Genomic DNA, 59,156 nt, shown 5'->3' on the forward strand with positions numbered 1-59,156 from the left:
TGCTGTTCTGGCTTCTGAGATTCAGAATTTTTTTTTTCTTGTTTTCCTCCTCCAAAAACTAGGTGCGTCTTATGTTCTGGTGCGTCTTATAGAGCGAAAAATACGGTAATTTATAGAGCTTCCCCCTGGTAGAAGGGCTCTAGGAAGGCAGGGTGGTGTAAGGGTTAGAGTGTCAGACCTGGGAGACCGGGGTTCAAATCCCCACTCTGCCCTGAAGCTCACTGGGCGACCCTGGAGTCAGTCCCAGCCTCTTAGCCCACCTCACAGGGTCGTTGTATGGATTAACTGGGGGGCAGGTGGGAGTTAAGTGCAAAAAAAATCAGCTCTTCTGCTGACCTGCTTAAGAAAGCTGGAGGGGCCAGTCAGAGGGAGATATCAGTTGCCAGTCTTCCACTCAGAGATCTCCACATGGTTGCGATGGGTAAAAGTCACCCCACTTCAAAGTTCTGGGGAATATCAAACACTGGACCCAACCAGCACAGGCTGGAGCTGACGGTAGTAAAAAATTCAACCTGTGGACACCAGTTTGTGGAAGCCTGCGCAAAAGAGAGGTAAGTTGCTGCAGGGAAATTGCAGCACATAACAGTGTGTCAAAAGGAACATAAATTGCAGGTGTAAGGTACTTCTCACGTAGCTTTGTGACTGCCTCAATCCTGCTTTCCAGGGTGTCTCTCCCTGGATTTGGGGAACGGGAGGATAAGATCTAAGTCAGTTTAGGGGTTGGCCAGGAGGAGTGTGCTTGTTCCCTCTCACACAGCGTGCCTGCACCCATGGAGAGCGGCCTCATGGTGGGTCTACAACCACTTCGCTTCCTTTCGAACTGCAACCTCCATGCTGCAAGAACTCGCTGGTATTTATTTATAATAAAAATGAGTTTTGATATTGCTCTGTGAAAAGTACCTGGGGTGTTTTCTGCCAGAGTTTCGTTCTCGGTGGTGGTGGTGCCCAGCAGCGCTCTCCTTAAGTTCTCAGTGCGGAAGGGGTACAAAAGTGTGCTTGTGCTTTTGTCAGATTTGTGGCACTGAGAAAGCCTGTCTTGCCGCCTCCGTGCCATTTGGGCCGAGGGCTGACTCCGAGTGAAAAACAAAACTGCATATGGTCCCGTCCCCCCCATTGCGGAGACTGGCCAAAACATGACAAAACACGAAGAGATGGAAGGTTTCTAGAAATAAAAACATGGGGTTGTCTCCAAAATTAGTCATGCTCAGAGTTTACACATTTAAAAGAGAATTGGCATGGCTAACTGAAGCCCATGGTTCTGACCCACTTAAATTAATGCTCCATTAACTTGGGACTAGAGTCCATCTTAGCATTGCATATAGCCTACCGTCTCTACTCTGGAGTCGGATGCAAGATATGCTTTGCATCGATGAAGGCAACTGCTTCAAATACGCAGAAAGGTTGACATGCAGAACTCTCCGCCACTTCATAGGACTAACTTAGGTCCATTCACTTCAATGGGTCTGTGAGCAGAAATGAGCTGGTTTCAATCAATATATTTATATCTATATATTGTTATAGGGAAGCGGGTGGTGCTGTGGGTTAAACCACAGAGCCTAGGACTTGCCGATCAGAAGGTCATCGGTTTGAATCCCCACGATGGGGTGAGCTCCCGTTGCTCGGTCCCAGCTGCTGCCAACCTAGCAGTTTGAAAGCACCTCAAAGTGAAAGTAGATAAATAGGTCCCGCTCTAGCGGGAAGGTAAACGGTTTCTGTGCGCTGCTCTGGTTCGCCAGAAGAGGCTTAGTCCTGCTGGCCACATGACCCAGAAGCTGTACGCCTGCTCCCTCGGACAGTAAAGCGAGATGAGCGCCGCAACCCCAGAGTTGGACATGACTGGACCTAATGGTCAGGGGTCCCTTTACCTTTATATACAGTGGTGCCCCACAAGACGAAAAGAATCCGCTCCGCGAGTCTCTTCGTCTAGCGGTTTTTTCGTCTTACGAAGCAAGCCCATTGACGGCTTAGCGGATTAGCGCTATTAGCGGTTTAGCGGCTTAGAAAAAGGGGGGAAGGGGAAAAAACCCACAGGAACTCGTGATACATTTTCGTCTTGCGAAGCAAGCCCATAGGAAATTCGTTTTGCGAAGCACCTCCAAAACGGAAAACTCTTTCGTCTAGCGAGTTTTCCGTCTTGCGAGGCATTCGTCTTGCGGGGCACCACTGTATTGTTATACTGAAGCTGAGGCTCCAATACTTTGGCCACCTCATGAGAAGATAAGACTCTGGAAAAAACTCTTGACGTTGGGTAAGATTGAGGGCACAAGGAGAAGGGGACGACAGAGGCCGAGGCCGATGGACAGTGTTATAGAAGCGACCAAAATGAATTTGACGAAACTCGGGGAGGCAGTGGAAGACAGGAGTGCCTGGCGTCCTCTGGTCCGTGGGGTCATGAAGAGTCGGACTCGACTAGTAAACAACAACATATATTGTTAAATAAAACGATAAAATGTTCAGAGGCAGCCTGTCACTGAACCTCAGAATAAGCAGCCTCCCCTCTGCTGTGGCTTTTCATTTTAGTACCATCATTTGGGGGTAGACTGCTCCTGTCTGTGGAGGCTCCATTATACAGTATGGCTATCTCTTGTCAGATATGGAGCAACAAGAGCAGGGGGTGTGTATTGAAGGCTTAAACTAATCAGGAAATTGAGAGAGGGGGAGGTTTAATTATTTTGGGGGGGGGGTGGAGCCGGCCTACCAAGCCAGGAGGGCCTGAGAAAGGAGATAAAGCACTGCGCATGCGCTTGAGCGGGGAGGGGGGACGGACCACAAAAACAGCTTTCTGCGCCTGCGGCGAAAAGCAGCGGAGGGATGTGTATGATAAGAGACGAGAAAGTGCGGCGCATGCGCCTTGTCGCCTCGTTTCATTTCCCCCTTCGCTGCCGAGTCTGCGCGCTGTGGCTCTACTCGTCTCTCGCGAGCCAATCCCCTCCTCGTTTCCCACCTATTCTGCCCATTTCCAAGCTTGCGCGTGCGCAAAACCAACATCTCCCTCTCGCTTCCTCGCCGCCCACCTTTTTTGGTCTGCGCATGCGCGCTGCGCCTCGCCTCCCTCTCTTTCTATTTTGCGCGTGTGCGTTGTTGCATCCCGAGTTCTTTTCTCTCTCCGTCCAGCCCACTTCTCGCTCGCGCGTGCGCGCTGCGTCCGAGCCTCCGCTCCGCAAGCCGTCCTCCTCCTCCTCCCCCCCCCCGCTCCTTCTATTCTCCCCGTTCCTACGCCTGCGCAGTCGCGCGCCTGCGGGCGGCGCGTGCGCAGTCGGCCGCGCCGCCTCTCCTGCCAGCCCTCTCTGACTTTTCGCGCCTGCGCAGTCGCCCAGATTTTGCTTGTTTGGTTGGCGGCGCGGCGGCCAGGTGGGGGAGGAGGGAGTGAGGGCGCGTGCGCAGGCGCACTGGCGCCCGGAGCGGGAGGGGGCGGCGGCGGCGGCGGCGGCGGCGGGAGGGATGCGGACGGGGGAAGATGGCGGCCTCGTCGAACAACCCTCGGAAATTCAGCGAGAAGATCGCGCTGCACAACCAGAAGCAGGCCGAGGAGACGGCGGCCTTCGAGGAGGTCATGAAGGACCTCAGCCTCACGCGCGCCCACCGGGTGAGCCCGGGCTGAGGGGGGGAGGCGCAGGGCGGACGCCCCCTCAGGGAGGCAGGGAAGGAGGGAAGCCCCTCACGGCCGCCTCAGGAGGGAGGACGCGGGGTGGAGGCGGTGGGAAGAAGGAAGCCCGCGCTCGCCTCAGGTCCGTGAGGGGGAAATTAAGCGCCGTGGGGGGGGGGAGGGGGGGACGAGGAGGAGAAAGGAAAGAGGGGGGGGGATGGGATGGAGTCGCCTGACTGACTGACTGACTGAAGGGAGGGAAGCTTCAGCATCACTTCACACGTTTGGGGAATATTATGCGCGTGTGTATTTGGGAGGGGGGGGGGTCTTTGAGGGGTGAGGAAGAGGAGGGAGGGAAGGAGGAGGAGGATGAGGAAGAAGACCCCCCCCCAAGGAGGGAAGCTCAGCATCACCCCATCTGCGTGCGTGAAGGAAAACGTATACATACATACAGACATAGACACGCATACACAGGCATGCTGCCCATCTGGGTGTCTTTGAGGGGTGAAAAAGAGGAGAGAGGGAAGGAGGAGGAGGAGGAGGAGGAAGAAGACCCCCCCCAAAGGAGGGAAGCTCAGCATCACCCCATCTGCGTGTGTGAAGGAAACGTATACATACATACATACATACATATACACGCATGCACAGGCATGCTGCCCATCTGGGTGTCTTTGAGGGGTGAGGAAGAGGAGGGAGGGAAGGAGGAGGAGGAGGAAGAAGACCCCCCCCAAAGGAGGGAAGCTCAGCATCACCCCATCTGCGTGTGTGAAGGAAAACGTATACATACATACAGACATAGACACGCATGCACAGGCATGCTGCCCATCTGGGTGTCTTTGAGGGGTGAGGAAGAGGAGGGAGGGAAGGAGGAGGAGGAGGAGGAGGAAGAAGACCCCCCCCAAAGGAGGGAAGCTCAGCATCACCCCATCTGCGTGTGTGAAGGAAAACGTATACATACATACAGACATAGACACGCATGCACAGGCATGCTGCCCATCTGGGTGTCTTTGAGGGGTGAAAAAGAGGAGAGAGGGAAGGGGGGGGAGGAGGAAGAAGACCCCCCCCAAAAGGAGGGAAGCTCAGCATCACCCCATCTGCGTGTCGTATACATACATACATACATACATACATACATACATATACACGCATACACAGGCATGCTGCCCATCTGGGTGTCTTTGAGGGGTGAAAAAGAGGAGAGAGGGAAGGAGGAGGAGGAGGAGGAAGACCCCCCCAAAGGAGGGAAGCTCAGCATCACCCCATCTGCGTGTGTGAAGGAAAACATATACATACATACATACATACATAGACACGCATACACAGGCATGCTGCCCATCTGGGTGTCTTTGAGGGGTGAAAAAGAGGAGAGAGGGAAGGAGAAAGAGGAGGAGGAAGAAGACCCCCCCAAGGAGGGAAGCTCAGCATCACCCCATCTGCGTGTGTGAAGGAAAACGTATACATACATACAGACATAGACACGCATACACAGGCATGCTGCCCATCTGGGTGTCTTTGAGGGGTGAAAAAGAGGAGAGAGGGAAGGAGGAGGAGGAGGAGGAGGAAGAAGACCCCCCCCAAAGGAGGGAAGCTCAGCATCACCCCATCTGCGTGTGTGAAGGAAACGTATACATACATACATACATACATATACACGCATGCACAGGCATGCTGCCCATCTGGGTGTCTTTGAGGGGTGAGGAAGAGGAGGGAGGGAAGGAGGAGGAGGAGGAAGAAGACCCCCCCCAAAGGAGGGAAGCTCAGCATCACCCCATCTGCGTGTGTGAAGGAAAACGTATACATACATACAGACATAGACACGCATGCACAGGCATGCTGCCCATCTGGGTGTCTTTGAGGGGTGAGGAAGAGGAGGGAGGGAAGGAGGAGGAGGAGGAGGAGGAAGAAGACCCCCCCCAAAGGAGGGAAGCTCAGCATCACCCCATCTGCGTGTGTGAAGGAAAACGTATACATACATACAGACATAGACACGCATGCACAGGCATGCTGCCCATCTGGGTGTCTTTGAGGGGTGAAAAAGAGGAGAGAGGGAAGGGGGGGGAGGAGGAAGAAGACCCCCCCCAAAAGGAGGGAAGCTCAGCATCACCCCATCTGCGTGTCGTATACATACATACATACATACATACATACATACATATACACGCATACACAGGCATGCTGCCCATCTGGGTGTCTTTGAGGGGTGAAAAAGAGGAGAGAGGGAAGGAGGAGGAGGAGGAGGAAGACCCCCCCAAAGGAGGGAAGCTCAGCATCACCCCATCTGCGTGTGTGAAGGAAAACATATACATACATACATACATACATAGACACGCATACACAGGCATGCTGCCCATCTGGGTGTCTTTGAGGGGTGAAAAAGAGGAGAGAGGGAAGGAGAAAGAGGAGGAGGAAGAAGACCCCCCCAAGGAGGGAAGCTCAGCATCACCCCATCTGCGTGTGTGAAGGAAAACGTATACATACATACATACATACATATACACGCATACACAGGCATGCTGCCCATCTGGGTGTCTTTGAGGGGTGAAAAAGAGGAGAGAAGTGGTGGGAGGAGGAAGGCCGAGGGAGGGGGGTGAGAAAGGGGGTGGGGGGGTTGTATGCGCTTGGCTGGCATACCCCCCCTTCTTAGGAAGCCCAGAATACTCTCTCCTCAAGGCATGGCTGTCTTCTTTTAAAGGGAATTTTTTTATTCCGAATAGGATTCCTCGCAAGAAAAGGGAAAAGTTGACAGCTATACCTCAAGGGTGTGTGAGGTGAAATGATTGGTGTGGGGAAGTCCTTGAGGGGCAAGGAAAAGGATAGAGGAAAGAGTGAAGAGGGGGGAAGAGGGAGGGATGGGGGGTGTTGGCTGGCAGGCATCCCAGCTGACATCTCCTTAGAAAGGGGAGCCCTTCCTCTGCCTCTGTTGTGAGGGAGGGGGGGAATGGTAGTAGTAGGGTTTTGGGGGGCTGAGGAGGAAGATGGAGGAAATGGTGATGCCCTAACTGGTTGACACCCCCTTAGGGAGGGAAGCCCAGAATACCCTCAAAGTGGCACCTCTTCCTTCTTCCCCCCTTTCAGAAAGGAGAGTTGAAGGACTGCTTTTTCAATTATATCCTATTGGGGGGGTTGCTAAGAGGTTGACACATGATCCCTGTTTTCTCTATCCCTTCCCCCCCTTCCTAAAAAGGTAGTTTACATTTGAGGCAAATGGGGGTGCTTTGAATTTAGGGAACTGGTTACTTACCCCATTTTTCAGGATTTTTAAAGGCCATACACAAACACACCCCATTTATGGGTGTGAGGGGAAGGGTTATTGGCGGATGTGAAGGAAAATTAGCTATTTGGGGAAACGGGGTTAAGGGGGCAACAGAAAGAGAATTAAGTGGCCTCAGTTTTATGACAGAGGAAAATGGGGCTGTTCTGAGGGTGGGATAAATTGGGAGGAGTGACACCCTATTTTCCTTCTCCCCTCAGAAAAGATGTTAAAGCCTGTTTGGTGGTTTGAGGTTACAGTATTGACACGTGTGTGTGTGTGTGTGTGTGTGTGAGAGAGAGAGAGAGAGAGAGAGAGAGAGAGAATGAATGAATTTAGGATGTGATATCCCCCTTCCCATCCTTCAGTAAGGGACTAAAGGACTGCTGTCTCGATTTATGGGTGTGATTAGAAGGGGGGAAGTTCGTAGCTAAATGTAGCAGGACAGGAAACAGAACCCCCTCTCCCCACTTTCTAAATTCAGAAATGTGTGCCAGGTTGAGTGGGGATCAAGAATTGCCCTTCCTCAAACCTATGGGTCAGGAATTGAAATGGGGGATTAATACACAAAAGGGGAAGAACTGCTGTCTCCCCTCTTTCTCCCTGCTCAGAAAGGTTGTGTGTGTAGGGTTAAGGACCCCCCTTCTCAAATTATAGGGGAGGGGTCTGAAAAATTAAAGAGGGGAATTAGGTGAAGGGCACCCATAGGAATGGGTTGACACCTCCCCCCGAAGGAAACAAGGGGGGCAGTGACCATCCTGTCACCCAGTGCTTTGGAATTATTATATGAAAGGGAGCAGAAGAGAAATAAAAACACTGGGGGAGTGAGTGGAAAGGACCCCTCCAACTACTTGCAGAGGGGGTGGTTCTTTATGTCCTCTCCTTTTTCTGCCTGTGGGGTAAATGGGTTGGGTGACTCTAGCAAGCAGAGTGGGGCAACTCCACTTGCCCCCTTGCACCCCAGTAGAAAGTCTGGGACAGAATCCACCATCAGTTCAGTGGAACTCTTAAACTGGGGGGCAGGGGAGATAAACATTAAAAAGATAGTGTAGAGGTAAGTGGGATCTGATGGGAGAGGGACCTGAATAACTTTCCCTTCTCTGAAGGTTTGAGGAATTAATATATTGATGGGGAATATTGAGAGCAGGTTAATTACCCCCCCCCCCATATGTGAAGTAGACCGTTATTGGTGCATCCCTTCCTTTTTGATAGGTAAGGGAAGGTCTGCTCATTTCTACTCCCTTATGAGGAATGTGGGAAAGTTGTGAAGATGCTCTCCTGCCCTGATGTATAGGGGGAAGCATTAATAACCCCCCTCCCAGTTTATAAATTGGGGATGAAAACAAACCAGTGCTGCATATATGGGGTTAACTAAATTCTCCCGTTATTATGCTGTGAGTGGGAGTGGATAATTTACTCCCTTCTTGTTATCTGTACAGTATAATGAAAATTCTTAAGGGAGATTAAGAAGCCCTTTCCATTTATTTGCATGTGGGGAGGTCACCATGGGGGATTATTTTGGGGAGTGGGAACTGCTAATGAGCTCTCCAGTTCATGTCTGTGTTGAGGATTTAATGACCCATTTTCTATTATCATTATTTATTCTGCTATCCTGTATTTCTTAATCACCTTCTAAAATATTGGCTCAATGTGATTTACACATAAGATAATTAAAAACAGTGAAAAATACGAAAGCAACAAATGAATCAATTCTCCCTATAAGGGTGTGGGAGAGAATTGTGAGGGAGGGGTTCTGAATTATTCTCCCAGTGCTTGTGTGTTTTGTTATGGGTATATGAATACTTTTTCTTGCATTTAAATTTATAGCCCACCCTTCCACCCAAAGAAACCTAAGGGGTGTTTTTATTTGCAGGGGATTGTGGAATAAAAGGGTGTGCTGATTTCTAATTTAACATGGAGAATTGTGAGAGCAGGGAGTTTATGTAACCCCCTCCTCATTGTATTTGAATATCAGGTGTTGATAAAGTTCCCTTGTGTGCATGTGAGGGAAAGGAGAAAAGCTTAATAATGTGTGTGTAAATTGTTCCGAGGGGGGTGGCTAACCTGTAGCCCTCCAGATGTTATAGTCCGATGACTCCCATCAGCCACAAACGATGGAATCTGGAGGGCCACGGGTTAGCCACACCTCCGGTAAACGAAAGGTTTGTTTCTAAATCCATGAGCATGTCTTTGTGCATGTGTTCAGAACAGGGGAAATCATTAATAATATTTACTAATTTGAGAACTTGCAGCTGTCCAGTAAAGCCAATGCGAACCTTTTTTTTTTTTTAATGCTCAGTCGCAATGAAGAGATAACATATGACTCCTGTTAGCATAGATGCTGTTTGTTGGTGGGGGTGAGTCTGCTGCAGTTAATATTGTGTATGGTTGAGGAATTATGGTGGGAGTGCTTTGCGGACTCGGTGCCTTCTCTGATATGTGTGCTTGGGCTATGACCGGTTATCGTAATGCCCATGAGTGCACATGGATTGCGATCAAGTTGCTGCCTCTATCCAAGAGTAGGAGGGCACAAGCATTACATTTCTTCTGCAATAATGCCACTTTATTTGACCAGGTGGGGGGGGGGCTGGATTTGAGCAGCACATCCTCATGCCTTTCTTTCTCTGTGTGTAGAGCAGTTGAAGGCCGATACGGGCTCCTCATCACAGCACTTCAGCATTGCTAAAAATGTGCAGTGCGCACAATTCTTTAATGCACTAAGTTGTCTGGTTTAGTGTGGGCTTTCTTTGCTGTGGAATTTGAATTTAGTTTGTGTGGTGTGGCTGTTATTAATAAATAACAACAGTAATGATGCACCTACAACCTGGCACCTTACAATTCATTTTATAATGTTCTCTCTTATATGGCATTGTTGGCATTTTCTTACAAACGGTGGAAAGTTAATAGCTACCTCTGGGTTTAGGAGAGTCAGTTGTAGTGTGTTAGCCACTGTGCTCTTGCAAAGTTGATGGCACTGTTAACACACAAACACACCATGGCAAGAGAGCAATAGAGAGCTCGCCGCCTGGAGCTCCTTTCACCAACTTGCCTTCCTCCAGATGTGTTAGATTTCTTTGTCCGTCTATCCTGACCACTTCCCGCCAGTGCTAGAAATTAGCCAGGTGCCAGGCACGTTTTGCGACTGGTGCAGGTCCAGTTTTGGCCAAGTGAAGATCTCTGGATGCTAGGTTGGTGACTGGGCAAAGCAAAATGTCACTTAGAGAAGGATCTGAAAGATTTTCCTTAAAGCTCGAATTTGTTTTATTCTGGATTGTTTGATTTGATGTTTTAATGGGTTGTAAGCTGCTTTGAGATTTGTTTTTTTAAAATACAAAGTGGTATAGAAATGAAATGAATAATAATACTACCAATAATAATCACCATTGAGGGGGAAATGGTGCCAAGACATACCGTTGTGGTGACTGCAACCTGTTAGATTATATCTCTGCCTCCCACACTGGCTGCCGTGAATCAAACACCATCTAGAGCAGTGTTTCCCAACCTTGTGCCTCCAGCTGTTTTTGGACTACAATTCCCATCATCCCTTGCCACTGGTCTTGCTAGTCAGGGATGATGGGAGTTGTAGTTCAAAAACAGCTGGAGGCACAAGGTTGGGAAACACTGATCTAGAGGACCACAGGTTCCCCCATCCCTGACATTACCCTAGTTGGCATAGGGATCACCATCAGTTGATTATGCATATGGTCTGTTTCTTGATAGGAAGCAAGGCTTGCTTTTCAGTATCTAATGCTTAGGCACCCCCTGTATTAGTCGGGGTCACCCCAAAACAGACTGACACTGCAGCAGGGTTGGGTGCTGTCTCAAATCTTTCCAGTTAAGGGTAGAAAAAGGGGCTCTTAAGAACAGGAGACTAGCCTGCTGGGTCAGACTGGTGGCCCAACTAGTCCAGTATTCTGTTCTCACAGTGGCCAACCAAATGCCTCAGGGGGAAGGCCACAAACAATATCTGAGCACAAAAGCTCTCTCCCCGCCCCCCAATGGTTTTCAGCAATTAGGATTCCTCAGAGCCTCCAACTGTAGAGGCACAGCATAGCAATCATAGCATGAATTTGTCTCTTGGATTCCCCCAGCCCCACATATCAAGCATACAATCGTTGGCCTGTATTTGGGTCAAGTGGGCAGCCGGGCTTTTGTTCTTTTTGGGCTGCTGGTGATCATTACATCTTTTTTTTTTAAAAAAAATAAAAATTGGGGCCAATCCAGATTAAGGCACTGAGGATGCGATGACTGAGTTTGGGAGATAACATTTTGGAGCAGAAGGAGGAACAGTGAGGGTAGCAATGAAGCTCAATCTTCACTGCTGATTGAGTGTGTGGGGGTGTCCCTTGGGAATATGTGTTAGTCGGCTGATGCAGCGTAATACCCATTTAACATATTCTCTCTAAATTCATTTTCATCTGCTGGGCAGGATCGGCAGTCTAAGCACGCTCCCTTTAACGCTGCTGTCTCTGTCACAGGTGCTGCCTTGTAAAGCTTTGTGGAAATGTCATGTCGTCTCAGAGGGTCTGGGTTCAAGGGGCTTTTGCTACGTAGGGCCAAGGGTCGGCAGAGTAGCCTTTGCCTGCTCGGGGACTGCAGCACCCATCAGCTGTGCAGCTGTGGATGATGGGAGTTGTAGTCCAAATCATCCAAAAGGTGTGAAGTTGATGCAGACAAGTTAATAGCTAGTGACTCTTTCTGAATTTCTCACTGCCCTCACACTGGGGCAGACTATTGCAGAAGAGCAGGTGTGATAGATATAAGAGATTTTAAAAGGAGCTGTGGTGTGATGTTCTGTTGCAGGGGGTGAGTGTTTATTGGGTGATGTTTTCACATTGGGCTGACAGTATAGTGGTGCGTGTTCCGTTTCAGTGTGCCAGTACATGGAAAGAATATCTTTTATGCACCCTTGAGCCTGTAGTATTCTCTCTCCCTTGCCTCTACAAATGTGGTACCAAAAGAGACCTGGTGAAATTATTCTGCATTTGCAGAACCGGTGTGTGACAGGGGTCTCTTCTGCCTAGCAATCTGTTCTCATTCCTGCCACCTGCACATTGAGTCAAGATGTGGGGGTTGTGGTGGCAAATACCCCATGGATAATGTCCCTGCTGCACCTTAATTGGCGCCAAGGGCTCTAAAGCACACCTCTTCCAGCTATGCCTAGTCTCTTGCGGTTTGGGCAAAAACACGCAACTACAAATTATAGTGTGATTATGGAGGTTGTGCCTCCGGCCTGGTCTTCTACCGAGGCACTATCTGTCATAGGTGGTTTAAAAAACGAAATCACCCTTCTTTCATCTGCCATTCCCTTACGTGTGCAAGGAATCGCAGGTGCTTTTGTACATGTGTGTGTGTGTGAGAGAGAAAGAGACAGAGAAAGAGAGAGAGCGCAAAATGAAATTATAATAGGCCAGGAACAATTGAGCATAGTGTTGATTCTGTCAAAAAGAAGTTTCCTCTTTTGACTTCCTGGTGTTGGGATAGTGTCAATATTTGCTTTTCAGAGGTTCGGAGATAAGCCTAGATATGGAACAAAGATTACATTTTACTTTTTTTCTATATTTTTTTGTCAATGGCTCTTTGGCTGAAATTGTGGATGGACCTGGGTGGTATCAGGTGTTTGGTGACTGAAGTGGCCTAACCCTTCTGTTGACTTTGGATCTGTTGTTATTCTGATAGCAGAACTTTTGAAGAGTCAGCTCCATCATTGAATTCTACCCTGCACCCCCCCCAATGTGCCCCAGGGGTTCAGTCCTCTTGATCAGCTGTTAGTTTTGCCAGAGACACACTCTGAGGAGGGGTAGGGACATAGAGGGCCAAGCCCGCCTCCAAAGTTGTCACATGGCGGACTTGCTCTGCACCCGAACTAGGGAAGTTTTTAATCACTGATGTTTTAATGTATTTTTAATCTTTTGTTGGAAGCTGCCCGGTGACTGGGGAAACCCAGCCAGATGGGCGGGGTATAACTAATAATAATACAGTAACAACAACAACATGCTTCTGGATGCCAGCAGCTGTGAAATGCAGGAGGGGAGAGTTGCTCTTATGCTCAGATCCTGCTTGTGGGTTTCCCAGAAAAGTCACCTGGTTGGCCCCTGTCAGAAGAGGAGGCTGGACTAGGTGGGCAGTGGGGTCTGATCCAGCAGGCTCTTTGACCAAGGAGAAGAGTCGGTGGAAGAAGATTGGAAAAAAATTAAAGTTTATCTTCAGAAATATTGTAAAATTAAGGAATGTTAGAAAGATGTTGGAATAGAATTATGTGGTTTTAGCAGAAAAGATATAAAGGATTAAGTAAAAATAATTTGGTGAAAGAAGAGAATGCAAAATCACAATATATTAAGATAAATTATTAAGATAAAAACAAAGCTGGAAAGGATTTGCTGAAATATCTAACTGAATTAGAATACAAAAATGGGAGGTGTGAGGAGGTCAAGGAAGTAAGCGAATGAAAACAAGTGTTGTAAAGGTTTGATCTGTTTTTTTTTCAACTGTTTGTATTTTTTCTGTCTTTTCTATTTTCCTTTTTTTCTTTTTTCTTTTTTCTCTTTGTAATCTGTAAAATCTGAATAAATATTATTAAAAAAAAAAACATCCAGCAGGCTCTTCTTATGTTTGGCAGTTGAAGGGAGCCTGGTGGGCTTGAAGGAGAAAGGCTGCCACTCGGTGGAGTATCTGCTTTGCACAACTTCCCTGCTTTGATCTTTAGCATCTTCAGGTAGGACTGGGCAAAGACTCCCTGCCTGGAACCCTGGAGATGTGCTGCTGCTAGTCAGTGGAGACAGCGCTGAGTGGGATGGATGACTCTGTATCAGGCAGCTTCCTATCAGTGTTAAGAATTTCCCAGGTGCCAGGAGAAATGAACTAGATAATAAAATTAACAACAATAAAATGATTCTCCTTGCCCAAAAAAGAGAAGGTGCCTTGACATTCCATTGTGGCGACTGCAACCTAGGCTTAAGGTGCCAGTTAGCATACCTAGCTGCATTTCTAACACTGCTGTCTATGTTCTTCTGGGACAGTAGCTTCCTATTGCAGACCCCTTATTTACAGATATTCTGCCCAGGCTGCTTATATTTTCCAGCTAGCTTTTCACTCTGGAGGCTGGTTTCTTTGTCTTGATACCTGTGGAAACATCATGGATGAAGTATGTAGCTTGCTTTCCCTTCAAAGTAGCCTTTCCCAATGTGTGTGTTTGTACACACACACACAAAATAAAATAAATGCCAGGAACATCTGGAGGGCACCTGGTCGGGGACGGTTCATCTAGGCAAAATAGTCTTTGTCACTGATGACTGTTTATGTTCTGTTCCTGTTTGAGATGTCTGCAGGCAGAGCAGATGGCTAGTGGGAGAAGCTTTGCTATGCTGCTAGCTTTGCCCTTAATTTAAAGAAAAATAATAACAATCATTTAAAAGGGAGCAACCACGTACGCTTTAGCACTCTGGGAATATTTTAATGGTATCAAATAATGATGGTCAGCGGAGAACGACCAATCAGTGTGCTAATAATAAAAAGCAATAACAATGGTAATTAGCAAGCCAAAATCTCCTGTTCTGGAGAGTAGGATTCAAATCAATGGCTTCAAGGTAAAAGAAAGGAGAGTCCGACTAAATATCAGGAAAGTTTTCTGACAGTAAGAGTTGTTAGTGGAACAGTCTGCCCTGTTCTCCTTCGTTAGAGGTTTTTAAGCAGAGGTTGGATGGCCCTCTGTCACGGATGATTTAGTTGAGATTCCTGCATTGCCGGGCGTTGGACTAGAGGACCCTTGGGGTCTCTTCCAACTGTAATTCTATGGAAAGGAGTGCTGTGCCATTGTATGTGAGGTTCAGTTTTCAAAAATTGGACTGGCAAAAATCTGCCTCCCCCCCCCCCCCGCCTCCTGGAAGAAGTGATAACTTTTTCATCACTAAACTATGGAATTTGTTCTTGCAACGGGCACCAAGTTGTGTGGCTTTAGAAGAGGATTAGACATGTTCATGGAGGACAAGGCTATCAATAGCTATTAACCACAATGGCTGAGACTTACAAGTGGGGAGAGCACTGCTGTTGAGCTCGTCTACCTTGAGGGCTTCCTATTTGGGCACCAGGTTGGCTGCTGTGAGAACAGGATTCTGGACTAAGTGGGCCCCTATGGCTTGATTCATTTTGTAACATGATGGCACCATTGATGACAAATGAAGCCTCATTCCGAACGCAAGAAGAGATTACACACCTTTTGTGTAGGCATCTGAGGTACACTCCTCGCCAGGGATGTGGTGGCTTTTTTTGGTAAACTTTCTCATGCGTATACAAGTAACTTGCATAAAGTAATTTGCATTGGAAGATTTTCCTGAAGCCCTTGAGGGCAATCTAATTTAATACATTTATTTTACTTGTCTTTAGCAAAGGAAAGCTACAGCCTTCAAAACCGCCAAGCTTCCCTCATAGCGTCTTTGAAGTGGGCACTGTCTGTCCATTGTTACTCATGAAGTTAGAAAAAGGTAGAAATTCTATGAGGAAATTAAAGCCCTGGAAAATCCTCTGTTTTGGAAAAGTTATTGCTCCCTACCTTGCTGTACTCTAACCCTGGCTGTGTCCAATTGATGAAGGACTACCTCTGGTTGGAAGTTTTGGGGTTAGGCATCCCCTTTCCAACAACACTATGGAGGTCCCGAGCCTCAAAGAGGTTAGATTGGTTTCAACTAGGGCCAGGGCCTTTTCAGAACTGGCCTTCACTTGGTGGAACACTCTGTCACAAGAGACTAGGGCCCTGCGGGATTTGACATCTTTCTGTAGGGCCTGCAAGATGGAGCTGTTCTGCTGGGCCTTCGGCTTAGACTCACTCTGACCCTTGGCTTTTTTGCTGGCCCATGTAGGACCAGCATGGATAACTGGCACGGGTGAATATCTGATGTTTCTTCCCTTTATGGTCTTGATTTATGGGCTACTACTAAAATGAGGCTGCATTTTAAGCTGTATTTTAATTGTTTGTTTGTTGTTGTTGTTTTTCTATTACGTTTTATTGTAATTTATATTTGGTGTTAGCCACCCTGAGCCCCGGCCCTGGCTAGAGAGGGCGGGGTATAAATAACAATTTATTATATTATAATTATGTTCTGCCATAGCTCTTATTGACTCTTGCCTGGCAAGATTGGGAGGGCTGGCAGCAGTTGTCTCAGCAGTGCAGGGGGAGGGTTGCTTTCTATTTTCTTTAACAGCTACAGCCTTGTGAACAGTTCTGTACACTTTTGCCAAGAGGGTGCAAAAAATATGAGAGAGAAAGGTGTCTTCCATGTGGGGCAGTGGGGAGTGCACAAAGCACTGCACACACAACAGATTTCAACTCAGCACTAATTCCAGGTTACAGATAGGTAGCTGTGTTGGTCTGCCATAGTAAAAACAAAAAATTCCTTCCAGTAGCACCTTAAAGACCAACTAAGTTAGTTCTAGGTATGAGCTTTCGTGTGCATGCACACTTCTAGAACTAACTTAGTTGGTCTTTAAGGTGCTACTGGAAGGAATTTTTTGTTTTGACTAATTCCAGGGCACTTCATAGAACCATAGAGTCGTAGAATTGGGAGGGACCCAAAGACTCATCTAGTCCAACCCCCCTGCAATCTAGGAATCACAATTAGAGAATCCCTGACCTGACAGATGGCCATCCAACCTCTGCTTTAAAACCTTCAGTGAAGGAGAATTCGCCACCTTCCCAGGTAGTCAGTTCTGTTGTTGAAGAGTTCTTGCTGTCAGAAAGTTCTTCCCAATGTTGAGTCGGAATCTCCTTGTCATTTGAATCCATTGCCTCGAGTTCTCCCCTCTGGAGCAGCAGAAAACAGTCTGGCTCCATCTTCTGTGTAGCAGCCTTTCAGGCATCTGAAGATGGCTCTCATATCATGGACATGATCTTATTTCTGTACAACATCCTTTGCTAACCTGGTGCCCTGCAGGTGTCTTTGGCTCCCGGATCTCATCACCCCCTGCCAAAGATCTCCAGAACACCAGCTTGGCAAAGGCATTGCCACGCAATAGTGTTTTTCAGGAGAACCTGTAGTTCAGTTGTAGGAACAATGCCTTTGCATACAGGTGGCTCCAGCTTCAATTGTTCCTTAGTAATTCCAGTGAAATGATCTCTCAGGTAAATGATGATGGAGGAAGTCCTTTCCTCCCCTTGTGTCCCTGGCTAACAGTCAGAGTAGACAATACTGGCCTAGGTGGATGTAGTCTGTCATGGTATAAAGTAACTTCTTTTGTTGTTATCATCTCAGAATTTAAGATGCTGGTTTATGGGAGCTGAGGGAGGGAGATTTGACTTAAAGCACTGTGGGCTTTTAAACCTTGAGACTGAGGGCTGATTGTGTCCTTCCAAGCCTCTATCTGGTCCTTTCTAACACTCAGTGTTAGAAACTCAGATAATATAAGCCAGACACCAAATGGCTCCTTAACCCGGGGTTATAGTCACCAAAACGGAATACCTGGTTGGCATTTTGGGGCCAGACTGCTCGAAAGTCATATTTTTCAATACAACTTTTTGGTTCCTGAAATTCATTCTGATTGTGCAGATAAAATAGAACAGGTGTGTGGAAACAGTTCATACCCAAGGATCTCCAGGCACACACCTCCAGATGGTGGAGACATCAGGTGCCATCATAGCATCCACTTGATTGCAAGTGGCCAATAGCCAGTTGCAAAATGTGCATGGCAGATTTCGTGTGCTGGGCCCACAGCCCATATGAGCCCTGCTGCATATCTGGGACATTTTTACCTGGTTGGGATGTGCCCCTGAACACATCTCTTGCTTCTCTGGATGGAGAACAGAGAGGGTGTGTGTAGAACCTAGCCTACTGTACAAGCATAACTTTTACATCCATTGCTCTGTCCCCCCTTGGCCTATGGTCCTGCTCGCCACTGCTTTGTGACCCCCGGAAGGTCACCCAGAAGGAAATGCGGTACTCGGGCTGACTTAAAACCCACCAAGTGAGTTTGTTGCATCTTATGCTTCTCTCAATCTCGACATTTCACTGGCTCCCAACAACGTATAACAACTGTATCGGAGCTGGGTGTGCCCCTAATGTCCTCAGGAAGTGATAGGGAAGCGACTGTTGGCTGGCTCCTGGGACTGCTGGAGGCTGAGGTATGGAGGCTCCCCATCCTCTGCTCCAGGGGGATTTGACTGATAGTGTGCGGGGGCCGCCTGGCACAAGAATCTGTGCACAGACTGTGCCTTTCAGGTGGGTAGGGTGCGATGCGTCCCTCACCTCTGGCTGCTGGCAGCTGCAAGCCAAAAAGGGCATGATTCTGCCACGTTTTTGAGTGTCCCAGGGAAGGCAGTTCCACACCTCGAGAGACACCCCTCCTGCTGTGTATGGCGCAGCACCTGCAGGACCAAGCTTTCATGACGGTGTTCATGGAGAGATGAATGGCAATCTTTGATGCACAGCCCCATCAGCCATTTTGCTGCTACTTCTCCCCCCTCCCCGCCCCCCCACCCTCCTGTTTTGTTTGGTTGTATATGAAATTAGACGGAGTTGGTGCTTTCTTTTCTTCTGCTCTTCTGCGCCTTCCTTTTTAAATTTGTATTTATTTATTTTGTTTTGGAACCAGCACCTTGGCTATCCCTTTGCTTCTGCAGAGGCGAAATGCCCCCCTCCCACATTATGAGCAATTGTGTGCCCCCCTCTCTCTTGTCTAAATTCCTCCCCTTCCTCACCACCACAATATTTGGGAGCGTTCACCGTCATGTTCGCTCTCTCACATTCTTCCTTGGTTGCAGCAGAGGCTGTGAGCCGCTGCTTTTCTACAGCTTGTTGGCTGTGTTGTGCCCCCGCTTGGATGTCAAACCATTTTTTATTTTCTTGTGATCAACCCCCCCTCCCTTCCAAATCGCACACATGGATAAACACCTACGATTGTTTGGTGTATAGCCTTGTGTTGGCGGCCCATGATACCTCCTCCTTATTCCTTTTTTTTTTTTTTTTTAAATCTGAGCTTGCGGAGCTCTTATTCTCTTAGATCCTCCTCCCTTGGAAACCATTTCAGCGTGAAGAGCGAATAAGCCTCTGATTGAGGGGGCGGAGGGGAGGCGCCTTTCGCAGTTAGCAGGGAGTATTCTGACATTTCTGCTGTAATGCTGAGAGTGGGAGGCAGATGGTTGATGAAGGGGACCAGGCAGCAGCGCCACCAGAGATGCCTGAAAGGATGTGCTTCTGTGATGCGCATCTCTTAAGTGGGAGAGGGTGGTGGGGAGTCCATCTTGCCAGGCTGGGGTGGTGGAAGATTCTGCTTAAATTGGGGAAGGGGGAGATCTGGTAAGAGGGAGAAATGGTGGTTCCTTTAGAGCAGAGGTTCACAAACTTATTTGGCCTACCACCCCTTTCAGAAAAAAAAATAAAAAATACTCAGCCCCCCCCCAAAGCTGCCTTCTTTAAGTGAACAAACAGAAAGATGCAGTGAGAAATTTGCATACTTTGATGTATCTGTATTTCTACCTATGCATAGTAAAGAAAGACGTTGTTGTAAATAAGACACCTTGAAGCTTGAAATTATAAAAGTATTTATTTAAATCAACCCTACTAGCATTCACACTGCACACAGAAAATTGAGATAACAAAGGATAATATTAAAATAAAAATCACTAACACTTCCTGGGCCTGGGTGGAGCCGAAAAGGGTTCACCCAAGCCCAGAAAGAATCCTTTCCTCCAGCATCACCTCCACATCCTGGGGAGGCATTGTCGCTGTCCCACAACTGCGCCCGACCTGGCAATAACACAACATATGAAACATATACGAACGGTTTCTCAAAATTTTCTTCTCTTCTTCTTTATGCTTTCACCGCCTCCTTATTTCTTTTCAACCCTCCCAGTTGCACCTGATGTGACTACCACCCCCCTGGATCGTTCCAGCCCTCCCCCCGGGGGTGATATCACCCACATTGAGAAACACTGCTTTTGAGCGTGTCTCTTCCCCCCACACTTCCCCACAATGAACAAAGGAAGCTGCTTTATACCACCTGGCTCACTGCTGTATGCACTGACTGGCAGCAATTAGCTCTCCAGGGTTCCAGGCAGGATTCTCTCCCTGCCCTACCTGAATATGCTGCCAGGAGCTGAACCTGGGACCTCCTGCTCTGTCCGTGATGCCAGTTGCCCCAGCTTGATGAGCACCTGCTACCTGCTGCGCTTCAACCTCAGCTCTTTTGTTAATGGCAGAGTAAAGGGAGTGTTGACATTTGCTGTTTGATACATCACTTAATACGGCAAGCTAATACAGCACTTTGCATACAGTGCTTCATGCATACTTGGTTTTCTGAGCTAGTGTGTGGCCTCCCCCTGAAAGAAAGAAAGAAAGTGCCCACCCTTTTATTCCAGTTGTCAATTGTTCCGATTTTTGCACTCATGGCTGCAATCTGCCCCGAGCCTTCACCACAAAGGTTCAGAAGACATCTTAAGGCAGCCCTGTTCAGGGAAGTTTTTAATCTGTGATATTTTAGTGTATTTTTGGTTTCTATGGAAGCCGCCCAGAGTGGCTGGGGAAACCCAGCCAGATGGGCGGGGTACAAATAAATAATAATAATAATAATAATAATAATAATAATAATAATAATTATTATTATAAAGGGCAGGTAAGGGATCTAATAAATAATAACAGTTTGTTTCTCTCCTAACTAACCATGATGGTAAACCAAGGTTTGTTCTTGGCCTACCATTGTGGTTTGCTAGCAGAGAAACAAACCGCAATTGTGGCTTTTTTGTGCGCAACGGCAAGCCAGCCACTGGTTTGCTGCCTCCTCTGCGTGTGAAAGGAAAGAGCCACTAGCAAACTTCTGAACAGTATCCACCAGCACGCCATGTGTTCTTGCTAAACCATCGTTAATTTTAACAACAGTTTTATTATCTGCAAACTGGGAGTAGGTGTCTCTGTTTTCTTCCTCCTCTTCCTTGTTCTTTTCCTTATTCTCTCACCCCTAACATCTTTTCACTTCTCTTAAAAAATTGTAAACGATAAAATGGTGGTAGTGTTTTTACTTGTGTGACAGTTAAGCAATTAGGCTCGAGGGGCTGCATGCGACACTCCAGAAACACTCCTGTCTGGTCCTTAAGGCTCTCTTCGGACCACACCTCCTCTCCCTAAGCCACGTGCTTCACAGGCCTTTTGCCTAGCCTGGAATGCATTTTGGATTTGTGATATTCCCTCTTGCTTGCCTGTATTGAGAGAGGTGCACAAGTGACTTACCTGCTTGGCTGGAATGTAGCCTGTGATGCAGAGCTGCATCTTGAGCTGCTCCCCAGTTTTTGCCTCTGGTCCCACCCATCATTGCCCCACTGCCCTGGAAAGTTTCTCAGGATAGAGTGTGGCCTCCTGGGCTGGAAAAGATTCCCCACCCTAATCTAAAGCTCTGTTTAGCATTCAAAAAAGTACATGTGAAAAGGACCTCGGGGTCTTGGTGGACCACCAGCTTATAACATGAGTCAACAGGGTGATGCAGCAGCAAAAAAAGTGAATGCTATTCTAGGCTGCATCAACAGAAGTATAGCGTCTAGATCAAGGGAAGAAATGGTGCCGCTCTATTCTGACCACACCTAGAATACTGTGTTAAGTTCTGGACACTACAATTTAAGAAAGATGTTGACAAGCTGGAATGTATGCAGAGGAGGGTGGCTGAGATGATCAAGGGTCTGGAAACCAATGGTTAAGGGAGCTGGGTATGTTGAGCCTGGAGAAGAGGAGACTGAGAGGAGATATGATAGCCATCTTCAAATATCTCAAGGGCTGTCACATGGGAGATGGAGCCAGCTTGTTTTCTCCTGCTCTGGAAGGTAGGACCTCAACCAATGAATTCAGGTTACAAGAAAGGAGATTCTGACTAAACATCAGGAAGAACTTTCTGATAGTAAGAGGTGTTAGAGTGGAAGAGACTCCCTGAGTGTTTCCCTGGATGGTCCTGGCAAAGAGACATCCCAGGCAGTGAGTATCTTCCCTAAGCCTGAAGAATCTCCCCTTGATGTCAAAACCAAGAATGCCTGTTGCAGGCTGGCACTAATAAGCCACAACACCCAGACAGGAAGTGATAGACTGGTAAAATGAATTGGGGTGAAGGTCTTCCAGAAGCCAGGCACCTTTTTCTATCTCCAGTAGTTACTGGTGAGTTGCTTTGTTGTGAAGAAATCTGGGGTGGGGAGGAGGAGGAGGAGCCAATTGCTAGTAAGGATTTGTTAGCAAAGGTTTTCTCCTTTGTTTTGTTTCTGTGATACGCTGATTGCCTTAATTTTGATCGCAAGCCCACCCTGGGAAATGAAGAACTGAAAGGCGTTGTTTTAAAACACGCTAAGATGAGTAGGCTCTAGGGGTGTTGTATCCAGCGTTAGTCTTCTTCAGAGTAGATCCTTTGGAATTAATTGGCATGATTAACCGAGGCCCATTAATTTCAGTAGGCCTACTCAGAGTACAACTTAATGGTTCCCTTGTGATTGGAACGTCACGGCTTGTAAGCAGTCGGGGTGAGAGGAAGAGCTGATTTCACTCAGAAATAGCATGCCTCATCGTCCTCACCAGCCTTGCCAGACTGGGCAGAGCCTCCCTGCTCAAGTGCTGCCTGTCCCACCCACCCAGTTTTTGCGCTGCCTCTTCAGGTGTGAGCCATGTGCAAACCTCCTCTATTCTCATGGGTTGCGCCGTCAGCCGTGTCAAACATTCAGGGCTTTGTGTGTGATGGAGGAGAGCGCTATCAACAATGGCTGTGCTCTGTCTCCACGGTCAGAGATATTAATGCTTCTGAATGCCTGCTGCTGGAAGCCACAGGAGAAGAAAGTGTTGCTCTTGTGCTCAGGTCCTGCTTGTGGGTATCCCATAATTGGCATCTGGTCAGCCACTGTGGGAACAGGATGCTGGACTTGACGGGCTACTGGCCTGATCCAGCAGATGCTCTATCTTCTTAAGTTCTCATGTGAATGTGTTTCCTTCCTTCCCCTTCCCCTTCCTCAACAAATGTCCTCTTAATTGCAGATCCTTTCTATTACTACTACTACTACTAAAGAAATGGCAATTAGGAGTCACTGCTAGCCTTGGGAAATGCCATTTTGGGCCTGGAGAGAACTTTTGAATTGGGTTCGTTCCTCCTGTGGCTCAGCTGGGGCTGCCATTCATTTGCATCGACTTGCTGGCAAACAATGGTGACTGTTTCTATATGGAGCTGAGCAATTTGCAGTCCAAAGCGCAAGGACCTAACATGATGCTGATTGGCAGCTTCTCTCCAACTTTCTAAGCGGCTTTGGGGAATGAACGTGGTCCTGTAACAGCTTTCTAGTAAGCCTTCAAAAGTTGCCAGCCTACAAACATACTTGCTAGTTTGTAGTTTGTTAGAGGGCGGTTTTGTGTGTATTCTGAAGATGCAACCTTCCCCTACCCCACCGGTCCTTGACACCTGATATATATATATCTCTACATCACTATCTATATCAGTGGACCCACCCCATTCTTTTTAATTGTAATTTGTTTTAAACTGATTTTAATATTGTCCTTTTAAATTGCTGTGGTTAAGAAATTACAACAACCAGTGGCATAGCGCTGTTTGCCGGTACCTGGGGCAGCTGTGCTTGCACATGCCTCAGATGGGGGCAGAGTGTGTTCGTCCAGCCATTGCCCTCACTGCCGGGCGCAGAGAGTGAAGAGCACCCTCTGCGCCCCGTCCAGGGAGGGAGGGCTTACCTGGCAAGGGCTGGGGAGTGCAGAGGATTCTTTTCATACTCCCCCCAACCTCTGCCGGTGGCAGGCAGGTGCTTGAGTGCTGGACATGGCACAGAGGGTGCTGTTTACTCTCTGCTCCCCAGGGTGCAGTGGGGATCTTTTTGGGGGTGCCTGGTTCATGCTCCCCCCCTCCATTGTGTATCCAGGGCAACGGCCTTGCTGCCACCTCCCACGCCACGCCACGCCACTGACAACAGCAACAGCAACAAAAACAAGTAATTTCTGTGCTGGCTACAGAGAAACGGAAATCCTTGATGGTCAGCTTTGAGATGAAGGCTAGAAGAGGCTAGTTTTTTTAAAAAGAAAAGACTTTACCATGTGAACTGGCAGAGGTGGGGCATGCCACCCTGTCTTCCTTCCACCAAGCTACTTGACGTCTTCTTCCATGCTGAGTGCGGAGGATCTTTCCTTCCTCCCAGATCCCTCGGTCGCCTGCATGGAATCACCGATCGCCTGTGGCTACCAGGCAACTCAGCCGGGTTACAAAACATCTGTGTCATCGAAGGAAAATATTAACTGTCCCCAGAGTGGACTCTTGCCATGTGCAGCTCGGACTGTAAACTGGGTTTGTGTTGATACGGTTTATGTGAAGTCTGGGAAACTCCCCCCCCCCCCAACTTTGGCACAGGCAGATTGAAAGCATCGCCCACCGTGTGGGTGATGGAAATGAAACTTGAGTGGAGGTGCATCTCCGCCAAGGAGGTGAGTGCGTGTAGATACAATTGTCTGTAAAGCCAGCGGAGAACAAAATGTACTTTTAACTGTATGCAAATAGGAGCCTGGCAAGACTTACCTCATTGCAGAGCCTGCAGTTAAGTTATGGGCTGCATCAACATCCGTGTGTGTGTGTGTGTGTTGTTCTAGAGCTAGATTCTGTGATGCCAAGTGAGCTGACATGCAGAGGCTTTCTTCTTCTTCAAACAGTCCAGAAATAGCAAGTAACAGGTCAACTTTCTCCTAAGTGCTGTGGCTGGCTACTTTCTCCTTGATTGAATTTCTTCTCCCCGTAAATCCTTGTAAATGGATCTGCAAGCACAATATTAAAGGGATATTTTGTCCTCTGCAGTCTGGTGGTGCTGAGCTAGGCCTTTTGAACTGGCATGTGTATGTGTGTGTTGCTGCCTTGAAATGACTAACTCTTTCACACCACGGTGGCTGAGAACAGTGTTTTGTTGGCAACCAGGAAAGGCAGATTCATTGTTCCAGGAGCCTTATTAATTCCATTGAATCTGCCACTTTTTAATCTGCCGTCCAGGGCAGCTTGCTCAGAGCAAGAAGGCCGCTGCAGCAGCTGTTGGAATATCAATACAGTAGTACCTCAGGTTACATGTGCTTCAGGTTACATATGCTTCAGGTTACAAATGCTTCAGGTTACAGACTCTGCTAACCCAGAAATAGTACCTCGGGTTAAGAATTTTGCTTCAGGATGAGAACAGAAATTGTGCTCTGGCGGCGCGGTGGCAGCAGGAGGCCCCATTAGCTAAAGTGGTGCTTCAGGTTAAGAACAGTTTCAGGTTAAGAACAGACTTCCAGAACAAATTAAGTACTTAACCCGAGGTACCACTGTAGCTGCTGCTGCTGCTGCTGCTATATATCTTTAGCATTATACATTTGCTAATGGAAAGCAGAATTAGCCTGCTGTGGTTGCTTTTATTCCAACCTCCCCCAGTTTGGTGGCCCCCAGATGTTTTGGACCACTGTCTGAAAATAAAGAGCTTTTCTCCCTCTCTCATACAGTGCTAGAACTTGGAGCCAGAAAAGTTGAATATTGGAAGATTCAGGACAGGCAACAGAAAGGACTTGGCATGGCACATATCTAAGCCATGAAGCCCACTCCCACGAGATGTGGCAACGGTCATCAATTTAGATGGCATTAAAAGGGGATTACACTCATTCATGGAGGATAAAGCTGTCAGGGTCCACTAGTCAAGATGTGTGTATGCTACCTCTGGGAACAAAGCAAGTTGCTGTCCAAAACAGTGTTAGAAACTCAGCTATATAAACTAGGCACCAAATGGCACCTTAAACCAAGGTTACGGTCACCACAACAGAATGTGCAATTTGCCCAGGGGTTGGACTAGATGATCCTCCGGGTCCCTTCCAATGCTACAATTCTATGGTTCTGTGATCTTAGCTACATTGCTTGACTGTAGCTTGTTCTTACAACAATTTACTTGTCCCCATATGCAAGAAGGAGAAACGTGCACAATGGAAAGGGAAATGGCATTGTTGTTGTTGTTTAGTCGTTTAGTCGTGTCTGACCCTTCGTGACCCCATGGACCAGAGCACGCCAGGCACTCCTGTCTTCCACTGCCTCCCGCAGTTTGGTCAGACTCATGTTTGTAGCTTCGAGAACACTGTCCAACCATCTTGTCCTCTGTCGTCCCCTTCTCCTTGTGCCCTCCATCTTTCCCAACATCAGGGTCTTTTCCAGGGAGTCTTCTCTTCTCATGAGGGGGCCAGCTATTGGAGCCTCAGCTTCAGGATCTGTCCTTCCAGTGAGCACTCAGGGCTGATTTCCTTCAGAATGGAGAGGTTGGATCTTCTTGCAGTCCATGGGACTCTCAAGAGTCTCCTCCAGCACCATAATTCAAAAGCATCCATTCTTCGGTGATCAGCCTTCTTGATGGTCCAGCTCTCACTTCCATACATCACTACTGGGAAAACCATAGCTTTAACTATACGGACCTTTGTTGGCAAGGTGATGTCTCTGCTTTTTAAGACGCTGGAAATGGCATGAACTATGGACTAAAGCAGAGGTTTTTAAACTGTGGCCTGTGAGATCCATTTGGGTGGCCTGTGAAAAGGCTACAGCACAGTCAAATATCTCTATTCCCAGCCCTGCACTTACTTTCCTTGATGTGGTGATGGAGGACTAAGGTGCCCAGCAAGGGGTTCCTGATTTGCGTGGCAACACAGAAGCACAGGATGTTCTACTGTAGCTGCTCATGAGTCAACTATGTTGATGGACATGGTCAGGTTGGTCAGTCGCCAACTGGGCACCCAGAAATCTCCACATAGTCTCAATTGGGCTTGCACAGTAGCAAAATGTGCCTGGAACCTGGGGAGTTTCAAACACTGATTGGAACATCCCGCTCACTCTGGGAGGCCACAGGTAATGAAAGGCCTAGTGGAAAAGCAGCTTTTTGCCTGGTGCCTAAACCTGTGTAATGGGAGGTGAGCCTCCCTGGGGAGAGCATTCCACAAACAGGGAGCCACCACTGAAAGAACCCCCTCTCATGTTGCCATCTTTGGGACCTCCCTTGGAGAGGTCATGTGAAGAAGGGCCTCAGATGATGAGCGCAAGGTCCGGGTCATTTCCTGTGGGGAGAGGCGGTCCTTGAGCTCCTGGGGTTCTGATCCATGTAATGCTTTATAGGTCAGTTAGTCCAGAAACCAATTGCATTGCCTTTTGCTTGAACTGGGACCAGGTGTGTTTTTGCAGCCGCAGGACCACAGCTCCGTGGGACTGAGAACAAGCTGTTCTTCTTGGGCAAACCCACTGAATTAAACAGGCTACCTTAATTGAGCTGTGTGTTTCTTATTTGAGACTCTGAATGTATGGCTCACTAAACGGAGCGTAGCAGTTTAAGTACTCGAGAGTGTATAAAGAGTTCCTGTTTTATGGTGCCTGGCTGCTTGCTCTTCCTTGATCAGTGAGGGAACAGATCAGGCAAACGTGGTGAATGGATTTATCCACCCACCCTGCATGTTACTCTCCAGAAACGAGGCATGGTTAGCAGAGTCAGACGTCTAAATTTGAGTCTCTGACTGGAACTGGAATGACATCTCCAACTGCAGACCTCAAGTTCTCAAAGCTGTATAGCTGATTGCCTAAATTTATCAGATTCATGCCCAGTTTCCAGCCAAGATAGCCTCCCAGTGGTGCAGTATAATTAGAAGGACATAGATGTGAGTTTTCTTTGCATGGTAGCTTGGTGATTGGTGCTCGCAGCGCTGGAGCTGCAGGTTGAGAGAGCAGGCTGATGAGTGGTCTAAGATGTGAAAAAGTTCCTTTACTTGTTACAGATAGGTAGCCGTGTTGGTCTGCCATAGTCAAAACAAAATAAAAAAATTCCTTCCAGTAGCATTTAGTTGGTCTTTAAGGTGCTACTGGAAGGAATTTTTTTATTTTGTTTTTCCTTTACTTGTTCTTTCATACAGTCTTTGGGCCAGTGTTCAAAATCAGCCAGGCACATTTTGCACCTGGCTTTCGGCAACTTGCAACCAAGTGAAGCCTGACACCCCCGCCACCTGGGGATCCTTGAATTTCGACTGTTTTCACACACTAATGTAATGCCCAGTCCTTTAGAATTCTATCAGTTATATTTTATATGCACAATCTGAATGAATTTCTGGAACCAAAATGCTTTCCCCATGCAGTCTGAGCAGGAACATTGTTATAGTGAATGGTTATTGCTTGTCTTCACTTCCCTCACTGCGCTGCCCTGCTCAGAGTTATGAAGAATATTCTTGCATTCTGAATGGTCCATGTCACCATGAAGAAAAATTGGTAGGAATAGGCCAATAGATGTGTGGACTGTCCCTGGACAAAGTTGATTCTTCTTCTTTCAGTTCTCAAAGATCTTAACCTGGCTGAAGGTTGTCATCTGAACTAGCCAGTGTTTAACAAATAATCACAGTCATTTGAAAAATAAGACTTTAGAGCCGCCTGGCCCCCAAATAGCAAGTAGGTATTCTGTTTCGACGACTGCAACCTTGATTTAAGGAATCATTTGGCACCTAGCTCATATATTGGGAGTTTCTAACACTGCTTTGGGCTGCTTCTCATTCAGCCTTCAGAGATTAGAGCAGAGAGTTTCCTGAACAGGCTCATTTCCTGGAAACGGACGCATTCGCGGAGCAGGCCTGCAAGTATCAGAGCCAGTCTTCCTCCTTTCTTAAGTAATGCAAGAATCCCCTTTGGCAGGCGTAACCCTACTGCATAGCACCTGCGTTCAGAAGGTCCCCAGCTCCTCTCAGTGAGACCTCTCAGCCTGAGCTGCTGCCCACCAGCGCAGGCAACACAGCTTTAACGTTAGGCAAGGCCCCTTTCCTAGGGGAAAAGCCAACAACCCAGCAGATATCAGGGTGGGAAGGGGGGACATTTCGGGGAGTTTGTTGGCAGAAAGGGGCACCTCCTTTTATTACCCCTCCCCTAAAAGGTCCTTTCCCACCTTAGCTCTCTTTGGTCACTTGGCATGGCCAGCATCTTTCTACTCCTCCCTGGAGTGCTTCCCTGGCAGCTCTATTTATCTTACACCCATTGGCTGCCAATCAGCACCAGGCTGGCATTGGGCACGTCCCTCCCTCCCTCCCTCTCTCTCCTGCTCCCCCCTCCCCGCCACTACCTGTCTGCGCGTGCTGCCTTTCTGCCATCCAGCCACTACGCTTTTCCGCGAAGAATGTAAACATTCCCTCCTGTTTGCTTTCTGATTTATCAGGAGCTGTGCCCGGTTACATAACTGCATATTCATGGCTGCAGCTAAAAATAATTTAAAAAACACCAGGAACAGAAAAAGCTATTTTTATCCCGCTCGGCAGTGGGCATCTCTTGCTTTTTGTGTGAGTGTGTGTCTCTCTCTCTCTGCATGTGCGTTGACGCTTTATTTTGGTGACTCCTTTTATCTCAGGAGTAGGCGATTAGCTAAATTCATTTATTTCATCTGTCATGGATGTTTGAGTTGAGGTTCCTGTATTGCAGGGGTTTGGGCTAGATGGCCCTTGGCATCCCTTCCAACTCTACGATAAAATGTATGCTCCACTTGATTGTGAAACAAAAAAAATGCCAAATGCCTCAAAGCGGTTTACAAAAAGGGTATATTGATAAAAAACAACCAGAAGCAACAATTTAAAGCACCGAAAAAAATTAAACAGGGCAATAAGCTAAAATAGATTAAAATACACATCAATATTCGGCATATTGTCTAACCTAAATTGTTTGACTGACTGGCAGGAGTGGGAAATCTTAGGCCCTGGGGGCCAAAGGTGCTGCTCTGATCCTCTCTGTATGGCCCTTGGGATTCTCACCATCCCTCTTCTCTGTTCTCCTCAAGGGCTTTTGCCTGATTAGACTGTGTCCTTGGTCTCTGATGATGCCTCTTGGTTGCCTGGATTGAAGGGATGCACTTTGGTCTTTTGCACGCTTGGAGTGCAGCCTCAGTTGCACAGATAAGAGCATGGGTAGGCAAACTAAGGCCCGGGGCCAGCCCAGATCCAGCCCAATCGCCTTATAATCCGGCCCAGGAATCAGGGTGTTTTTACATGAGTAGAATGTGCCCTTTTATTTAAAATGCATCTCTGGTTCATTTGTGGGGCCTGCCTGGTGTTTTTACATGAGTAGAATGTGTGCTTTTATTTAAAATGCATCTCTCTGGGTTATTTGTGGGGCATAGGAATTCGTTCTTACCCGCCCCCCCCCCCTATATAGTCCGGCCGCCCACAAGTTCTGAGGGACAGTGGACTGGCCCCCTGCTGAAAAAGTTTGCTGACCGCTGGATAAGAGTCTCATGCACTGTTCTGTCCCCTTTTCCTCGGCCCCTGCCTGTCACTGTGATACAGCCCCTTAGATGCTTCCCTCTGAGAGAATGTGGCACACCCCTGCTATCATCTCTCTCTGCGATAGGAGGGCCTGGGACCTTCTTTACGCCTAAGCCCCAGCCCCAGACCTTCTCTACGCCTAAGCCTGAAGGCCTGAAATGCAGCCATTTTTTGCTGGAGCCAAGCAGACCTGTGCACACTCCATGCCTGGAGGGGCGACGTCTGCACTCCTGTCGCAGAAGAGAGCCAGCGCTCAGGTAGTGATATTTAAATGCAATAAATAACAACAACAGCAATAATAAGAGAGGCATGCCGTGAATGTGCTCTGCCCCTCCCTAAGTGTTGCAGCAGAACCACCCGTAAGTAGAACCTCCTCCTCCCAAGGCAGTTTACCTCGTGGAGTTGCAGGTGCTGGGCCCCAGCAAAAAGAGAATGCTTTCCTTTTTTGTGAGGCTCCCCCCCCCCCCACTTTGGCTCTTGGAAGCAGATTGCTGGAACAGGCCGGCCTGAGCCAGCAATGGGCTGCTGTTCTCATCCGCCTACAGGGTTCTCTGCGCCGCCTAGCCCTCAGCAATGGGCTGTGCGGATCGATGGGGCGGCGGGAGTCTTCTGTTTGCTCTGGGATGGGAAGGTGCGCCACGGCTGCCTCATTAGGTCCAGGGCCCGGCCTGGCAAGAGCAGCGCATCTGCTGATTGATAAAATGTTTCTGGCTCCCGGTCCGTTCCGCCTTGACTTCCAGCGGCCCGTATTGATTACATTTCATTTCTTTTTCTTTTTTAACTAAGCTGCATTAATAATGTAAAAGCTCTTAGGACGTTTCTAGGCTCTGGGTGTAATTGGCAGGGGGCTACTGGTCTGTGCGTGTTTGTTTTAATAGAGCTCCTGGTTATGTCTGCTTAAATGGCTTGCTTACAGATCCTGCGTAAAAATGGTCTGCTGATTTCAGCATGTTCCATATGGAAGGGCCGTCGCTCAGCTGCAGAGCTCAAGCTTTGCATGCAAATGGTCCCAGTTCAATCCCTGGCATCTTGCTAAGCAGGGCTGGTTGTTGTTGTTGTTGTTGTTGTTGTTGTTGTTGTTGTTGTTGTTGTTGTTGTTGTTGTTGTTATCCTGCCCTTTACCCTAAAGGAGGCAGCTTACAACTCTTTCTTTCTTTCTTTCTTTCTTTCTTTCTTTCTTTCTTTCTTTCTTTTATTATATGTTAGCCTGCCCTTTACCCTTTGTTGTTTAGTCGTTTAGTCGTGTCCGCCTCTTCGTGACCCCCTGGACCAGAGCACGCCAGGCACTCCTGTCTTCCGCTGCCTCCCGCAGTTTGGTCAAACTCATGTTGATAGCTTCAAGAACACTGTCCAGTCATCTCGTCCTCTGTCGTCCCCTTCTCCTGCTGCCCTCAATCTTTCCCAACATCAGGGTCTTTTCATCATGATAATGTTACCAACTGGTCCTATTTTAAGGAGGGGAAGCAAAGTGCTTCCTAAACCTTTTGAGACTTCAGGAATGGTGTTTGTTTTTGTGTGGTTTAATTTGTGGATTAAAACCAAGGCAAACTCAAAAAGACGCTCATATTTTCTTGATCAGATTCTGGAGCAGTGGGTAAAAAGATCCTATTTGGGGACCACAAAGCTAATATGGTAACCATTCTGTGTTCACTGGTTATCTGATATTTATTGGGTGGTTAGTGTGTGAAATCTGTTTTGGACTACAGCTCCCATCAGCCAGCAGGGCCATGGGTCCCCAGGGCTGATGGGAACTGTAGTCTGAGACTTCTGCAAGGCACCAGGAAAGACTGACCTCTGTTATCACGACCTGTATATATTTGTGTTGCTTTCACCAGATCTGCTGCTTCCAGCTTATATTTGCGTACTGGTGTGTTGAAGCTGATGATGTGTTTAAAAGGGGTTGTGGTATAAATCTTAATAATGTATAATATCCCCTCCCCTTCCTTTTTTGTCCAGCTAGTCGGGAACTTGGCGTCAGGATTTGGTTGTCCGGAATGGCGATGCTTCTTTCAGCATGGGCTAGTGTTTCCCAAAGTGGGCAGTATCTCCCCTGGGGGGCAGTGGGGTTATCTAGGGGGACCCTAAGAGGCAGGGGGCTCTGTGGGGTGTAAATGCCTATCACACTTTGAAAAGCTGGAACAAGTTCATCCGTTTTGTTGAGTTAATAAAATGAAATAGTTTTGATTGGATATTGAATACATGGGCAATTGATTTTGAATTTTATTGTTTACTTATCTTCCTTAGTGGGTTGTTTCCTTAGTGCAAACTGCTATTCTTAATTATGCTTTGTGTAGGGTAGGGGGTTACTGGAGATGAGTTTGTGGAGCCGAGGGGATGGGACCCCCCCCCCCAAAGTTGGGGAACCACGGGAACACACTGAAAATGCCTCCTTGCTCCCGTTCTTCCTGTTCATTCCTGGGTCAGGTCAGAGGTGGATTTCTAGACCAGCACCCTCTTTTCCCTGCTCTGCCCACTTGGATGCCTCCATGCAGCCCACAGACTCAGGGACCAGAAGGCAGGACTCCCCCTCCTCTTGTTAAATGGGCATTCAGAGTCAAGCTGCCTCAGAAATGTGGCTGTTGCATCTGTACCAGCCCTCATGGCGAGCAGATACCCATGGGCATGTGTTCTTCAAATTGGCCTGAGGTTGGCTTGGCTTTTTTAATAAATACGTAAATCTGCTACTCAATTATTTAACATAGTTTATATGCCACTTGATTGCAATAAGATGTTTACAAGATTCCAAAGCAAAGAAATGCAGTCACTTCCCGAAAGTACAGCTAGTGGGCACCTGCTATATCTCAACGGGCATCCTATTCCACAGGGCAGGAGCAGCAACACTAAAAGCCCTGCTGCAAGTGAGTATGGAGCAGGATTCTCAGACCTTTGGAGCACATGGGAGAAGCTTTCCGGCAGTCCTCAGTGATCTACTGCTTGTGTGAGAGGCAAGACAGTCTCTCAAGCAAGCTGGTATTTCACTTGTGTAGGGTCTTGAGTATCAACACATTGAACTTGGCTCAGAAGCAGCCAGCGCGAGCAGAGCATTACAAGCAACCTAGCCCCTGTGTTCTGCACCAGTTGCATCCTCTGAACTAATCCCAAAGGTAAATCTATTGCAGAAATCCAACTGTGAGGTTAGTTGGGTACAACCTTGCCAGGTGCTTGGGTTCCATATCTCCTCCTGGCCAGCCCAGGATTGTTCCTTCTCCATCTGGAACCTGCACAGCTTAATTAATCTTCCTCTTTCTCTGTTTTCCAGCTACAGCTACAGAAAAACCAGTATTTGCAGTTGGGCCAGACCCGTGGCCAGTACTATGGAGGATCCCTGCCAAATGTCAATCAGATTGGAAGCAGTGCTATGGACCTGCCTTTCCAGGTGAGGGCTGCCCTTTCTGCCTGATAGCATCGCCAGATATTTCTCTTAATTTCTTTTTCCCCTCCATCTAAAAAGCCGTATCCAAATGCTGCACTAAAAGGAGCTGTATACATTATTTTGTCATTCATTCATTCATATATATACACCGTATTTTTCGCCCCATAGGACGCACCGCCCCATAAGAAGCACCTAGTTTTTTTGGGGGGGGGGGAAATAAAGAAAAAAAAATTATTTCCCCCCCCAGGCGCAGGGCTGGCGCGGGGGAAGCTCGGGCTTCCCCCGACCCCAGCCCCCAGAACAGGCTGCTGCCTGCAAGCCCGGCGGGACCTCCCGCCCGGCGCACAAGGCTTGCGGACACCTTCCCGAAGCACGGGGCGTCCTTCGGAGGGCACCCTGTGCTTCGGGATGCAGGCTGCCGCCCCAAGCCACGCGCACCCGGCAGGACCTCCCGCCAGGCGCGGGAGGCTTGCAGACACCTTCCCGAAGCACGGGACGTCCTCCGGAGGGCACCCCGTGCTTCGGGATGCAGGCTGTCACCCCAAGCCTCTCGCGCCCGGCGGGACCTCCCGCCGGGCGTGGGAGGCTTGTGGATAGCTTCCTGAAGCCTAGAGAGCGAGAGGGGTCGGTGCGCACTGACCCCTCTCGCTCTCCAGGCTTCAGCGAAAGCCTGCATTCGCCCCATAGGATGCACACACATTTCCCCTTCATTTTCGAAGGGGAAAAAGTGCGTCCTATAGGGCGAAAAATACGGTATATATATATATATATATATGTGTGTGTGTGTGTGTGTGTGTGTGTGTGTGTGTGTATGTGAGAGAGAGAGAGAGAGAGAGAGAATCCTGCACCTTCCTCCAAAAGAACCCAGGACATTGTGAAGAAGAAGAAGAAGACGACGACGAATATTTATTTATTTATTTTATTAAATTTTATTAAAAGTTTTAAATACAAATGTAAACATAATAACCAATATTACATGTATCGTAGCATAGTTTCATAACTTCTTTGGACTCCCTCACGTCTCCCGCTCCCACTTACATCATTGTAAATTTTTACGACGAATTTTTATATGCCACCCATCAGACTGGGTTGCCCCAGCCGCTCTGGGTGGCTTCCAACAAAATATCAAAACACACAAAAAAACTCCAACATTAAAAACCTCCCTAATTGGTTCAGACACCTGTATTCAGGTCCCATAAATTGATATCAGACTGCAAAGTTGTTTTGTTTTTTGGTGTGCGCGCGCATGCAAATATTACTAGTAATTCAGTTTTTAATGGCCACCTGTCCTGGATGCTTTAGCTGAAATTCCTGCATTGCAGAGGGTTGGACTAGATGACTCCTGGGGATCTCTTCCAAACTCTATGATTCTATGAATAATACCCCACAAATATTCTTGCTTGGTATGTAGGAAATTATTAGGTACTATGCAGGAGAGAGGCCAAGCCTGTTTCTCAATTTTGAAAGACTATATAAAAGATTTGAAAGCGTTTGTAGTATCATTGAAACTGATGGACTTCAAGTGCACAATTATTTCTATGAAGCCAGGTTAAACTTCGCTAACCATATGCATGAAGGCAGTTTGCCACACTGGTAGAACTGGAAGAGACCCCCCAGGGTCATCTGGTCGAATCCCCTGCAATGTTGTGGCATGGTTGTTTTCCCTGTCCTTTCAATGCTCATTTGCCTTTCTCTTTAGACTCCGTTTCAGTCATCAGGATTGGACACCAGCAGGACGACCCGGCACCATGGGCTGGTGGACAGGGTGTATCGCGACCGGAACCGCCTTGGCTCACCCCACCGGCGCCCGCTGTCCGTGGATAAGCACGGCAGGCAGATATCCTTTGGCTCAGCATTGCGGCCTAGAGCATAGGAGGGGATGCATGTGCCTGGGAGATGTTTAGGAAGGTGCAGCTTATCAGTAGCTGCTGGGAACACACAAAAACCTGAACTGGTAACACATTAAAAATACACTGCGCACAAGGAAAGAGAGACCAGGAAGGAAGAGGGAAAAAGCAAGCTCAGGCGTCAGTTCTTTAAAAAGTAGTTTTGAGAATGGCTATTTGGCCTAGAAGCAGCCCAGGGGCAGGAGGCATCTGATGAAGCTGGTCTTTCAGCAGAGGCGACTTAACGTGCCCTGCTTCCCATCTCTCCCACATTTAGGGCCCCGCTAGAAGCCCCCCTTTCATTCTGAGGTGGGGTGTGGCGTAGCCCTAGTTAATTTTCATCTGAAAGGCCATGAAGCCATCTGTAAGAGAAGGATGAAGTAGTGCTTTGAGATCAGCTTTAGCCAGAGGTGAAGGGAAATGTCAGGTGAAAGGAAAGAAGAGGAAGCAAGGCTTTGAGAGAGGGAGAGAGAACAGAAAGCAAACACTGCCCGAACACCGTTTTGTAGCTCTTCCCCATTAAGTGCAGTGGGTTTCTTTGCAAAACTGGGGGTTTGGTGAAGTAGGCATTTCCTCTTTCCCTGTGCTGACCAAACACCATGTGGTGTCTGTGTGTAAATATATGACGCCCAGCAAGGCCTGTTGAACACTTAAAACTTTTATTGCTGAAACTTTCCCAAGAAGCTCTGGATACCTTCCCTTCTTCCTTGACTGCCCGACTCACGTGGACAGCTGTCCGTATGGTACCGTGTATCTGTCACCTCCTTCAGACACAAGTTGGAGGAGGTACGTAAGTGCTGATTTTTGAACTCGGGGTATTCCGTTTGCAAAATGTCCCGTTAATCCTGTCTAGCACAGTCCTGCTTTAAAAACTGCAATTCTTTGTTGGGACAGGGGTGGGCAGGTGGGGAGAGAGAACTGCAGGCCGGGAGCCTGCAGGATCAGGCCATTGGCCCATTGAGTCCAGCATCCTCTTCTCACAGGAGCCAACCAGAGGCCCCAATGGGAAACCCACAAGCAGGACCTGAGCACAAGTTCACAGTCTCTCCTCTGGTGGTTTCCAGCAACTGGTATTCAGAAAACGCCAGTTAGGCATGCTGGCGTTGCATGATCCTGCTCTGAGCTCCCTTCATCCAATTTCTGCCCAGCTGCTCCTTATATATCTCCAACCACAGAGAGGCCACAAGGAAGCCTCTGTCCTGTTGTCGAACAACTCCTTTCATTAGGAAGTTTCCTCTAACATTTAGCCACAATCCAGACAGACGTCAAGCTAGTCAAGCTATAAAAGGATGTCACATAGAGGAGGGAGAAAGGTTGTTTTCTGCTGCTCCAGAGAAGCGGACACGGAGCAATGGCTCCAAACTACAAGAAAGAAGATTCCACCTAAACATTAGGAAGAACTTCCTGACAGTAAGAGCTGTTCGATAGTGGAATTTGCTGCCAAGGAGTGTGGTGGAGTCTCCTTCTTTGGAGGTCTTTAAGCAGAGGCTTGACAACCATATGTCAGGAGTGCCCTGATGGTGTTTCCTGCTTGGCAGGGGGTTGGACTCGATGGCCCTTGTGGTCTCTACCAACTCTATGATTCTATGGTTCTAGTGATTTCCCTTATTCCTGTTCAAAACCGGGTGGGAGGTTGGCCACTTTCCAGCTCTGATAGTTTTTGTCTGCCCTTTCTCACCCAGGACCAATTCAGATTCTGCCCTGCACCAGAGTACGATGACTCCCACTCAGGCGGAGCCTTTCTTAGCAGGGTCACAGGACATGCAGCAAAAAAGAGGTGAAGTATATAAATCTGTTTTGTCTTTGAACATGGGAGGGAGGTGGAAAGGGCTTTTAATGAATAGTCTGAAACTTCAAAAAAAATCCACAAACTACACGATGCAACTTACAACCACAGAAATAAGGTTGGTCCTAAAAATATACATATCGAAAGTCAGGTCAGTACACATAAAGGACCATTTTTTAGGGAAAAGGAAGAACAAGGGAAAGCAACAAATAAGCATAGACTTTCAATGTTGTTTTTTTAAAAAAATGCAGTTTAGTTTTACCCGCTTGGGTCCAACAGAGTCTCGTTTTCAGGGCACCTTTTGCTGATCCTTAATGAGATTCCCCCCCCCCTTTAAATTGATTTCTTGTAGTCTTACTGTTGGCCGTCCCAGGCATGGAGGAAGACAGAGCAGATACAGAGAAGAACCTCTCGAAGCAAGGGTGGGAAGCTAAGAAGGTAAAGGCGCTGATTCTGCCCCCGTGTGACATGCTGCGCAGCTGCATAAACTTGTTCCAACCCCTGGGGAAAGTTGGGCTTGCTTCTAAGGCTTACCGTATTCTTTGCTCTATATGACGCACCTTTTCCCTTCCAAAAATTAAGGGGAAATGTGTGTGTGTCTTATGGAGCGAATGCAGGCTCCTTGGCTTCAGCGATAGCAACGCGAAGCCTCCAAAGCGCAGAGGGAGCGCTCCCTCCGTGCTCCGGAGGCTTCGCGTTGCTTTCGCTCTTGCTCTCCTGGCTTCGCTTCGCTGGAGAGGCGTTGCACAGCTTTCCCTCTCTGCGCAGTGCCCCTTCAGCGAAGCGGGAGGAGAAATAGAAGGGGCTCTGTTTCTCCTGCCGCTTCGCTGAAGGGGCGCTGCGCAGAGAGGGATAGCTACGCAGCACCCCTTCAGTGAAGCGGGAGGTGAAATGGAAGGGGCAGAGAGGGGGAGAATTTATTTTTTCTTGTTCTTCCCCTCTAAAACAAGGTGCGTCCTATGGTCGGGTGCGTCCTATAGAGCGAAAAATACTGTAATTAAGAGCGTTCAGGGTGGCGATACCTTTTGGCTTATAAGCCAGAGCTCTCTTTTGAAAATTAGGCGTCCTGACAGCTCATGATTAGATTCTGCAGCCTATATACATGATGCAGAAGAGGAATGACTCGGTTTCTCTCTCTCTCTCTCTCTCTCTCTCTCTCTCTCTCTCTCTCTTTCAGACTGGATCCTCAAGGCCTAAATCCTGTGAGGTTCCAGGAATCAAGTACGTGAAAGAGTCGGCGTTGTTTTGTTTCTGCATTTGTAGGACACTTTGGCTGGCTTTTTGTAGAAACAAATATCCCCCGTTGGTCATACTCTGAGCAGACCCCATGTAATTGGTGAACATCCTAGGCTGAATAAAATTCAGAGGGGTCTGCTGTGAGTATAACTTAGTTTGATCCTTCCCCGTCGTCTGTTGTCCCTTCCTGTGGGTGTGCTGGGAAGAGTCATATCCAATCATGGAGTTGGAAGGGACCCCAAGGGTCATTTAGCCTTACCCCCTTCAAGGCAGGAATCTCAGCTAAAGCATCCCGGATGGATGACCAACCTCTGCTTAAAAACCTCCAAGGAAGGAGAGTCCGCCACTTTCCAAGAGAGTCTGTCCCACTGTCCATCAGAAAGCTCTTTCTAAAGTTTAAGCCAGGGGTAGGCAACCTAAGGTCCGAGGGCCGGATGCTGCCCAATTACCTTCTCAATCTGGCCCATGGGCGGTCCGGGAATCCCCGTGTTTTTACATGAGTAGAATGTGTGCTTTTATTTATAATACATCTCTGGGATATTTGTGGGGCATAGGAATTCGTTCATTCCAACCCCCCCCCCCAAATGATCCGGCCCCCCACAAGGTCTGAGGGATGGTGGACCGGCCCACGGCTGAAAAAGGTTCCTGACTCCTCGTTTAATCGGAATCTTCTCTTTCTTGTAACTTGAAGCCATTGGTTGGGTCCCTACCCTCCGGAGCAGGAGAAAACAAGCTGGCTCCGTCTTCCATGTGACAGCCCTTTAGATTTTGGAAGATGGCTATGGTATCTCCTATGTAACTGACAACAAAGACAGTGTCATTGCTTTAGCAACTCTAGGAAATAGGTACAGTGGTACCTCCAGTTGTGGACAGGATCTGTTCTGGTCGGATCCCGAGGTTTCCACAACTGGAGGGACTGCTTCTGCGCATGCGCACAGTGTGGTAGAGCACTTCTGCGCATGTGCGTACGGCGAAACCTGAAACTTCCGGGTTTCCCACGTTCGCATCCTGAAGGATACGCAACTGGAGGTGTGCATATCCAGAGGTACCACTGTAGTTGCAACTCATAGAGGAGTCCCAAGAACAATGGGAGGCAAGGCTTAGTTGAGACATCATGGGAAAGCCTAACTGTGGTGTGGCACAGTGCTTGAACTGAGATAACTATGTGGTCTTGGGGTATTTTTGTGTGTCAAATGGTTCAGTTTTCTTCCCCTCCCTCCTGGTTTCTTCTTGAGCACAGCATCTTTCCGTCAGCTGACCAGGAAAACACTACCACACTTATCCCCGCCACTCACAACACGGGTGGCTCCCTGCCGGACCTGACAAACATCCACTTCCCCTCTCCTCTCCCGACGCCGCTGGACCCAGAAGAATCCCCTTTCCCGTCCCTCAGCAGCTCCAACAGCACCGGGAACCTTGCGGCCAACTTGACGCATATGGGCATCAGCACAGCCAATCAGGGTAAGGGGTGTTGCGGCTGCACCTGCCCAGAATGATAGTGTGACTTCACTTCCTGTCCTGCAATGCCACTTCCTGTCTAAGGTCGCTGTTCACGGTTGCAAACCTCCTTTGTCTAGTTTGTCGTTCTGGGTGGAGGGAGATCTGAAAACCAAGCCCTGTCTTTGTGAAGTAATTCCATTTTACAGAAAGCCAAGCATATCAGGCGATGGGGAGTGGCAGTTAGCAGGCGGAGGCCCACAAAATCATAGAGTTGGAAGGGACCTAGAGGGTCATCTAGTCCAACCCCCTTGGACGATGTTGGGCAGAGCCTGCTTCCTCTGAGGGTAGCAGAGCATTGGATACCTCCAAAATACGGTGGTTTAATTTTTCTAAGACAACTTTCAGCCCCCTTTTTGGCTGTGCCTCTTATACCCATTTTGCAAATCGCTGTTTAAAAGTTCAGTTTCTTTCTCCTTGTTCCTCGTCACGGCAAACCTACGAAACCCAAACTTTTGGGGTAGAGGGAAGAGAGCCCCCGAGCTCCTTAGTAAGATGGTGATTATGATTATTTGTTTATTACATTTATATACCACCCTTAATCCAAACATCCCAGGGAGGTCACAACAGAAAAATAACAAAACAAGAATACAGATCATGCACATGTGGTCGAAACCAAGAATCAAAAAGAAAAAGAAGAAAAGGAGAGAAGCAGTGAGGAAAGGGGAGAGGACTGGCAAAGCCCACATGGCGTGCCTATCATGCAAACATGCAAATCTCTGGGCAAAAGTAGCTTTTTCATACTTCAAGATAGGAAAGGCCCTTCAACCAATCAGCTATTGGAGGAGTTGGCTAGTCCTTCTAAAACCACTAATAATAATAATAATAATAATAATAATAATAATAATACCCTGCCCATCCAGCTGGGTCTCCCCAGCCAGTCTGGGCGGCTCCCAATAGAGGGCTAAAAACTGAATAAAACTTCAAACATTAAAAGCTTCCCTAAACAGGGAGGGTGTTCCACAGGGTGGGCGCCACTTCTGAGAAGGCCCTCTGACTGGTTCCCTGTAGCTTTGCTTCTCACATGGAGGGAACCCGCCAGAAGGTCCTCGAAGATGGACCTCAGTGTCTGGGCAGAACAATGGGGTTGGAGATGCTCCTTCAGGTATACTCGGCCGAGGCCATTTAGGACTTTAAAGGTCAGTACCAACACTTTGAATTGTGCTCGGAAACGTACTGGGAGCCACTAATGCATGCAAGTTCCAGGACGTTAGGATATAATGGAGTATAACATAGGATGGAAACCCTGTAGCTCATCTCAGAATGCGTAGGATGCCCTGTCTACACCTGGCACGTTCTGCATGCAGCAGGATGGAAATGAAGCTGCAGCCTCAGATGTAACCTGACTTAGCCCCTCTCCCGCTGCCCAGGGGGTCATCTGGTTTGGGAGTTGAGTTTATTAGGTTGCCAGGACAGCTGAGCATGGTAATAGTTCTCAGCCCATGCGGGTGGAGGGAGATCATAGAGTTGCTTCCAGTCATTGCAGACCAGGCCTGGGGGACCCTGCTGCCCTCTAGAAGTCGTTGGACTCAGCCCCAGTTGGACAGTGGCCAAGAGTGATGGGAATTTCAGTCTTAGAATATCTGTCACTGTAGGCAATTCTGAAGAAGCTGCCTTATACAGAGCCCATAGAATCGTAGAATGTTAGGAGCTGGAAGGGACCCCAAGCGTCATCCAGCCCAACTTCCTGCAATGCAGAAATCGCAGCTGAAGAACCCCTGACGGATGGCCACCCAAACCTCTAATAACAGAGAGTCCACCACCTTCCGAGGGAGTCCAGATTGTGTATTTTGAAGCGTGTTTATTTAGTTTACAAATCCATTCCTCCTTTGTGGATATAGTTTGTGACTTCCACCTAGCAGCAATCACTATTCTAGCAGCTGTACTTGCATATAGAAAAAAACCCTCCCCCCATATCTCTTCATCTATCTGTCCAAGGAGATATGTCTCTGGTTTCTTTGTTATTGATATTTTCAACATCTTCTTTAGTTCTTCATGTAGTACTATCCAAATTTTCTTAATTTCCTCACACCTCCACCACATATGAAATCCAACCTAGGTTGGAGATGTGGTGGAGAAATAAGCGTGTTCAGGGTTAGCCTTGCCAGAACTACCCTTTGGCATGGGAACGGGTGACGGGGAGCCCGTGTGCTGACGTTTCCCTCCGTTTGCCGCAGGGATGACGACGACGCAGGCCTCTTCCCAGCAGCACCGACAGCCACCCACCGGCCCCCTTTCGCTGAACACAGACTCCAGGAGAAACCAGCCCCAGCAGGTCTCCCCCACGCTCTCGCCTCTGTCGCCAATCACTCAGGTACGCAAGGGATGCGATGGGGGTTGCTTTTATTGGGAGCATGCTGTGGGGTAGGCGGACGAGGCTTGGGTCTGGGGTTTCCATGATCCAGTGCTAGTTTTGACAGAAAGGCTGGCGCTGAAGAGGGGTGGCAAAAAAGATCTGATGTTGTTCTGAGTTACTGGTGCCAGCAAACTTTGTGGCCGAGTGGGGATTTGAACCCTGGTCTCCCAGGTCCCAGTCCAACACTCCAACCAATGCGCCACTATTGGCTGTCTCATATCCCAACTCTTGATATCCTAGCCTTGGAATCGTTGAATTGTAGAATGGGAAGGAACCCCGAGAGTCATCTAGACCAACCCCCTGCAATGCAGGAATCTTTTGCCCAACGTGGGGTTCCAGCCCATGACCCTGAGATTAAGATTCTCAAAGTTTATTAAGAGACCTCTGGGCACTTTGGAACGTTTCAAACACACAAGCACACATACGTTTGAGCATCACTTATTTCTGCCCGGTGCTGGCTGTTTCCACAGACCACTGGTAGGGACCCCTGCTCTGGGACTGGGTCATCTGAAGGAGAGCGCCCTTGCCTCCCTGCCTGTCCTGTGACCCAGGGGAGGCTGTTCCTCACTGCCCTCTCCTGCCCTGTCCCCCTCCCCAGGCCGTGGCAATGGACGCCCTCTCCCTGGAGCAGCAGCTCCCGCCCTACCCCTTCTTTACCCAGACGAGCGCCCAGCAGCAGCAGCAGACCCAGGTCGCCAGCGCTCTCCCGTCCAATGCCTCCCTGATGCAGACGTCTGGCCTGCAGCGAGGGGTGCAGCTGCCCCCGCTCTCCGTCACCGTCCCTTCCACAATCCCACAGTCTCCGCCGGGAAGCCAGACCCAGACCTCCATGGGGATAGACATCAGTTCGGTAAGCTGGACTGGGGAAGGGCTGGGCGGGCAAGGTAGGGAGCCCTGGGGGGGGTGGGTCTAGGTCTGGGTGGGTGTGCACTCTGAGGGCTTGCAAGATCTCCTGGGTCATGCAGGAATAGGGCAGCGAGAAGTTGGTGCACAACCACCTTTGCAGAAGTGTTGGCCTGCCATCTACTTCACAGGTGCCTGACCTCTTTAGAACTTGAACTGCTTCTCTGTAGACAAAGCAGATGGCTTCCAAACCCAGTTTGGCAGTCACTGCTCCTGCTCCCGGTCGCCTCTGGGAAATGAGTCGCTACAGAGATTTCTCCAAAGGGTGCATGTTAGGAGAAAGGACTGCAATTTCAAGGGGCCTGTGTTGGGCGTTCCTAAGCAGGCTTTTAGGTAACAGCTTCAAGGCAGAGGACAGGCCTGCCTCCCAAGTCCGGCCATGCGCTCTGTTGTTCTGCTCAGGGTGACTTTCGGGGAGCCCCTGAGAGCTGCCAGCACCCGTATATTTCCTTGTCTTGGCAAAAGGAAATGGGCATGCTGGCTTCTCGGGACGTCAGCCCGAGTGGATTATCAGTATGTACAGGAAACTGTCATGCCCTCTACCCCAGGCTTTTGGCTTGATCAAAGGCTGCTTCTCCTGGGGAGCCTCCCACCTCAGCCTCTGCCAACAGCAGGCCCTCTCACTGATCTGGCATCCTGCAGTTGTGCTAGCTGGGAGGGTGGGAGGGTTTTGGGAGTCGCTGCGCAGTGAATGACAAAGGCTGGGTTTAGTTCCTGGCTTCGAGCCTCGGGGTCCTCAGTGGATGGAGGTGTCTCACCTGCCTCACCTGAGCTTCCCACTGACCATAGAGGATGCAGGAGCAGCTTTGCTAAGGCTTGAGCTTGCCGCCTTCCCCTTCTGCCCCTTTCTGTCTTCCCCAAACTCCTCTTCACGCGTTGGAGCGGTCGGCGGAAGCATTTGCTCTTTTTAGTGTTACGAAGCAGAGCTTGTGTATGTGCGGCTTTTCTTTCTTCTTTAAAGACAGGGGACCAGAAAATTCTGCAGCCTTTCTAAATGATGCCAACTTCTTGACACCCTGCTTCTGAATTGGCTAGGGGTCCTCCCCCGCCCCGACCCTCAGGCCTGGGGGTCTAATCCACAGGAGGAGAGAGTTGCTCTTGTGCTCGGATCCTGCTTGCAGGTTTCGCTTGGGGACATCTGGTTGGCCACTGTGAGAACAGGACGCTGGACTAGATGGGTCACTGGCCTGATCTGGTTCACACACTGATCTTAGCTTCACACACTGTTCCAAGCAACCCTTTGCACCAGTGAGGTCTGTGTGTTTAGCGTTTGACACTGAGGTTCCCAGGAAGTCCGAAATCGCACACACACCCTGTCCTTTTTCTCCTGGGATTTCAGTGCATGCAACCACACCCAGCAACGTCGTCATTATTATTATTATTACTATTATTATTACATCCCCTGGACAGATCGGGGTGGGCAGGGGAGAAGCACCTTGCTGCAAGACAGGAGTAGAGAGTTCACTGAGCACAGATGTCCCCAATTTTAGATGCAGGTGTGAGAGAATGAAAGAAGGGACTGTGTTCTCCGTAGTGGGCTGAGCCAAGTGCAAAAGCAGTGTGCCAGCCACACCTCTTAAGGTGGAGGAGAGGACTTACTGATGGCTACTAGCCGTGCTGGCAGGGTTCCCCCTTCATAGTCGGAGGCAGCCATCCTGCTGAATCCCTGTTGCTGGAAACAGCAGGAGGGGAGACCTGGTGCTCAGACCCTGTTTGAGGATCAGGCCAATGGCCAATGAGCCAACAGGCTACTCTTATGTTCATTAGTAGATGGGGGGGCGGCACTGAAATTAAGCCCTGCATAGATAAATATATGCACATTTATTCCAATGTAAATGCATAGAAGTACCTGTTGCTGGGAGAAACTACAGGAGGGGAAGGTGTCCTTGTGCTCAGGTCCGGCTTGCGGGATCAGGACAAAGGGGGCCCACTTGGCCCAGCTTCCTGTACTCACAGGGGCCACCCAGATGCCCCCATGGGAAACCAGCAAGCATGACCTGAGCAGAATGGCAACTCTCCCCACCCGACACAGTGGCTTCTGGTGAGGACAGGAGGCTGGGCTAGATGGGCTTTTGGCCAGACTCAGTGGCAGCACTCTTCTTACGTCCACGTGGGTCCTTTCCCTCCAGGAGCTTTGGGAGAAGCCTGACCAGGAAAGGGATGTTTAAAAAACCAGCTGTGTCTCCTCAATGCCTTTCCTGTCATTCTAAGGAGCAGAGGCATTTGGAATATAGCGTATGGTTCCTGGCTGCACCTTGCTCCCCAGGAAGCCGGGGAGGAAGTCCAGAAATGATTGTACCCCCCACTTTTTTCTGTCCATGATCTCTCGGGGCATTGTTTAACCGGTACTAGCTGACTCCCTGGGTGTTCATACAAGGGCTTTTCTTCCCTCCCATCTCTCTCTCTCTCTCTCTCTCTCTCTCTCTCTCTTTCTCTTTCTCTCCACGAAAGAACCCTGTGATTTCATCTGCCTTCTCTCCTTCCCCCTACCCTATTCTCTCTCTCTTTCTCTAACTCTATGTCCTTCTGTAGGGTTCACTCCAGCAGTACCGCAACAATGCTGGCTCCCCGGCCAACCAGTCTCCCACCTCTCCTGTCTCCAATCAAGCTTTCTCTCCTGGCAGCTCCCCTCAAGTAAGGGACTGACTGCATCTGTGTGTGTGTGTGCGTTCTCTCTCTCTCTTTCTTTCTCTCTCTCTCTCTCTCTCTCTCTCTCTGCCTTCCGCTTCCATACTTCTCAGTGGGTCCGTCTTATTTTCTCTCTCTCCCCACTTCCTCTTAATGTCACATTGTCCAATTTTTAAATATATATCTTTATTGGATTTCTATACCACCCTTCGTCTGAGGATCCCAGGACGGTTTATGATAAAAAACGCAAATACACATAGTAACAGACAAAAGCAATACGCCCCTCGCTTCCAGCTATGTCTAGATGAGTGCTTGCCTGTTTTTAAATAAAGTGTAAAAATAGGGTTTGCACTGAACCTATACAATGCTGGTAGATTCATACTGCTTCAGCTATCGCATAGGTTTTTCTAAATGTGCAGACTGTTATGATAATCCAAGAGGTCCCCCCCCCCCAATGCACACACTGATTTATATAAGTGGGTTTGAGATGACATGAGTTGAAAGGTGGCAACTTTCTGCTGTTAAGTTGTAAACAACACACTTCAGAGTACAAGGTGCAGCTTCTGGTTTTCTTCAGTATCGCCCATCACTGTTTTCTGCACTAAGTACGAATCTTACTCAGCTTCTCAGTGGTCACTGGAAGCGATATTGTATAATAACTATTAATATTATTAGTGCCATGAGGTTCCTGTGCTTTGTCCTACATTAAACACACAGAGACCCACTTTTGAGTAGACAGGTATACAGATGTTTTGGATTAAAACTCCCAGCTGCCCCGTGGCGGCTGGGCTGGAGAGCGCAGGTTCTTTAAAAGAAGCAACCCCCCCCCCAAATAAGCATGTTTGCTAGGTTTATAACAGGCCAAGTAACAAAAAGACAGGAAAGAATCTGCAGCCCTTAACACAGAGCTCTTAATCCATCACACACAGTCCGAGTTCCAAAAGTGAGTTTCAGAAATCCATAGGGAGAAGAGGGTTAGTTAAAAATTGTATTGAAAGACCAAAAGAAGAATCAAAATGTGCGACTTAAGTGTGCGTATAAAGACTTTGTTGTCCCCTGGTACCTTGGAAGAGAATCAGACCCAAACGGCAAATAGTGGGTTTGGAGGCCTGCTAACACTCCCGGAACAAGTCGGCTAAGTCAGTGCACAGCAAAGACCCGCCGTAGGCATCGTGTTAATCACCCACGCAGCTGACGGCAGCCGGAGCACATGAAACCTTTTAGTACTTTCGTATTCAGGGAAAGCAAAGCACCGCTCGTTCCCAGCTCTCATCCCACAACGTGGGAGCAGTTAAAACAATCAGCAGCAGTTAGAAAGGGTTTTAAAAGGGTGAAGCAGCGCAGAGCGGGAGACTTCAGGCAGTCTTGGGTGCTGCTGCTTCTTGGTGGGAAAATCAGGGGTGGCCAAGCTTTCACGCCTCCATTGTAGAGTTGGAAGGGGCCCTGAGGGTCATCTAGTCCAACCCCCACAATGCAGGAATCTCAACCAAAGCATCCGTGATAGAGGGCTCATCCAGCCTCTGCTTAAAAACCTCCAAGGAAGGAGAACAAGAAGAACTGTCAAGCAGCTCTCCCTGTCAAAGTTCTTCCTGATGTTGAGTCCAAACCTCCTTTCTTGTAACTTGAAGCCATCAGTGCAACTTCTGTGTGGAGAAAATCAGGGAAGGCCAAGCTTTCGCCCTCCAGAAGTTCCTGGACTACAGTTCCCATCATCCCCTGCCCGTATAGGCAACAGCAAGGGGAGGTGGGAGTTGAGGTCCAGCAGCGCCTTGGAGGGCCACGGCCTTTCCCTCATCCCTACATTAAATTTAATGTACGGGTCTGGCCACTTGATTCGATAGCCTTGTAAATAAACCGAGGTCGTGTCCAAGCAAGTTTTCCTCTGAGCACGACCTACGGAAATCAGTATACCCAAGTGAGTCATGCCCATTTGATTTCCCCAGGTCTGCTCGGAGGACGACTGAACTCTGGCTACAGCCCTTGGTTGTTACAGAGGGGAGGAGTAGACTGAGCACCAACACCTAGCCACATTAGCTATGTGGGGCCTCCCTGCTCAGGCACACTCTACCTCTGAATGCCGCCTGCTGCTGCTGGTGTGGTGGAGAGAGCACCAGCGGCTGTCGGCCATCATAGCAAAACGGAACCCTTGTTCGCTGCCACCAAACACCAGGTGGTGGTGACAGGGGGCTGCTCCATTTCCTTCCTGCCAGGTTTAGGGGGCATCTGCCGAAAGGAGGGTGCCAGGCCATGTGGCCTCATCCCCCTCTCTCTGCCTGCCTCGATTCAGATGGCCCAGAAGACCTGGAGCACAGTTTGCAGGGGACAGGTTCATGCAGGAAGAAGAAAGCTGTGAGCCAACCTTATGAGGAAAGGTTCCAGTGTGTGCATTTGTCTTTTTTCAGTTTTGAGAAAAGATGAGCAGCAGGCGATGGGATAGAAGCCTATACAAAACGAGAAAGTGGCCGGAGAAAACATTTTTCTCCCTCACACAAGGAGCTGGAGCTCGTGGGCATTGAGGGGAATTCCTGGCCTTTCTTGCTGCAGCGCTCAGCCATTCAGTTAACAAAAGCTAGCAAGCCCCTCTCCCTCTTCGGTTCTGCAGAGAGAGCCTTTGGCTTCCGCAGCCAGCGGAAGAGGCCAGGTCTTGGATCCCAAAGTGCTGAAGCGATGAAAAAAAGCCCTTCCCGTTTAATCATGTCTCCTCCACCCCCCACCTCCCCGGTCTCTGCTGGCAAAGTTATTAAAAACAGTGCAGTTAAGGATCCTCAAGGGGAGCAAATTTTTTATTAAAAAAATGCATCTGTATCACTTTGCACTGCTGCACAGTTGTAAAATGAGAGTGGTTTCTCATAGACCCGCTGGTGGGGAGGAGGTGGTCGGATTATAATAGCCCAGCAGAGAAAGGTTAGGGCAGAGGGATTCAGGAATTTAGGTCGATAGTGGGAGAGGAGGCTCGCTCGCTGCTGCCTGTCTCGGCTGTTTTTTAAGCGCAGGACCAGGCTGGCAGAATCAACCTGGTTGGATTTTTTTTTTTTTTGCAAAAAAACCTCTTTAGGCCTTTCCTGCTTTGTAAGGCGACGTTTTTCCACCTTCGCCGCATCAAGCAGTTGGTCCCTTACCTTTCCCGCCCTGACTTGGCCACAGTGATTCATGCGACGGTCATCTCCAGGCTTGACTACTGTAATTCGCTCTACGCGGGGCTGCCCTTGAAGCTGTCCCAGAAACTCCAGCGGGTGCAGAATGCTGCAGCGAGGCTCCTCACAGGGTCTCTGCCATGGGAGCATATTCACCCAGTGCTTTTCCAGCTGCACTGGCTCCCGGTGGAGTATAGGGTCAGGTTCAAGGTGCTGCTTTTGACCTTTAAAGCCCTTCACGGCCTAGGACCCTCATACGTATGAGGTTGCCTCTCCTGGTATGCCCCACGGATGACCTTAAGGTCCATATATAGCAACACCCTAGTGGTCCCGGGCCCTAAGGAAGTTAGATTGGCTTCGACCAGAGCCAGGGCCTTTTCAACTCTGGCTCCGGCCTGGTGGAATGCTCTGCCCCATGAGACCAGGGCCCTGCGGGATCTGATTTCTTTCCGCAGGGCCTGTAAGACAGAGTTGTTCCGCCTGGCCTTTGGCTTGGAGCCAATTTGATTCCCTCCCTCCCTCCCTCTCTCTCTCTTTTTTTTTTTCTTTTTCCTTCTCCTCCTGCGATGAGGCTACATTTTAATATTTTAATGTTCCATTATTTTAATGCTGTATTTTATTTTTGTTTTTAAGTTTGTAATCATTCATCTTGTTTTTATTATTGCTTGTAAGCCGCTCTGAGCCCGGCCTTGGCTGGGGAGGGCGGGGTATAAATAAAAAATTATTATTATTATTATTATTATTATTATTATTATTATTAAGAGACCTTGCGAGACCGGTACTCTAGAAGGCAGGGTAAAAGGAACTAGAAAGATTTGCTTTGCTTTGCCTCCTTCATTTTGAAGCATTGGGGAATTGTAGCATTCGAGAGCTTCTCAATCAGGCTTTGCCAAGCTGATCTAATCTGTGCATGACTAGCATTGGATGGAAATAGTAATAACAGCCGTAGGAGTACAAATAAAAATATTACTGGGCCACAACCAAGCAAATCTCATCAGCGTCTGAGGAGCATTGGATACAACGAGTCATAAGCACAGTGGTAGCAGGAATAAAAATCTTGTTGTCATTCCAAGGGCATCTCAGTCGCTGCTGTTTTGGGTAGCACAGCCCCTTATCCTCCCCATAGCTCCACTGGCATGCAGACATGTTGGTCAGGACAGTTTGAAAACTAACATCCATCAAAGCCTTTCTACCCCTCTCCCACCCTCTGGGGCAGACATGCTTCTTCAAACCATGTGCGACCCATTCACTTCTGTCCCCTCTCTCCATTTCCGGCCTGTATGTTTCTGGCATGGTGGTGGCAGTGGCATAGCCCTCATCTAAGGCGGAAACCAGGTTACTGTGCCCCCCCCCAAAGTCCCATCTCCTCCTGCTCTTGAATTCATCATTCTGGGGCTGGTTGGTAGTTAGCCAGTGGGGTGGGGTGGGGATTTCACCACGCAGCCTTCAGTTCAGCATCCTCAAGGGCGGTCTTTCAGCAAAGGGCTCTTCTCTGCACTGATTCACCTCCTCCTCCTCCTCCTCCTCTTTCTTGCAGCAAACATCTATCCTGGGGAGCGTCTTCGGGGATTCCTGTTACGACCAGCAGATGACGGCCAGGCAGGCAAACGCTTTATCTCATCAGGTGAGAGCGCTTTCTGTGACTCCCAAGCACCCCTTGACTGGAGGTTCAAATGGGATTGGTAGTTTCGACTCTTCACCACCCAGAGAAGTTTGGTTCATCGGGCGGCCAGATAAAATATTTGTTAAATTTGTATGCCGCCCTTCGTCCGTAGATCTGGGGGTGGTTCGCAGCGTCAAAATGCTAAATCACAATTTTAGCCATGGTTGCAAAGTGGAACGTAGAATCATAGGATTGTAGACTTGGAGGAAGGGTCCCCACGGGTCATCTAGCTCAGCCCATGGTTCAGAGCAGTATGCCCTTGGGATGATGATGATGATGATGATGATGATGATGATGATGTATAACTTGTACCCCCCACCCATCTTACTGGTGGGTTATGAACCCAGCCGGCTTTTCAGCCCAGCCCAGCAAGGCTCTTTTATTAAGTTCTTACCTCCAGGATTCCTTCCTCCAGCTTGAGCAGTTCAACATGATTGAGAACGCCATCAGCTCCAACAGCCTCTACAGCCCCTGCTCCACCCTCAATTACTCCCAGGCGGCCATGATGGGCCTCACCGGAAGCCACGGGAGCCTCCAGGATGCCCAGCAGCTCAGCTACGCCAGCCACGGGAACATCCCAAACATCATCCTCACAGGTGGGTCCGTGGTTTAGCGCCTGGGGGGTGGGACTGGCTGTGCATCGCCACCCTTTGGACCTTTGCAGCTGCTGAATTTCTGAACAGCAGCAGCTGGTAGGGCCGAAGGCAAGGGAGCCCAACAGCAGGTGGCATTGGCGAGAGACGGAGCCCACAAATGATAGTTTCCTCCTCCTCCCTGCTGATTTCCTCCTACAAGGAGCAATCGATCAACCAGTCTTTATGACAGTCAAAGACCAGCTGGTGAAAAGAACAATAAAAACAGGTATAATAATAAAAACAATAAAAACAGGTATAACTGCTTCAGCACCAAGGGGCAGAAGAAGTAGGCAGAGTTGAGAATTTCACATTTGTTTATTTGCATTAAAAGCAAATATATAGCTGGACTATATATTTTTTTAAAAAATGAACAAATTCCTATGCCCCACAAATAACCCAGAGATGCATTTTAAATAAAAGGACACATTCTACTCATGTAAAAACACGCTGATTTCCTGGACCTTCCGTGGGCCAGATTGAGAAGGCGATGGGGCCGCATCTGGCCCCCGGGCTTTAGGTTGCCTACCCATGGTGTAGACAGAACTGAGCTACATGGACTCAAGGGTCGGACTCGGCACAAGGCAAATTCCTACATTTTCCTTGTTGGAAAACCATGAGGGCTAGAACATAGTTTTTCTAGGAAGAGCTGCAGCTTAGCTACAGGGCTTCACATGCAGCTTTCCCCAGGTGCAATCCCCTGCAGCATCTTTGGGTCGGGCTGGGAGTGTCCCCCACCCTGGGTCTGACTGTCTGAACAGCTTTGTGTGTTGCCAACGTCTGAAGCTAGCTCCTGGGTTGCCCCAAGGAGTGGGTCAGGTGGAAGAGGAACGGAGGCTGATCCTAACCAAAGGTCTGCCTGTCTTTCTCTCTTTCTCTCTCTCTCTCCCTCCACCCTGCCACTCCCAGTGACCGGGGAGTCCCCTCCCAGCCTGTCGAAGGACCTGACCAGCTCTCTGGCCGGCGTGGGGGATGTCAGCTTCGACTCTGATTCCCAGTTCCCCCTGGACGAACTCAAAATCGACCCCCTGACCTTGGACGGGCTGCACATGCTCAACGACCCCGACATGGTCCTCGCTGACCCCGCCACAGAGGACACTTTCCGGATGGACCGGCTGTAGGGGAGAGGGGAAGAGGGGGCGCGTCGCCGAGAGTGAGAGAGCGCATGCCAAATCGCAAATAAAAGGTGTACCAAGACTCGGCGCCCGCAGAGGCAGGGAGCGGCCCACCTCGGGTCCGTCGCACCTGAGAGCCGGGCTCATTCCACCCTCACAGAGCAGCTGCCCACCCCCCGTCTCCCCCCTCCCGCCCTCCAGAGGCCACTGGTTTGGGAGAGGACCTCTTTATCCACAAGCCCCCCTTGCGCCCTCTCCGTTCCTCTCGCCCTCTGCTTGCCACCAAAGTTCGGTCCTTGTTCTCCTTTGCACTAAATGGTTTCTCCGTGTTTGTCTTTGGGAAGGCAGGGAGTGGGGCGGCAGTAGAGGAGGCTGCTCCCCCTCTTCCTCACTCCCCCCCCCCCCGGTGGCTGGGCAAAGCGCTCTGAAAAGGTAAATAGATAGTTCTTATTTCCTCCCCACCTCTGTCAAAACTAGTGAGTCTCCGGTTTTGGTTACAGAAACAGCCACTTCTGCATGAAGCCAGGAGCTTGGGGTGGGGTGCTGGGGGTTGCGCAACAGACACGTGACACCCCACCACCCCTGAGTACGTTGTGGATATTGCTGCTTTCCTTCTGGGAAATGGGGTGGGTGGGGTTTCAATGCAGGAGGTGGTGGGGAGAGTCCGGTGAGCCCTCCAGAATAATTTCCTGAGGCAGATGCGTGGGAGGGGTGTAAACGGTTAGTGATCTCCTGCCCCCCCCCTTTTCACTAGCCTTGACTCTCATCCAAAACTCTATTGCTGCCTGTTCCCCCGTTTGCCTCCTTGCTCAATAGTCGCAGAAACATCTCTTTTTGGGGTGCAACACCGTCCGGGGATTTAGTTGCACAAGCCGCCTAACTCCTCTTTCCGATTCAAAGGACTTTTTTGGCAGGGGGTGGGGGACAGGTAGAGGAAGTGGAGGGGCAATTTTATTTATGTCGCATACTTCCGTTACCTAAAGGAAGTAGCTGTGGTTTCCTCTGGGTTGAACGCTTGCGGGATTATTGCTGTCCAGCGTGCAAGTCTCTCTCCCCTCCCCTTTTTGCATGGCAAAGGCAGTTCCCGCCCAGTATTAAAGGAAAATATCTCACGTGCATGATTTGTTATTTTTTAGCAGGGAATAGCGAGGAAAATCCGGTCAGTCTTCGAGGGGTGCCGAGCCAGACTGAGCCCCCAAATGGTTGCTGAGGGTGGCAGAATCAGAGGGGTTCAGTGGGGAATCGTTTAAGGGGACCCCAAGATGTACACACACACACGTCTCCTGCTTGCAGAGTGGACAGAGATGTTCTCTCCTTTGACGTCTCGAGCGGGAGGCGCTCTTTGGCGTGGGGCAGTTTTTTGGACTGACTCCGATGCGTTTGTCGCTTTCCGTTGGCAGAATCTGGTGCCAAGTGCCCCTGGAGTGTTGGTGGGTCCCTGAAACACATGTCTGAGACTCAGAAATCCTCTCGCAGGCATGTTTGTGAGTCTGAATGTTTCAGGCAGGGTCTCCCTGCTCCCCACCCCCCAAACACTTTTATTTTACGGCTTCCCATTCTCCAGGTCAGGTCCCTGGTTTTCTGTGCTGCTTGGGAGGAAGTGAACCTCCCGTTTGCCGAAAATGCTAATCTGGTAGCCTCCTGTGGCTCCCTTGGCCTGGCTGGGCGATATCTTAAGTCCTCTGGGCCTTCCTGGCTGGCGCAGCAGAGCTCACCTCCCCGCCGTCCCCTCTTCTGCTCTGAGTTGGCCGGGCAGCATTCAACTTGAGTCCCTGCCTTGTTGTCCCTCAGGTTCTGGGTTTGAGTCCTGCCATAGCTCTCCCCGGCGAGTTACAGCTGGGCCCCTGGGCCCCTGCATGTGCCGCTAGGAAGTCCCGTTCCGAGTACATGTCTGCTTACACTCCGCCTGTGCCATCCTTTGTTTTACGACTTTTGCACTAAACCTGTGCTGTCTCCTAGGCGTTCTGTGTGGGCGCTTCGATTCAGTGCTTTCCCCCCAGCCCTTTCGACTCCCGAGAAGTGGCCTCTCCCATTGTTATATAACCCGTATCAGTATTTTAGCCTCTAGTACTCGCCATGGTCTGCCCATTTCAAGCCTGCTCTGGGTCCCTCTCCTACACGAGGAGGAATCCCGTCTGCTAAAAAAACAACAACAAACAAACAGGAGGTGGTAACTCTCCTTCTCCGGACGGTGAATGCAGGGATCTCGTCCTTTGGCCTCCAGCGATCCTGTCAGAATTCATTGGTCCGACTCTCTGGGATGCCCTTCCCTCAGATCTCAACATGTGCACAGTCCTCTTCAGTCTTTGGCCTCCGTTTGGGGATGTGGAATTGGAAGACTGGTTTCCTGGTCTGGTAAACACACGCCTAGCTCTCGAACCGGACAGTTTTATAGGGAGATGTGAAAATCTCTCTTCCTCCCCTTTTCTAAATTACACATGTACATAGGAGAGCCTGCGTGCGGATAAACTGTAAGTAGTTTTACAAAAATGGCCTTAATATATATCTATATATATCTATATATCTGTATACACACGTGAAACACAAACACAAAAAAAAACCTTTATGGATTTGTTTGAGGGTCACGGAGCATTAGGGACCATTTGCTTTGGAGGGGCCCTGTTTAAATTCCTGGTTTGTGTTTCATTTGTTGCTGCTGCTGGAAACGATGGTTAAAGATGGCAGGATCGTAGCGCAAGATATTTTGATGTGCTCGATCTCTCTCTCCCCAACAGGGGGCAGCGTCATTCTTAATTTATCATGTTGAGTAGCCAAGCGATGACTAGCACAACGGCAAATTACTTCCTCCGTTAATGCACCTTATATTCTGCTTCTTTCTGTTTTTTCATCATGGGGAAGGGGCTTTCTATCCTCACCCCCAACCTCAATTCTGTGTTTAAGGCCAGGCCCCCAGAGGTTTTGAGATACATGCTCTGACTGCGTCAGAAACTGATGCAGAAGCTTGCTTAAAATTGCTTATTTTGAAGGGGGCAGAGCTGAAAGCTCCCCATATCCTTCCTTTTGGGGGATTCTACCCACCACGATTCTGTTCCAGGGGAGAATGCTTTGTTGCAGGAGTCCTGCTTCGTTCAGAAGCCGGGAGTGTTGTTCGTTGCTCAGTTAGGGGCAGGTTTAAAAGAGCTGCTCTCTTTCGGTTAGATGCGTGGCTTGTGTATGGATGAGCGTTAGTCTTAAGCCGTTCTTTCTGTACTCTCCTCCCCCCCCCCTTTCCCTTCCCAACAACGCTGTTAGGTAGGTTAGGCCAAGAGATGGCAGCTGGCCCAAGGAATGCCTGCGCTGAGTGGTCATTTTATCCTGGGTCTCTATGGACCTTAATCTGACACCAGCCTGGTCCAGTGTTGGTGTGTGTGTGTGTGTGTGTGTGTGTGTGCGCTCCAGCTAATAATACTGTGTAAACGAGACCAGTTTCACCCCTGCAGTGCGGTCTGAGCCCCTGAACTTACATAAGCAGTGCCCTTTCTCCTTATAATTTGGCAAGAAAAAGCTCCCAGTGAGGAACCGAGCGCAGAAGTCGATGTCCGTCCAGTTTCCATCAGGCTCCGCTTGCTCCACAGCACCTCCACTGGAGCAGGCCAGGAGGGGTACTGCGCCTTCTCATCCCAGTGGGACCCACAGAGGCCACTGGTCGCCAGGCAGTACAGGCTTCCATAGCTCAGTTGGTAAGAGCACCAGACTCTGAATCTCAGGGTTGTGGGTTCGAGACCCACGTTGGGCGAAAGGTTCCTGCATTGAAGGGGGGTGGGCTAGATGACTCCTTGGGGTCCCTTCCAGCTCTACAAGTCTGTGATTCCTAGCAGGAGCTTTGCTCCCAGCCCAAAATCTTAGCAAGGCATGTTACAGCCCTAGAGCTGATTGGGGCCCAATTCTGCAGAGTTCAAGTATCTTTGTAATCAACAAGGGTCTCTTCTGGAAGAAACCCCACGTCACATTCCTTAAAGCAGGATCTTTTCCTTTTAAAATCCCCACCAAATTGTTGGTCTTTGAAAATGGACGTTGGCCCCCAAAAGCCCCTCTTGGCATCAAGTGCCAAATGAATTAAATGACAATGATGACTGTCGTCCTCATTGTCAGGGCCCTGCTCCATTTCAAGCTGTGTGAAGAAGCGTTCCTGAGCTTATGCAGAGTTCCGCTGCCCCCTCCTCCTCTCCCCCTGTAACCCCCACGCCCCGATGGACCTGGTCCTGGTTTTCTAAGGGGGGGTGTCTCCCCACCTGCTCTTTGGGTGGGCTCTGGCAGCCAGGATGGGTATCAGAAGCAATTGCGGGGATGGCAGGCTGTCGGAAGAGAGGCCGGGTGCTGGTGTTTTAAATCCACAGTGCTTTCCGTCAGCTTCGAAAAATGTCTCGCAAAAGCAGGGGAAGTATCCTGAGCCAGAGTGAATGACTATATATACATATATATTGGTGTGTGTGTGTGTGCGCGCGCATGTGTAAGCAAACTGCGATGGAAGTATAAAAAAAGCAAGACTTAAAAGTGGTGCAGGGAGTGGGGTACAGATCCAGCAACTGGATCAGGCCCAGCCCCCTCTTCCCACAGCGGCCAACCAAACCCCCAGCAAGCAGGGGGCTAATTGTATGGATGTCCTCAGATACAGGATGCTGGGCTCGGTGCTGGTCAGACCCAGCTATGCACAAATTGGGGGCGGGTAGGATAAGACATACCCCCCCCCATCCCTGCCAAAAAAGGCCAAATTTGGGGGCGGCTTCTGCCCATTGCATGGCCGGGGAAAACTGAGTCTTGTTATCACTGTGGCTTTTCTGCATGTTTGCAGGAGTCTTGCTGGGGGCGCCTTGTAAATCTATCTCTGACAGGCAGCAGCAAGAGACTGAGCTGTCCCTTTTTTAAAAAAGGAAAAGGCTACTTCTTTCTCTCTCTCCCCCCCCCCCTCGTTTTTCTGTGGTGGAAGAAAGAAAGAAGGCACTTTTATTTTTATTTTTTTTAATTAAAAAAATTCCCTTGTCACTGTGAAAACATCTGTGAAAGAGCAGTTGAATATCTGAGTATGCATTCTTCTTTTTGGGGGGGGAATGGGGAACCCAAACAAAAAGTTAAGTGTTTTTGTGTTGTAACTTTTCTTGTTTAACCTTTTATTTTCAAAAGAAAACTTTTAGGCTTTGTGCGGAATTCCCATATTGCAATATGTGAATTGGGGGGTGTGTGTGCGGAGGGTTTTAATAACCAACACACTACGTTTATGGAACTTCGGTCGATATCTTTGTGCTTTTCGTTGTATTTATTGTTATTATTTTTTATTTTTTTTAAAAAAAGGGGGAAACAACTTCCTTTTGGGGAGGGGGAGGAGGGCACGGTGCGTGTGTGTATATAAATATATATATATATATATATATTTTAAAAAGTATATATAAATAAATGTGAGCTTGGCCAGTTTCTACTGTGTTTATAAAGGAAAGGCGTGGCTTTTTTGGGGGGAGGGGAATGCAGGCTGGGGGGGGGGAGATGCTTTGAGGCGGCCGCAGCAGCAACAGCTTGGTACTTTCTGCCTTTGGGGTGTTGGGTTTTGGTTTTCATCCCCCTTTTACATAAGAACCGAAAGCAAAAAAATGTATAATAGCTGTTGGTATCTTAGCATGTGTATTGAAGCAAAGGCTGTCTTGGCTCAATGTCCCCGTTCTCCACCTGCAAGTTGGACGATCTCATGCCTGTGGTTGAGAATTCATTGCCTTTTTTTGCTTTTTGCCTGGTTCCCTTCTCTCCTCTCCTATCCCCCCCCCTCCACCCCAAAGCCTTCTCGGTATATCGATAACAATGACAAAATTCCCAGCGTTAATCGTTCTCCTCCCTGCACCCAGCCCCAATTTTCAGGTGTGTCAAAAACGGTGGAAAGCCCACCTTTGGGACAGGGTCGGGTGGGAAGTGGGCTCTGAGATTCCTTCTCCTTCTGCCCCCCGAGTCAAAACTTATATATGTTTGGGAGGCTGGGACAACCCAGTCGGATGGGCGGGGTTCAAATAATAAAATGATTATCACCATTATTATCAATTGCCGCCACATCCAAACGGTGTTCTGTTACTGTATGGCACGGCTGACCTGAGCCGGACGTGTCTTCTCCTGGCCCAGCCTTTGCCAACATGGCGCCCCCCCCCCAAATGCTGGACTGGCAGGTTTTTGGAGGCTGGGTGCGCAGTAGAAACTTCTCTGAAAAAAAAAAGCACCAGCAGAGCTTTAAAACGTAACTGGGCAGATCAGCAGAGGCTTAATGCTCTCCCTGACCCCCCCCCTTCCCAAAAATGAATGAGCCAGGTGGGTCAAAATACTTCTCCCCATAACCCCTCCACCCCTTTGCAAGTGTGTGTGATTGGGGAGGGGGGATGTGAAGTTTGGCATGTCCCCCCACTTTAAAAACCCCACGAACAGCAAGTAGGATTCAGTTGAATTCAGTGCAAATAAACACGACTTGCTGAAATAAAAGGAGGGAGGGGTTTTTGGGGGGTTTGTTTTTGCCAAATTGGGCGGGAGGATTAAGTGTTTTGTGGGGGGTTGTGGTGCACCCCCCCCCCCGGTCTGGGGGTACCTGTAAGTTCTAGATTACAGTTCTGTTAGTTTCATAAGCCTTCATTTGCAGCTGATAGTTTTTAGAAAGACCACAGGGACTAGCTGCATCGTTGTTGTTTTTTTGTTTAAAAGAGAAATGGCGGTATCAGGAATCCCTACTAAAAAGCCATTATCCTTGGAGTGGGGAAGATCCACAACCGTCTTGATGACGCGGCACCTGTGTTTCACTTCGGGAAACCCTAACCAACCAGCGCATAGAAATCAGCCCTTTGCAGAAACCGCTCAAAACTCTCGGTGCCAGGAGAGGGAACGGCTT

General features: G+C 48.9%; 1 protein-coding gene across 7 annotated transcripts; it reads left to right on the forward strand.

Moving 5' to 3' along the window:
* Positions 1-3,392: 3,392 nt before the first annotated feature.
* CRTC1 (CREB regulated transcription coactivator 1) lies at positions 3,393-53,422 on the forward strand. Of its 7 annotated transcripts, none has more exons than XM_081846192.1 (14): positions 3,394-3,586; positions 33,357-33,473; positions 35,170-35,307; positions 36,081-36,142; positions 37,039-37,133; positions 37,495-37,580; positions 38,320-38,363; positions 39,619-39,839; positions 42,053-42,189; positions 42,830-43,081; positions 45,667-45,768; positions 50,434-50,520; positions 50,975-51,155; positions 52,101-53,422. In XM_081846192.1, exons 1-14 carry the CDS (start codon positions 3,458-3,460, stop codon positions 52,310-52,312), a joined length of 1,863 nt encoding a protein of 620 aa, XP_081702318.1. In that variant the 5' UTR covers positions 3,394-3,457; the 3' UTR covers positions 52,313-53,422. The 7 variants fall into 7 exon arrangements, with proteins under 7 accessions (XP_081702319.1, XP_081702321.1, XP_081702322.1 ...); XM_081846198.1 differs by having other exon boundaries at positions 3,430-3,586; positions 50,960-51,155; XM_081846193.1 differs by lacking the exon at positions 45,667-45,768 and having other exon boundaries at positions 3,393-3,586; positions 50,960-51,155.
* The last annotated feature ends 5,734 nt before the right edge of the window (positions 53,423-59,156 follow it).

The sequence above is a fragment of the Podarcis erhardii genome (assembly GCF_964252035.2).
Source record: "Podarcis erhardii genome assembly, chromosome: 18".
Taxonomy (NCBI): domain Eukaryota; kingdom Metazoa; phylum Chordata; class Lepidosauria; order Squamata; family Lacertidae; genus Podarcis; species Podarcis erhardii.

Bases quoted from the DNA above. Each gene is read 5' to 3' on its own strand.
- CRTC1 (XM_081846198.1), top strand. From the start codon at position 3,458: ATGGCGGCCTCGTCGAACAACCCTCGGAAATTCAGCGAGAAGATCGCG. The intron at 33,474-35,169 runs GTGAGGGCTGCC...CTTTCTCTTTAG, and splicing joins CTATGGACCTGCCTTTCCAG to ACTCCGTTTCAGTCATCAGG. The intron at 45,769-50,433 runs GTAAGGGACTGA...TCTTTCTTGCAG, and splicing joins CTCCTGGCAGCTCCCCTCAA to CAAACATCTATCCTGGGGAG.